At 46.9% G+C, this 67,998-nt stretch overlaps 1 protein-coding gene and 1 long non-coding RNA gene across 2 annotated transcripts; one reads left to right on the top strand and one right to left on the bottom strand.

Moving 5' to 3' along the window:
• Positions 1 to 7,500: 7,500 nt before the first annotated feature.
• TH (tyrosine hydroxylase) lies at positions 7,501 to 23,541 on the bottom strand. Its single transcript, XM_053980565.1, has 13 exons — positions 23,452 to 23,541; positions 18,866 to 19,069; positions 15,795 to 15,969; positions 14,893 to 14,981; positions 14,610 to 14,677; positions 12,865 to 12,915; positions 11,931 to 12,076; positions 11,434 to 11,569; positions 11,231 to 11,300; positions 10,885 to 10,941; positions 10,206 to 10,301; positions 9,909 to 10,042; positions 7,501 to 7,660 (listed from the first exon to the last, which is right to left on the bottom strand). Exons 1-13 carry the CDS (start codon positions 23,539 to 23,541, stop codon positions 7,501 to 7,503), a joined length of 1,476 nt encoding a protein of 491 aa, XP_053836540.1.
• A 17,584-nt stretch (positions 23,542 to 41,125) lies between these two features.
• Positions 41,126 to 47,604, top strand: LOC128808893 (uncharacterized). Its single transcript, XR_008437561.1, has 4 exons — positions 41,126 to 41,210; positions 42,016 to 42,160; positions 44,872 to 44,991; positions 45,530 to 47,604. It is a non-coding gene; the product is annotated as an uncharacterized LOC128808893 (long non-coding RNA).
• Positions 47,605 to 67,998: the final 20,394 nt, after the last annotated feature.

Here is a 67,998-nt window from a genome sequence, read left to right as displayed (position 1 = left end):
GAGGTTCAAGCCCCAGATCTGCCACTTAGACACTTCTTCCCAAAGCTGTTTAGGCACGTAATTACTTTTCCGGCTCTGTGCCTGGTCTGAGTGTCTGATTCTCTGCCTCCTTTTAACTGTTAGCTTTTTACAGGGAAAAGAGTACTCCTCTACCTCCCAAGCATGTAATGAAGATGAATTCATTACAGCTGTAACACTTTAACGAGCACTGTGAAGATACAGGGTATCCTTACAAGTCCTAAATTAGGAAACTCCCTCTCAGAGTACACTGGGGTGCCTGGATGCACATGGCCCAGATCTGTGCCGGCAATATTTTAATCCACCTCTGTGCATGATTCTGGAAGGGATTTTAATAAAAGGGTCTGGCTTTCATGTAGAAACCAAGCTTGCAGTGGTGACTGGAATTAGTTTCCTTTAGCATGAAGATAACTCCAGAGTAGGAAACACTTACGTGATTGGGCATACCTTCCGGTCTCTGGACTTGCATCCCAATTCCTGGGCATCCTGCACCCCATCCACTTGGATGCAGCAGACACAGAAATGGTGAGAAATGCTGGGACAAAATGTATTTGGTGAAGGCAAGTCCTCTGATGTTTTACTGTTTAAAAGAAACCTCCCAACTACTGTTTCATGCACAATTGTGCAATTGGTAATATCCTGCCGAAGAAAGGCATCATCTCGTCTGCAAAGCATTTTCCACCTCCAAATAAACATTTTGCATGAGCACAAGTTGCAGGTCTTCCACCATCATGTACCCCAAGCTGGATTTTGGATACTGCCCTCAGGCAAGGCAGCCGACCTGAATCTGGACAGCAGAAGGATTCAAGAGTCAAACTCAGGATGCTAGACCAGAAATATATTTTTTTATTCTTAATATCATGTAAGCAGCAGCACGATTCCAAAATGAAAAATAATCCTGTTTCATATTTCTTTACACAGAGACAGACAGACAGATCCACCCACAGCAGCAGCAGCAGCAGCGACAACAGTGAGACCGCTCAGTGAGGCACTGAGACAGGCACACACCAGAGGGGTGGTGGGGCCTGGCTCTGAGGAAGGCTTTTTCCCCTTCTTCCTCCCTTGCCAGCCCATGCTCCTTCTAGGGGAGGGTTTAACCTGGGCTGACCCATCACGTTGGTTTTCCCCAGTCACTTCTATAGAGCTTGCAGTCACATTTGGTGAAGTCTGGAGGAATGGTGTGAAGGATCCCATGACACACACAAAGGACATGAGCTTGTGTTTAGCTCTAAGCACCACATAATCCTACAAATCTGCTCCACAGTTAGGAAAGGGGAATTCATAACATCTTTTGGTGAAGGGTGTGACTGGGTAGATTCTCAAAGTCTTTTTCTCTGAGTGATCTCGAGGCCAAGCTGCGTGGAGCTCTGAGTAATATGGTCTAGTGGAAGGCTCCCTGCCCATGGCAGGGGGTTGGAACCTAAACCATTCTGTGATTCTATGACCTAGTTCAAGGCAACTCTACAAACCTAACCAGCCTTGTGCATAATACTTGAGGGATACCTTAAGACAAAATTGAAAGCATGAGAAAAATCCATGACAACTCAGGAAAAAGCCTAAAAGCAGGAATACTGAAGGGCTGCAGGAAATCCCAACAATATCAGAGATTACAGCAGGGGCTGTGGGCACCTCTCTAGCCCACAGGAAGCTGATGGGTGATGGAAACCAAATGTTTCCTGATATGAAAGAGTGGATGAAAAGAGACAAAAGAATTCACTGCTTCTATTAGCGGGACTGTTACAGAAAACAGCAATAATCTATACCAAGGCAACACCAGAACATCAGCACCTTCAATGGGAAAATTGTGTTTTGAAAGGTTCTATCCAGTGACTTGAAATAAGCTTGTCTTTAGAAAAGGAATACCATCTAGTGGCCCAAAAAGGCAATACAGATGTGCAACGGCAATTAGAGAATCGGATGAATTTAGAAAAAAAGAAGGAAAAACTACAGAAGTAAGGAGGGTGATTAACATATATAGTGCAGTGGTTCACCCTGGAGCAAGGGAGAGCTCAAAAGGGACCTGATCATAGTAAATGCAAAGCTAAAATTAGACACTTGCAAAAGCAGATTGGGATGCAAAAACTAAAAATAACTGCTGAAGTCCCAGGAAGTGGCGTAGAGAACTGAATCGGGAGCCATCACAGGAAGATTATTTCAAGGATGATATGGGCAAATGGGAAAAGAAAGAGAAGTTGAGAATAGCAGCCTATCCCACAAAGACTCCAAATGCTGTCCCGGGGTAGATGGGTATGGCAGATCAAACTGCTGTAGCTGTTAAAATGAATTAAAAAAAAACAAAATTACCCCAAGGCAGGTAGCTGCAGATATGAAGCCACTGAAAGGAAGCACAACAGTAGAGAAACTGCTTATATTTAGAATTAAATGGGGATTATGTGGTAAATTGATTAGAGTGTGTGCTCCACCAGCTTTTATCTATTGTACATCGGGCACCTCCTTGATAAACCTTTAATCTTGCCACCATGGGCATTTAATCAAATTGCCCAGCAGGATGGTAAGACAAGGATCCAATTGGCACAATCACTACCAGTCCATAAGCTCGAGGAAGATGGAGAGTCTTTAGTAAACTGATAGGGAATCTACTTGAATGTCGTGGACATGAGCAGCAGGACATGATACCATGTACCAATCAACCACTCCCAGTGGAGCACAGGCGTCTCCATGGTCCCTGGCAGCCCTGAGGCTGAGTCAGGCTCCTGGGACAGCAGATGAATTAGGAGTGGTAGTGGCACAAATGCACCCCCACGATTCACACTAAGCTTCCATATAGCAAAATGCAGGGGAAGAAGCAATTGACAGAGTTGATTTCACATTAAGAGACAAACAATATATCTTTACTTGCATCCCACAGGGCCGAGCACCTGCCCTGCAGCACATGCTCATGTGAGCAAAGGGTGTGAATGACGTTTGTGGGGGACAAAGAAAAGAGATTGCCTTATGTGATGATATTTGGGGGACTGCAGCTACAGAAGAAGAGGTACAAGAGAGATGCAGCTGAGTTTTAAAATTAATAGACCAAGCAGTATTTAATGTCAACTTGAATATAGCACAATTAAAACAACCTCAAGTTAAATGCCTGGACTCTGAAACTGGTGAAACAAGAAGATGGATAAATGCTAGAAGGGTTAAGCTTTCTGTAAAATAAATACTCCCACTAATCAATCCCAACTCTGAAGAGTGCTGGGGGAATTTAATTTCTTATGGCAGCATATCTATAGCTGTGCCAGTATCTTATGGCAGTGTATCCATCTTTGCTAATAGCAGCAGAGCGTTATGGAAATGACAGGAAAAGAATCAGGGAGGGAGCTGGAGCAAAGACCAAGACAGTGCTTTATCTGACATGAAAGAAGCTGCTTGAAAAGCTTCTGCACTCATATTCCCAGTTAAAGGAAAGTTATTCATAACAAGAATTTCAATATGAGCCGATACTGTGGGAGTAGTGCTGTTACAGAGAAAGAATGGAGGAAAATTGATACCAGTATATGAGTCCTCTCCAGTGGCTGGACCAAAATTTCCTTGGCCATGAGAAAACCTGGTTAGAGGCAGTCTGGGCTGTGATGGAGTTTAAGGCTTTTCCCCTCGACAGCGCAGTTGTACCCCAGTCTGCTCCTACTCTGCTCTTACACACAAAGGGAAGAAATGGATATTAATGTGGATATCCTTTGAATGGAAACCAGGAATGAACCAAAGGTACTGCACACTCATGGGAGTGCTACATTTGATCAAAGAGGAAAAATAACCCAAGACACTCCTATCAGTGGAATGAGGGAACAATTAGTGGGCAAATTAGAGAAAGGATCATGCCAAGGAACTTACAGGCTGTGAGTAGATGACAAACCCTTCTATCAACAGCTCTCTACAGACAGCTACTATCTGGTAGTAGAACAAAATGCTGGTTGCATAATGGGAGAAAAGCAACAGCAAGCACATGGTGGGACACCTATGAAGAAAACAGGAGTTCTATTTCTTTTAAACAGGAGCTTAGAAAAAGAGTGGGAATAAAACATATGTAAAGGATGCTAAAGTAATGTGAAGTCTACAAGAAACAGTGAGAAGTAATTTAGTGAGCAAGTAGATAAATAACTCAGACTTTGTTTACTGCAGCCCCAACCAGGTGTCAGCTAAAAAAAGACGGGTTGAATTGCATGGCCAGTTGAATAAGAGCATCCTACACTTCATTATGTATCTCATTATGACAGTCTAAGGCAATTGTCACAATGAGCTACATAAAAAAGTGTAGGGTATTCTGAAAAGAGTGCAAAGAGTTTATACTTGGCCTCAAATGAAGTAAGAAATATAGGAAATAAATAAAAATTGCATAAGGTGTCCAAAAGTGGATTAGTAAAAGAAAGCTGCCAACTCTACTGCATTGGCTAAACTAAAGACTGTGACAGATGCTGCCAAGGGATCACCCCAATAAACCGTCACAAATCAGTATCTGTTTGCCACAATAAATACCTTTCCTGGGCAGGCTGAGGTTCTTCCACCTAAAAGGAATACAACTGCTGGAACTGTAACAATGCTGTTACAGAAAATTGTTCAAAGGTGTGGAACAGCACCTGAGACAGGATAAGATGAATAAAGGGGAGGGTTGGAAAGGGGGAGGTTTTAAGTGAAGAATTTAAGTCTTAATAACTAGCCTGGGGATTAAGCAAGGACTGTATAAACCCTACCACCTGCAATCAGAATGGTAGAAAGAAATGAGTCAGACTATTAAAGACAACTGTAGGACAATATCCAAAATTATAGGTTAAAAAGTTAACCTCACTATCAGTAGCTTTAAAAGCAGTGACAGATCAGGATTGGTTTACAACTCTACTATATTTTGTTTGGATAGCCTGTCTCTTAGTGGCCCTATGTCTAAGAGTCTAAAATATTATGGCAAGATAAAGAAGAAAGCAATGCTCTGGTAGAAGAAGCAACATGAGAACATGTGTAAAATGAGAGAGCAAGGATCCAATTCCTATATGGCTTATGAAATAAGGAGCCAAGTAATGCATTTGAAAACAGATAAAAAGGAACAAGGCTTAGAAACAAAGTGAAAGGGGACCTATTAAGTTACTAATATGACAAATCCTCTAAGATATTAAATAGGTGAGGATAATAGTAAATACAAACAGGTTCATGTATTCAGATGTCTCCATAAGGGGCCAAAAAATTCTAGAGTTTGTCATGAATTTGTGAAAAATAGAGACACTGAAAATGGCCCAAAGAGGGACCTCTGGGGCCTGTGCAGCCCAAGCCCCTGCACTCAGAGCTTGCCCCAGCTCAGCCTCGTGTCCCAAAAGCAAGGGAATGCAATTCTCCTGGTGCTCACCTTCCCCTGGCTGCAGCACATCTGTTTGTGTGCTTACATACTCGTGCTGCTGGATTATGCTGCAAGTCTTGCTTATTTGCTATTTTTGCAGGACAGATTTTGCAGCAGATTTTACTACAGCTCCACAAAAAAGCAGCAGCTGACAGAGTCAGGGAGCAGCAATGCAAACTCCAAGGAAAGGCAGAGGAGTTGAGGTCTCCCACAGCTGCAAGGATTTCTAAATTGGCTTTTCACTCCATATTAATGAGTTTGGTCTTTTTACAAATTGCATGAATTTTAGATATTTAAGAAGGCAGATAATGACTGTGCTTTGGAGACTTAGAGATGATCCCCTTCAGACCTCTACGGTTCTGGAGGCCAGACCAGAGAGCAAATGCCTCTACAGAGAGATTCCCTGCCCAGTCCTGATCAGAAGCCTGGCATTGCTGCAGGGTTTGCAGCATCCTTGCTGCTTTCATGGCCAGCAAGCCAGGAGCTGGACACTACCAAGGGAGAGGAGAAATAGCAGCCTGAAGACCAGCAAAGTGGCACTGCTCTTGTTAACAAGATCATAACCCATGCATTAACTATACAGACAAAATTGTTATTGCTTGCCTGTTTATTTTCTCTTTTCTGTTGTTTTTTTGTTTGTTTGTTTGTTTTTTGTTTTTTAGTCTGTTTTACTGAAGTCACCAGTAAGATTTTCACGGCTAGATACTAAACTATGGCCTAGCCTGACTTAGTCTTGCTCCAGCTACTTAATCTAATAGTAATATCTGAAGAACCCAAATGAAAAATTCTTACAGCACTTAAGGGAGTCTTGAGAGTTAGAGCTCATGATCTGGATCCACCCAGATTGGGAAATCATAGCTGCAGCTTTGGAAAAAGGGCTCTAAAATGACAATAACTGAATTAACTCAGTAGTTTTATTGATTTAGAGGAAAATCCAAAGAAAAGGAACAGATTGAGGAAAAGCAGCTAGCCCTGGTGTCAAACTGCTGATTTCAGTAATGGCCTTTTAAGCAATTTAGAAGGAATTTAGGAGGAAGGGTCAAATAAGAAAAGAAACAGAAAGGAGAGATTGAATCAGCAGGAGACTAAGTGCCATCAGTAGCTAAGGAGTTAAAATTTGAGAGAACTGGGGTTAAAGCACATATATGTGGAGGTCTGAAATGGGATAAAGAGTAATGGCTTGTAAACTATTATGACTGAGCAACAGTAGAAGTAACACTGGAGAACAATGTTAGCCATGTTAATAGCCATAACTTCACTGCCAAGTCTTGTAGTTCTTTGAAGAGGAAATTATAAAAATCACATATCGTGGATAAGGACGGCAAAAGTTGACATAGAAATGTTATAAATGATCATGCAAACAACTCTGTCTAATTCTCCCCTTCACTGTCCCCCACAGCTGTTTAGCAGCCTCCACATATGCCAAGCCTAGCTCTGATACTGCACAGCTGCATAACCTTGGGCCAAACTTCTGAGCAAACCGCTAAGTTATGAGACAGCCTGCAAGAAGATAAGAAGGGCAAAAGCAGGGGGAGGAAAACCAAGAGCTTTGGGTCAGATCAAGCCATTAATATCTACACTGAAAACTGCATGAAACTGGGTTTGAGCATCTAAACCAGATGTTTACCTTCCTTGGAAATGGCCAGCAATAACCTTAGTCACACACCTGAGCTACATCAGGTGATACTAACATTAAGATAACTAAGAACAAGACTCATAGAGTTGCTTTGGGGATTAAAAAAAAAAAAAAGGCAGACAAAATTTTTCTCTCAAATTGCAATTTTAAAAAAATTATTGCTTCTCTTTTTTTCTTTCTAAATACAGTAGATTTTCTCCTCTTCCTTGCACTCAGGAGCCTAGCACAGAGCTCTTGACTTCAACTTTTCAGCTTGGCCATGCTTTTTTGTATCTGCTAAGCCTCTTCCAGCAGTCAATAGAAAAGCTACCCAAAAAGCTAGCAGGCCTCGGGTGCATCTCGCTGCCCTCCTCCGAGCTGGCCCTACATACAAAAGTGGAAAGCTGTTGGGGTCGCGTGGTGACAGGCAGCAGTGCCAGTGTTTGGAGAAGACAGGTAGGAATTATCAGTTGGGAACTAAGTGAGGGCAGGGCAGGCACTTTGGGGGCTGGGAGGGGACAGAAATGACTCAGTTCTTGTATTAACTGATAACATTGAGCGCATTAATCAGCGAGTGAAGCTCATCCCTTACGCTCTCCAGGGAGTGGCAGATCAGCTGGGGGCTGTCCAGGAGCTCGATGCTGTGGGTGTAGGGCTCATATTTCACCGAGAAGGGCCGCTTGATGTGCGCCGCATAGCTCCTGCAAGGGAAGGGTGCAGGAGATGGGTCCCGAGTCTCCCTCCTACTCATCACCATTTACCCAGGAAGATCACCACAGTTAATGCCTCCTTTAGGCAGAATTTCCAGCTCCACTACAACAGTAGTTGAGATCCCTTCTGTTTGTCAAGGAACACCATGAGTTTGACTGTGGCTTTCTGTGGGCTGTACCAAACAGGAGGGTACATCAAACTGGTCATCTCCATGGCCATTGCCAAGCATCCTCTGCTGCAATTCCTTTTTCAGAAAGGCAAAGGAGATTTAGAAGCTAATTGCAGGGAAAGCCCATGGTATTATTGTAGTATATTACTAAATCCTTTCTGACATGCATTTATTGACTAATCTCTGGGGAGGGGGGAACTAGCTGTGTGGCATATTAAGGATAAACTTGACGGGCAGCGGCTCAGACCTGAGCTAGAGGATGAGAATAGTGTCACCAGAGCCTTGTGCTTCAGCAAAGCTGTACTGCTGTACCCAAAGCCAAATGCAGCCTGAATCTCAGTGATGAGCTTGACTTTACCTGATATCTCTCAAGAGCAAGACCTTGTTGCTGCTTTTCTAATGGAGAAGTGAAAGTAAATCAAGGGTAGGGTTTCCCCAAAGTTGCCCACATTCACTTCCAGCACTAAGATTTGTATACTTGACAAGGTAGGCTTTTTTCATCTGTGGGTTGTGTGACTATGGAGCTGAAAATCTATAATTAGGTGCTTATGGCTGCAGTCTCATGCTGGAAAGGATTGGGAACATGAGGGGACAAACAGCACTATCAACAGGCATGCTCCTGTCCTCTGCTGAGGCTTCACCCTTTCACTCCTGGATTGCTTAGCTTAGGCTACCCTCTTGTGGCTACCGCGGGTCTGCTCTGGCGCAGGGCTCGGGGAAGCGCAGCCCTTTCCCAGATGGAGACAGATGTTCCTCCAGCTGGTACTTCATGGCTAGGCCGGAAGTGGAGGGATCTGGAGGAAAACACAGCACAGAGGGCCAAGGGGAAACACGGTCCTGCAGGCTGGCGCTGGCAGGGAGCTGCCATGCCATTGCAGGAAAACAACGGAAAAAAGCATAAACAAAGGAGGTTTCTGCATACTCACATTGTCCTTCTCCTAAACGACGTGGTTCCTCTCAGTTCTACAAGGCAAAGTCCTGCTCACCTCTCTTGTTAATGTAAGCAGCGACAGCCATGGCTCGTAGCACGGCTGCTAATGGCTAGAAACCTGCCCTCCAAAATGGGTGTGCACACTTGACACCTTGTGAAGCAGCTAGATACAGCATGGCTGCTTGGAAGGGCACTGGGGGAGTGTGTCCTTTCTGAGAAAAGAGGCTTTTCTCCAGTTGTAACACTGATAGTCAGGCCTGTGGTGGCAACTGCCAGTAATATAAAAGAGAGGATGCTTTAATGTTTTCACCTCATAGAGTAGCATCTGTGTGGTCTCTGAACTCTTTAAAGAGGATAATTTACAGTGCTTGTCACAGTCAAGACCCTCTAGCCTAATCTTGGCTGTGTATGTGGTGTATTTTCCCTTTTTAAATGCAAGGAAATGACTCATTAGGCAGCAGCTGGGTTTTTTTTTTAAAGCAGCCTAGTGTGTGTGTGTGAGCACGGGCTTCCCCCTGCTTGCTTTTGAGCAGCTAGACTCCAGGTTGTATGAACAGTGCAAGTGAGGGTAATAAAAGCAGAAGCTGAAATATAGCAGTCCTCACCACGTTATTTATATTAAATACCCCTCTTGCAGGAACTGTAAAGTCATGTACATCATGTTCGCCTCATCCTGTCTCTTTCCTAAGTGAAGATAAAAGTGTTATAGGCAAAGTTTTCCTCTGTCACTCAAAGCAGTCCAAGGACTGAGCTTTCCTCCTGTGGGCAATTCTGGGTATGACCAAGAAAATGCTCTTCTGTACAGATGTCTGTGGGTAGAGCTGACCCTTACCATCCTGTTTGCAGTCCCATGGGATGGGGAAACCCAATTACCATGGTGGGATTGTATCTGGGGTCCAGTAACACATGTTAACCAGCCTAGGAGGCAAAAGTTCATCTTTTCCCCTGGATAGATCTATTCATGTCAGCCATGTTCCCTGTAGGAACTGGAGAACTGCTTTACCTTAGAAGATCTGATCAAAGTCTTCAGAGCACTTCTGAGAACTTGGACTGAAAGCAGCCATAATGTCAAACCCTATTTCAATAGATAACATCTTAATTTCCTACCGTTCGAGTCTCTCTCATTGCCCAGTCCTACCTCAATTTATTTTTGGCATCACTGAAGCTCTCAGACACAAAATAAACAGGCTGGTAGTTCTGGTCCTGGTAGGGCTGAACAGCTGCAGCATCAGGGTCGAAGTCCCTCACCTCTGGTTCATCTGACAAGGAGTGCTGTGAACAAGGCAGAAAAAATCCAGCATAAAACTAAGGGGATGGGAGAGCACATATGGGGTATGCAAAGGTGGAGTACACACTGAGGAATGTCATTGTGCAGAAGCAGGAGGTGTTTTTCTCTACAGAGTCTAGAGCAGAGGCAAGTTATTGTGGGACTCACTATGAGCTCGCCATAGGAAGAGAGGAGCCCGGCTCCGTAGGCTTTGACTATTCCATTCTGTCTGCAGAGCCCAAACTCCACTGTAAACCAGTAAAGCTGTGAAAAGAAAAATAAAAATTCCTGAGGGACACAGCTCCTCATCCTAATTGCTCTGTCACTTCTGAGCCCTTACATCATGGCCAGGGTCTGGGGTTGTTTAAAGGAACAGGCACCTGCCTCTTTGTCCCCTCTCCACACTTTGCTTTCAGAGAAAACTGCTAAACTAAGTTGCTGCTACACCAGGACAGAGTCTGTGTCCTTGGGCTTGTTCCATCTGTTGTGAGATGCTGCTGTTTGGTGTCCTTGGAGTAGGACAGGTCATCTTGCTGAGAGAGAGCCAAAGGAAGCAGATGTCATTTAATCCCATCCCAAAGAGTCCCAGCAGTGCTGCTGTTGGAAATATGATGCTTGGTGGTACTACTGGTGCCCGAGAAAATTGGGTTAATGTGCAAGTGAGCTTGAGCTCTGCTGTTTAACTGATCTCTGCTCTGCACAGTCATCATGAAAAGAGCATGGGGCAGCTTGGGTGGGAGCTCTGAGCCTGCAAATCTTGGAATACCAGGCTGGACCGGTCCCCTTGATACCACAGAAGCACTCCTGGAAGTGTTGTGCCCCCCATCCAGCAAAGGGGAAAACTTACCGTTGCTAGTTTCTCAATTTCTTCATCACTTGCTCCCAGAGATGCCAGTCCAATGTCCTAGGAAGAGAAGGGAAGGGACAAACATCGTGACTGAGGGCCTTAGACATTGATTGCTCTGTTTTATTGGCTCAAGACCATACATATTGCTGCCCTGCAGTGCCAGGCATCTGCTGGGACTTTATCGTGATCAGACTAAAACCACTTTGTTGCAGAGACGGTATTAAGGTCTTGGTCCATCAGTAGAACTCTGGAACATCATGGTTAATAAGAGCAAGAAAGGTTTAGGTGGCAACACCAGGGTTTGGATTCCCGCCTCTCAGGGGGAGAAAGCAGATAACCACCTTACCTGAGAGAACTGGGCAAATGTCTTATCAGCCAGCATTGGGACATGCCCCAGCAGCTCGTGACAGCAATCCCTGCCAATGGGAGGGGGGAAAGGAGGAGAACACAGTCAGCAGCAGACAGAGTGCATCTGTTGGGTATAAAGGGTGATTGCTGGCCAGCTGGTTCTTTGTGGGCAGGGAGGCCATGGGGCTGGGCGATACTCACGGCTCGGGGGAGTGCATGGGTGAGGATGCGTGGCGGATGTACTGCGTGCACTGGAAGACGCGGAAGGCCAGGCTGGCCAGGAAGTCCCGTGCTGACAGCAGGCCGGCCACCGGCCGGAGCTGGAAGCCGGTCCTCTCTGAAACAGCACACACCGACTGTGCGAGGTGCATGCCCACGGGCTGTGCTGCTGCCCCCAGCACTGGAAGCTAAAGGGCTGCACCAGCCTAATCTGTCTGCTCCTCCTAGGAACAACACCCACTCTTCAGGTGCCCAGTGGGATCATTTGAACACAGGCTTGCCCTTCAGCCACAGCCTGCTGTGTATAGCTGTAGGCCCCACCACTTGGGCTCTACCTCTGTCCTCTGTCAGCAATGCCCAAGGCACCAGCTCTCCTCCTAAATCTCAGCTCACTCACTACTCCTTTGGGTTCAGGCTTCCCATCTGCAGCTGCCCCCACTGGCAGACCCTGAACCTGGGTCCCCTGGGCTCGTACTCACCTTTCAGGAAGCGGGAAACCTCCTCCAGCTGAGGAATGTTGTTCTCATTGTAGCCACAGAATTTCTCCAGTAGACTGAAAGCCTCAAGGTACTCCTTGCAGGCATGGGTGGGGTACAAGCTCTTCAGGGTGCTGTACACCTCCTTCCTTCAAGAAGAGAGGCGGCAGACATTCAGTGGTTAATGCGTCCAGTCCTTCCCTGCGCTCTGGCTATGCACTATCAGGGACTCATGTCTTTAGGCTCCATGTCCTTTTGCCTTTCTCCACCTAAGTCTATGTCTCTGCACATTGATAGAGGTATGTAAACATACAGACACACATTCAAATGAACCTGCAAAGGTGGCAGCTGTGTCTGCACAGACCTATTTCTGACCTGGAGGTCAGAAGACTGTATAAAAGGTATCAGCTGGAATTAAAATATTCCCAGTAGGTTAACTCCTGAAGTTGCACTGTGAAGACAGTCAATAGAACCAGGGGATGACCTTGTTGAGAAGCCTGTGTACTCAGCTCATATGAGCTGGCCTTGTTTTCAGAAACACTCCTGCAGCAACACTCCTGGAAAAAAATCACATTCAAAGGGAGTGCTTTCCTAAGTGAGGCCTGTGAGGTACCACACAGATATTCACCATGGGCCTCACACTTCTTCCTGCAGCTGTGATAACTGCTCTTTGTTTGGAGGCTGCTACTGAGTCAGGACCCTTAGAGAAGTGAGGCTCCAAATTATCTATCTTGCTCTATGGGGAGGCTCCTTTGGAGGAAACTCCTGAAGGCTGCAGCATGAAAGTGTTTTTTATAACAAGCCATTAAGTAGGATGCTTGCACTCCTGACACATTTTTCAAGAGGTCGTGCCCTAAATGTTTGGGGTTTGATTCCCAGCTTCTAGTGGTGAAGCACTAATAGTGAAATCAGCACTAATAATGAAATCAGCACTCACCAGGTAGCTGTCTCCTCCGCCGTGTACTCCACATGAGGGATTGGGTCCCCACTGCAAGGCAAAGGCAGCATTATTGAGCAGAGCCCCAGCCAGGCTCCTCTTCCCTATGAGAAGGAAGCACTTTGGAGGAGCTATGCATGAGTTAAATCTTCTTTAACAACCAAACAAAGGGGTGACAGAAAAGACAAAGCCTTAGTAGTGGGTCATTTGTACAGGTGCAACAAATACACAGTGCAAAGAAAAGCATGAGTCTAGTCAGAGATTACGAATGAACAAGGGATGACCAAAAGTTTAGCAGGTGTAATATTTACCAGGGGGAAAAGAAATGGGTTTCTCTGGAAAAGATTGAAAGACTTCATGTGTGAAAATAAAGCTGGTGGCTCCAAGAAAGAACCGGTGGCTGGGAAATAGAAGCAGCTAATAAGGAAAACTAAATGCATTTGACCTGCATAAAAATATATTGTCAATAAGGTTAAGGAGGGCAGGAAAAGAAAATTTCAACATTGATGTAAATGGGCATTGATGAAATGACAATTTTGCTTTTTCTCATCATAGTTAGCAATTGTATTTCCTAAATCTTTCTTTTCTGTGTTTGGACAAATGAGATATTCATATATTGTAAAGCACAGTTCCTGAAGGGATGCCTGAAGAGATGCTACACAGTGGCTCATAAATGTTAACCTGCTGGTGAGATGTTTGAGAAGACCTCTTAAATTGGTGCCTCATCTTAGGACAGTATTTAACCCTATGTCACTTGGGACTCTTCCTCTGGCACCATGACTTTCTATATGTTTAGTATTTGAACAGGATAAAACCATCAGTGTCCATATTCTGGGCTTCAGTTTGGCAAAGTACATGAGAACAGCAGAAACCCTTGCTGGGATCACACCAGTTGCAGGGGTAGTTCAAACAGGTGACCCATATAATTTCTGTAGTCTGCTTTCAGCACTTAAAGTCCTGCTCAGAGAGAGAATGCTACAGTGAAAGGCAGTGTCACTGAATAGGATCTAGGGAATATTTTACAAACCTAACTGAATATCAGACTCTATTTGATGTTGTAGTGAACACAGTGAGTGCTATCACTGCATGTATCAGAATAGAAGTATTAATTAAGAGTACAAGACATAGTCTTAAATCTATATAAGACAATGATAAGAACATTACTGGAATCTATTTAATTTAGCAGAGCTAGGAGGCAAATCATTTAGCCTATAAATACCCTCATAGCAAAAAAGAAAAAAATCTGATAACACTATTTTATCTAGTAGATGAATGGCATGTGTGATCCATTGGGTAAAAGCTAAAGCTATTGAAGTCCAGCTTAGAAATAAAACTCACATTTTTTCACGACCAGGATAATGAACCTTTGGAACAAATTTTTCTGTGCATGGGTATCTTTTTCAGTACTTGAAGCACCAAAATCAAAACTAGATGCCATTCTAAAGAGATGCTACATTTCCAAATGAAGTTTGAGGTCTGATGGATATATATCTGGCTTTTGTTATGCAGTAGGTTTATTCTTACTATACTCTTACCAATGTATGAATTAATGACAACAGATTTTTTTTAATTAAAGAGAGACTAGAACGCAAAGAGAGAAGAGAGACACAAAAGGAGCTGGAAAGGCTGAATGGGGAGAAAAAACATAAAGGAAGAGAAGTGTCATACAGGTGACATACAATGACTTCCCAATAGGATCGCTGACATGTCATTATCCCCACATGAATGTTAGGAAGGAGACTTACTGCTTATAGTGAAAAGCAATCTCTGCTATTGATTTCCTTCTCTGGCGATATACTTGGTCAGAGTAGCCCTGTGGTGACAAACAGGAACAGAGACAGGACTTTTAATCAGTTGCTAAAGTTTCTCACCCAGGAAAATTCATCTCTGGCTGGAGAGACATCTCTCAAGGTGGCAGTCGCACGCCGGTCCCCTGATCAGCTGCACTAATGGGTGTTCTCAGCTCCCTGCTTCTGTGGGACAGCTGGGGAGCTCAGCGTGACGGGGTGCGCACACAGGCTGACTCACCGGGTGATCCAGATCCAAGTCAGGGTCAAATTTGGTGACCAAATGGTGGCACTTGTCCAATTCACAGATTTTTCTGGGAAACCAGTGAACTATGGGGAGAGAGAAAGTGACAGTCTGTCTGTGGAAGTGAAGATCCCTTAAAGAGAAGGGGCTCTGAGGCTGAATAAGATATGCCTCATCTGCTGTACCAAATGCACACATACAACATGGCACAGCTACTTCCAGGCAGTAGTTTCACAATCTCAGCACTCTTTTCCTAGAGTCATGTCTAATGCCATGATCTGCATTTCATTACTTCCTTGCCCATCTCTCAGCAGAGTATTTTGTGGCAAAATTAAAGAAGATGATGAAAATTAGATTTTACTGAATGATTCACGTTAAAAAACACCCAGAGATCCTGCTGGTCATAGATCTCTAGGGATATTCTCCTACAATATTATTCTACATTAATCATCCTATCTTCAGAACAGGATGGCACAGGAAGTGTCTTGTAGATTAGTGCTGGTACCTGTACAGAGGACCTAACACGTAAGTAGGAAACTACTTTAGTATTTATAATACAAAATGCAACACTACTGTATTTATAATACAAAATGCGGGAGTAGGGATGGAGAACTCATGAGGAGAGGTGTGAGCAAAGCATGAAATTCAACCTCCTATTTCTATTTTTTTCAATCTTTTACCAGAAGAATGAGCTATGAATAATGGAGTCTGTTGAGAAAAGGACAAGGAGGGAAATTACTTTCAGGATTCACGTATACCAGAGGCAGTCCCTTCTGGTTTGCTCAAATTCAGCACACAGCAGCCCTTTCCCTTTACTGGGAATAACAAAGCCTCCACCCTGTTTCTACAGGGAGAGCTTAGCCTCTCCACACAAGTGAAAATGTTTGTAAGTTCCTTACATTTGTCTTCCTTAGTGGTCCTCACATCTTCTGCTACCCTCTTGATGGAGCTAATGAAAGTATTGAGGTCAGAGCTGTGGACTTCACAGCGCACAAAGTATTCCAGCTCAGCGATCCCTTCACGGGGCTTTCGGCTAAGCCTGGTCTCCAGGTGGTGAATTTTAGCTTCAAATGTCTTTTGAGACATGGAAAGGAAGAAAAAAAAAAACAAAACATTAAGCAACATTTGAAATACCTTCTGCTACTACCCAAAGCTGCCCATGTGGACACAGAATTATAGAATGGTTGGGGTTGGAAGGGACCTTAAACATCGTCTTGTTCCAGCCTCCCTGCTATGCACAGGAACAACTTTCACAGACCAGGTTGCTCAGAGCTCCATCCAACCAGTCTTTTAACACTCCCAGGCATCCACAAATCTGGGCAACCTATTTCAGTGCCTCATCACCCTCACAATAAACATTTTTTTCCTACTATCCGACCTAAACCTACTCTCTTTCAATTTGAATCCATCCCCCCATCCTGACACTACGTGCTCTTGTAACAAGTCCCTCTCCATCTTTCCCTTAGACCTCCCTTCAGTTATTAGAAGGCCACAATTAGGTCACCCAGAAGCCTTCTCTTTTCCAGGATGGACAATCCCAGTCTGGGATGCATTTCTTCTTGTCGTTTTCTTCATGCCCCCACCTCCCTCCCGTATAAACACACTTACCCATTAATTCCACATTTTCTCCTTCTGCACAAACACCGAGGCCGTTCAAAAACTACCAACAGAAGACTTCCACCACGGCAAAGAAGACCAAGAGAAGCAGTTGATGTGGCAGAGCGCCACGTTACATTTTCCCACCCCAGGCACTCCCGAGGCGTGTGTTAGCGGGGGCCCGTGGCGGGTGGGGTGCGGGTCCGGCGGGGTCCCGCGGGGCGGGCGCTGCCCGGGCCTGCCGGCGGCTTGGCGCTGGCCGTGGTGCTGAACGCCAGGGCTGCCGCGGCTCGCCCTCACCAGCGCTGGTCTGGGTTCACTACCGGCACTGATGTCATTTGGACTTGCTGTAGGAACTGACCTCCCGCATGGAATAAGGGGACAAAATTATGTCTGTAGTCTCGCAAGGGGCCCTGGTAGATTTGTGGGTATTTTCTTTAGCTCAGTGAAAACTGGCAGTACAAGCCCAAGGCCCTAGGCAATGACCCAACCTTCCCAAAGCTCCTGTAGGACCTTTGCTAGAGGAAGGGACATGGTTTCTTTTGTTAATCAGAGGCAAAAAGATGAGAAGGAACAGGTAAATTAAATTTTAAATGGTGTTTTTTAATGTACCTACCAAGTTCACTATTACATTTTTCTGTCAACAATCGATACCTTTGCATTAATCTGACAGCCGTGATTGCATTACCTATGCTTCAGCTGCATGTAACACATACAGAAGAGTGAAGCCAGCTTCCCTGCAGCCTGGTTCATGATGAGGTAAATGTCATTATGCCCGTCTGCTTTCATATCTTGTACCTGCATTGCCAGAGGGATGTGGGAAATGAATCTTCCTCTGTTGGGACTTGACATGCTTGTCTTTTTGTTATATTTAAAGCTTTCTCTGTGACAAGCTCAAAGAGCTTTTTTGCTCCAGGAAGAAACAAACAATATTTGAACATAAGCTGCTACAGATTCTCACTTGATGTTTTAAAAATTGTTTAAATTACAGAATTTAAATGCAGTATAACATAAAATCTACCAAGTACAAAAGCTTATACATCTGTTTCATACCCACTGAGCAGCCTGTTGAATGCTACACTGATGGATTTGTCATGCTATATCTGGCATCTGTGTGTTCTGGGAAGCAGACTCCAGTCATTGCAACACATGGATTTTGTCTGAAAAGTTTGTCATGAAAGTTCTTTCAGTCTTGAGACAAGGACCAGTCAGTCTTGAGACAATTGCCCAGAAAACAGCTTTTCTTTCAACAGTCCTCGTAGAGGAATTGTAATTGCTGAAGATCTAAATGTTTTTCATAATATTATCAGAGGAAATACTAAATGGGCAATGAATAACTAGAATGCCCTATAATTTCAGGGAAATACTTATCCCCCAAAAACACTTTTTGTGTGTTTCCAGTTTTTAAGTAGCAGGCTTACTGTATAGTGTACATGACCCCAAATAAACTGCTGTGACTGGACATGCTCTGAATAGGAGGTTGGACCAGAGACCTCCAGGGGCCCCTTACAAGCCGCATGACTGATTAATAGGAACAAATTGTCCTCTCCTCTCACTGCTAAAGTCAATGAAATTAAACTACCATAGATAAAACGCATCTCACAACCTCAGTTTGCAAAACACTTTTGAATCATTCTGGATGAAAACACACTACATGAATGCAAGCTGTCGTGCTTGGATTTTTGTTTAAATAGGCAGTACTTATCTCAGCCTTTCCATTCATGCCACTGATATCCTATATAATGCAACATTACATTGCTGGCTAGGGGGAAAAAGCTCAGTTACCAGTTTTCCTTGGTATTAAAGGTATAGAGAGGATGCATCTCCTGAGGGAAACCAACAGAACCTTTAACATGTGAATCAGAATAGAGAAGATAATTTTGAAATCAATATGCCAGTTTTACACCCAGGGCAAAGTTGTTTCTGTAACTATTTGACTGAGGACCAGTATGGTAATGACCCACAAGAGGGATGAGTTTGGTCTGTAGATAGGCAGGGCACACAGCTTACTTTGAATGTGGGATCAGAGCCCTGTGCCTGAACTTGAAGTGCTGAGCAGCGGGAAGGGTTGTCAGAGTACAGTACAAACCATAAGGCTGTGGACTGGAGTGTGAAAATGAAAATAAGCAAAATTAAGGCCAGAGCTTAACAGCAGTGCAAGATAGAGGCACGCCTCCTTCTTAGTGATGGCGTGAGGACACACTGGGCCATGAGCAAAGCATGACTTCAGAGATATCAGACAACTAACTCATAATTTGAAGTAGGCAGACCTAGTCTGAGGCTTCTTTATTACACTCAAGTGACGCTTGTCACAGCCCAGTCATGAAACCTGAAGTGTGTTCCTTGAGTACCACACAACAGGTTAGGTACTCACCTCAAATACCTTAAGGACACGGGACAGTGGAGAAGTCTTGGCTCCCTTGAGCATGAAGAAGAGGTTCAGCATGGCTCTCCCATCCTTCTCCTCGAATACAATGGTCTCTGTGGACTCTGTGGCATCAGTGGCTGCAGCCGCAGCCTCTCTTTCCTTCCTGGCATCTTCAATGAGGCTCTGACGTCTCCCAATGAACCGTGGAGACTGAAGGCAGAACAGAAATAAATAACACTGCTCAAAGAGGTGTAGGAGATCAGAGGCATTCCCACTAGCTGATGTGACTGGATGAGATGTGACTGGTATGTGTCAGCAGAGGAAGCAGGGAAAGCGTGGACTGACTTGCCTGGCTTTGTAGAGAAAGATCTGCTCATAAGGACGGAGGTTTTAGAATTGAACTTTCAGAAATGTGAAGCTTTGGGGGAAAAAAACTGTGTAAAATATCTTTTTAACATAACTGGAGAGTGGGCTTCTCCACTCACCCCCTCTAGAAACAGTTTTCAGTATCCTCTGAAAAAAAAACAAAACCCAGAAACAATCTTAAGTGGTTTTCAGTTGTCTGATGAACTCAAGTGGAGAGACATCAGATAAACCTGAGGTCATCTGAGAAAAGATACTTTGTGAGGGACAGGTGAAGTCCACAGCTGTGGCCTGGCCAGGAAATAGGAACTGTTTGCAGGTGTATTAGCAGGGCAGCTTAGCAAAACTGTTCCCAGGATCCAATATGACATTTACTTTTAACATTAAGTGGATGCTTATCTATTGAAGTGTAATTGAAACCACAACCATATACCCCAGAAAATAAATTTCTCCCACTTATCTGTAGATTTGTTTTGTCTCAACAAACTCCTGCAGATTTCTGTTACTTGGAATTGAACCTAAAATGCAACTCTGTGCCTAAGGTCATGTCAGGACACCTGTTTATACTTATAGTGAACTACAAAGTATTTCAATCGCTGCTGTTTCTTTTGTTATACAAATAGCTCATATACCAACTTATTTGTTCTTTGTCTTTTTACATCCAGTTTCCTATTTAGAGGCAATGCATCTGGTTCCAGTTTTCTGTGTTCAAGACCCAAACCAGATGACAAACCTCCAGAGCTTGCTAAAAGAAACCTGGTGCAGCACTGAAGAAGGACACAGAGTGGGACTGGCTGCAGTTTTCCCTGTGATTACATTGAAAATATTTAGAACATGCTAACCAAGCCATGCTTTCCCTACTTTGTGAAAATTAAGAGTGTTTTCCTTTTAACAGGACAGCCTGATTGACTACTAAGTTTATTTTCTCTCTGATTTTCAAAGCCCACTATCAGTAACTCATGTTTCCTGCGAGAATCCTCTTGGATGCTTTAAATGCACTTTAAATGCAGCCGTAAAAACTCAGCACATCGAGGCACCAGCCCACACACCTCTATCTGGTCCTTTTCCAGTAAAGATACACCTCCAAAATTATATTTCAAGATCCACCCTTTATTCATCAGGGCACAGAAAAACACCTTCTAACAAATACGTGCATGCTGCTACTTGTCTGAATTGGTGGTATTTGTGCCCAAAGAGAGCAGACATCTAACAGGTGACCTCAGTTGTAACTTTAAAAATCTGGTGAGTATGTGCTTGGCTTTAAATGTGTGTTTTCCATCACTGCAGTGTTTTAAGCTAAGCTGGTGTTTACTTTAAAGTGTCTGCAATAAGCAGGGCAAACTATGCCCTGTGCCAGCTACAGAAAATGAGCTCCACAGCCATCCCAAGCCAGACAGTGCTTTACCCAAGAGTGCTTTGTCACACTGTGCCCCGAGGTGCAGCAGGATTTTACTTCTGGGCTGGGGAAGGGGAGAGGAGGGTAATTAGACCCTCATATTTAGGATGTAAACCAGGTTAAAATCCAGCTGAGTGGGGTTTAAAATGCCAGGGTTGGGTGACTGGAAAGCTGCACCAGGAGAAGCAGACTCAACCAGACCTACACATGTGCTGGGGCTGGGTGGCCCCTGGCAGACAGGAGTGGGGGCTTTGGTCCCTTCAAGGAGTCCTGGAAGTTTCGTAGCTGCATGATGACATAGTTTAAGTGGGTAAATTGGGAAAAAAAATCAAAACAAAGCAAAAAAAGGCTGAATTTTGCTTGGGAGAAGAGGGCTGGGAGGAATCTGCCTGCCTGCTGTCTCCTCTGCCAGCTGGAGGCTGCCTGGCTGCATGTTCCCCACCTCACTGTCCTCAATTCTGCTCCTCACATTTATGCTCATTGGGCTATATTCTCCTTTTGCTGGAAATTAGGAATGTGGCATATATAATAATCAAACTGATCTCATGATAAATGCCTTCCTTTCTTCCAGAGGCACCATTACATGATATTTCTGAATTGCCTTGCAGACTCTCTCCCTGAGTGCATACCTGGCTACAGTGAGAACTGTAATTTGATTTTGCAAAGCATTTATTTGCCTAACCAGGGCCTGACTCATTCACCTCTTCTGAAGGTTAGTTTGCACCTCTTATGAAGGGTATGTTCATTTTTCCTTCCTTGAATTTGCTGCAAGTCAGAGTGCCCAGCCTACATATTGTCATTAAAAATACTGTGTTCTGAGGTATTTTGTTGGTTTTTTTCCTCTGGCTCATTATTTGCAGCAATCAGGAAGGACTGTAAAGACTGGGGACATTAATGTCCCACCTCTGCTTTCCTGGGTGCTTTTCCCTGCTTTTTTGGCTCCAGTGGCTGTCTCCTCCCTGGCTCTGTAACCAAACTCTGCCCCAGCTACAGTCACAGGGTCTCTTGCAACATACTATTAGCAGCAGAAAACCTTAATACATAACCAAAGATTTTTCCATGGAGTTTGATGTTTGGCTGGCCCAGCTGACATGTAAAATACCTGCTGGTGTAGAGGAGTTCTGGGATTGCAAAGATCTGAATTTTCCCCCCAGTTTGCAGTTCTCCTGGCAAGGGAACCCCTCAGAGCTGCTGGAGGTGATGTGATGGTGGGTGATGGCTGTGGGGCAGATCACCCACGGCACAGTGACAACACAAGGGCCAGGGACATGCCATGGCACATGCAAATGCAGAATCATGCCTCTTGCCTGGTAGAAGGCAGGATTGTGGAGATCTCCAGTGCTAGGCGAGAGCAAAGGGAAAAGCTTTTCATGCATCCAACTCTCAGAGCGATCCTCACGGGGCAAAGTTTTAATTTCATTTGTTTTCCCTTTTCTGAAAATTTTCATTCAAAAACAATCACAGGCTAAGGTTTTATGTATCCTACAGGCTGGAGGAGCCACTCACCCCAAGCAGCTTGCCTCACTCTTGTCAGCCCACTTGTTGAATGTGACCTCCCCTGGCCCCTATGTTCAGTGGCCCATTTTTTCATAAAACACAGAGTAGCACCCCAGAGGGTGTAATAACTAAACACTCTTCACTCCTCCAGACACTGAGCATCTCAAATACTGATTTTACAAGTTGCCTGGAAAATATCAGGTTTTCAAGGGCCACTCAAGTGTTCATTATTTTGCGGAATGAAAAGGACTGCGTGAGAGGGAAGCCTTCCCTGATTTCCACTTATTAGAGAAAGCAAGCTTACCTCCTTGTTTCCTAAATGTTTCCCTTCTTTTCCAGCAAACTCCACTATTCAAAACACCTTTCTGCCAATGTAGTGGTTGATTTTAGTGAGGCAGAGCATTGCACAGGGTTAAGAGGAGAGTGGGTGAAAAAGGCAACAGGTATAAGGGAGAGAAATGGGGAGCTCTAAAAGTGACCTGCTGGAGTCACACTGCAGACATCTGCCAAACATATCTGCTACCTCACCCATCTCTATTCCTAAGGTCCCCTCCTGGTGCACCCATTGCCACTGCTCTGGCTCCTGCATTGTCACCTGCTGCCTATCCACATCTTTGCCCCACAGGAATGTCCAATACTGGGAGTCTTCAAGCTCATCCTGCCTGGCAAGGCTTCAAAGTTAAGCGCGGAAATGTCCCTGTCCCTACAGCAAGTCTGATGGGTTGACCAGGCTTGGCTTTCTAAAGACACTTGACACTCCTCTCCCTTCCCTCACACATTTGGTGTGTGCAGGAGCTTTCCCTGGGGTAAACACAGGGCTGAGGACACATCAAGGAGGACTGGGAACAGAAATGGGGGAAGGATGTTCTGGGAGATAAACTGGAACAGCAGTCATGAACAAACAAGTTAAACTGCCTGTGCCTTGTATGCTGTCTGAAATGGCAGCCCCACTTTTTTTTATTATGCTAGAACAGGTGAAATCTCTGCAGTTTAATGCCCTAAAACCTGGAAATCGTTAAGATTTTCAAATTGCCTTTCACAGGGGGACTCCTTGCTATTCTTGCCGTAGGTCTGTGGGTTATTCACCTTACTTTTGGTTGAAGTGTTATCATTATTTCAAGTTTTCACCCCCTTATATGTTTTCATTTCACATGTATCAGTATGTAGCAAGAACTGTTGGAGTAATTTTCCTTTGCCAGCCCGGAGGTGCCCATGTTGGGGAAGCCCCACAAAAAAAGTGTTGGTCCATCTATCCTTGCCTTCCTCTGCCTATAGCTATGGAAGAGGCTGTGGTTTTTGGAGGGGGAGGAAAAGAAGTGGGGTAGGGTTGTCTTACCATGATGGCCTCAGCTTGCTTGGAGTCCAGCTCCGACACCGCCCTGCGGAAGCCTTTGGCTGCAGAGGTGGAGATGTTCGGGGTTGGCATCTTTGCTCTTCCACGAGCTCTGCTGTCTGCTTTCCAGCTCCTTGCCAGCTTTTTATAGGGCAGGGCTGACGTCAAAGACTCTTTCAAATCTTCTCTTTCCCTGCCACCTCCCCATCACCACCTCCCTCCTTTCTCCCCCTCGGGCTGAGAGGAGGAGGGGATGTGAAGGAGAGAAACATGTCTGTCCCATTAAATCTAATTGCTACAAAGATTGCAGACACCCTGCCTTCACAGACCAGACAATCCCCCACCTGTTTGCCTGGATCCAAAAGATTTCTTCTCTAATTTACCCCTTCTCTCCTTTCCCCCTTCCCCCCACTTCTTGATGGAGTTCATTCTCATTACATGTTTCAGTCCGGCACATTTGCTTCCCCAGCTTGGGAGTTGCATCAAAGGATTTTGATCTGTGAAAGGACAAAATAAAAGGAAGGGAGAGATTTAGCCCTCTCCAGCATTTCCCCCCCCCCCCCCCCACCCCCTTGTTTGCCTTGTCATGGAGGCAGTAAAGTAATAGGAAAATAACACTGATTCCCACAAGGCAGCTGCAGGACTGGATGCCGTTTTAATGTGTGCACCTTCCAGCACTTGGCTACTGACAACACTGTGCCTTCCAGGGCTCCCCCACCACCTCAGAGCTTGATTTGGCCATGTCACTCTGACAGCAGGAGGGCAGAATCTGACTCCTCAGAAATGAAAAAAAGCTTTAGAGGAAATAACCTGAAAAACCCTTGCAGTCCTGACTTCCTGAGTGCTTTGCTCCTTTTGCAGAAATTCCTAAGGGACCAAATGCTTGAGAACAGCTGGGGCTGACAGTGTGTGACAGATCAGACCCATGCCAGGGTCTCTGCTTTGTTGTGAGTAAAACTGGTATTTTTCTCTGCTTAGATTTGCAGCAGCTGTCCCACCCAAACAAGTGCTGCAGGAATGCATAGCTGTGCTTTGTGTGAGCCACCTCCATCCTGGTGACAGGCCACTGACTGGCACAAATCCCTGTGGGAGGGAAGCTGGTGGCCTTTCACCAGCTGACTGCCCAAGAGCTCACCTGCAACCTTGCTGACCACAGCACTGACATCTGGTAGGGTTGGTGGCTCATCCTGCACTCAGCAGGACAGCTGAGTTCGTCCCAGCCTGCTGATGACTTCTGCAGTGCCAAAAGCTCTGGAAGACCAACAGTCCATTGACATCCTTGAGGATGCAAAGCTGTTGATGTTTACCAAACACCAGGGAGCAGGCAGCATGACCAACACTCCCTGCCCCACAAAGGCAGCTTGGGAAGCTCATTGGTGGGAGTTGAAGCTGGAGTAAGCAGTTGGCAGCAGCTAAAGATTGGTGCAATAGTGAGAAAAAATTGAATTTAAGTCATGTGGAGTATCTTCTCTTATTGCAGGTGCTGAGGGCACTTGGCTGTTCAGTACAGTAAAAACCAGAGGAAGGAGTTAAGCAGCCATCATGGCTCATCTATCCCCAGCCTCTGTGTCCTCACATGTGGTATCACCTCACACACTGAGAACAGCCCTTGCTTTTGCTTTAATTTCATCCCTAATCCCCTCTGAGTCTCCTAAACTGTCTATTTACTCTCTGCTAAACCCTGGATGCTCAAAACACAAGTTAAAACACCACCAAAGCAACGAAGGGTAATGCTGCCTGGTGTTGCAAGGTTTTCTCAGAAAATATTTTGGGAGCAGGTTCCAAGGCAATCCACTGCCCAGAAGGCAGTCAAGGAGCAGCATTGCAGGCTCAGTCACCTCCTGTCTGCTGGGGTGGCTTTGAGGACCCTCTTACTGGGAGATACAAATTAGCAGAATGCTATGGTTGACTTATTTTTTTGTCCCTGGCTGAGGTGAACCATGGTTGCTGGAAGGCTGAGATGCCAGGAACAGGGCATTGAAGACCGTAAGGAAGAAAAGAACCCACTCTAAAAGAGGCCACAGAAATAACGCTCATGTATCTTTCATGGGAGGCACCAGTGAAGAGACCTCAGTGGGGATTCTGTAACATCATTAATGCCAGTAAAGTTGACATAGAAAGAGGGCAAAGGGCACAAACTAGGATGAAGCTACAAAGGTATTAAGGATGAAAAGCCACAGTTATGCCAGGTACTCCAGAAATATTTTGTTAAATTTGTTCAGAGACTTTGCTAGTGCAATACCTGTTAAAAAGAAGCATTGTCAATGAAGGGTCAAGACTGGGCCAGCTTCAGTGGAATTTCATTTGGAAAGGAAATAGGGACTTGGGTAGGAGGAGAGTTACAAGAATTGCATTTGAATGTATTTACCAAATCAAGTTTTAACTGTGGACGAATTATTCTGGCTTGCACTACCTTTAAAACGGCATGTAGAATGTGGAATTACAACATTTTTCATTTGAGGTTTTCAGTTCAATTTAAGAACAAAGACAAAATTGAAATTAATTTATTAATTTAATCCCTTTTCCTTCATGCTGTTTCTTACCTTAAAGTCAGAAGGAGAAATCATTTTGCTAGACCTATTATTTTTGGAAACTGATTTAGTTTAAAGGTCTCTTTAGAGAAGTATTTGCCAGTGATGATAAACCTAAAATCAGCCATCACAGCAAGTTCCAGTTATCCAAATCTGTAATAAATTTGCTAAGAGAATAGCCTTAAAATGTCAGCTCATGTAAAGAATTAAGAAAATTGGCAAAATAATAAATACGGGAATAGAACAAGCCACTCAGCCTTCCTGCAAGCTGTAACCTATTCAGTGATCACATATGAAAGCTCTTCTGACAAGCAGAGGCTTTAAAATGTGCTGATAACATCAGACAAGTTCTCAAGATTATTGTATGACTAGACGGAATTTCTCTGAATATATTTTCTGTTTTCTTTTTGTCTCGTTTCATGTTGTTACTTCCCTTGTGAAATTCAGTCCTGTATTCAAGATCATCAGTCCTTCTACTTAGTTATCTCATCCCAAAGCCCTTGATTTTTAGTCCCTTGTCTTCCTACTGTTGGCAAATTAGGCATACAACTCTCTTCTTCTTTAAGCCCTGCTAACCTGCCCACCCCATCCCTGTTTGGTGATGAGACTCCTGCATTATATGGAATGCTGTCCAGCATGGAGCCAAAGTTCTGCTTTCCACGCAACCAAGGGCAAAACGTCCAGATTGCCGTGAGGGGGTTGCCATGGTAAGAATTTCACTCTCTACTAAGAATGGAAAATCAGGTTGGTTATCCTGTCCTGGAGGAGCTGACAGAGGAGGGAAGCTGAGAGAAACCATGTGGCATCAGGTCCTCCTTTTGGGCAGCAAGGTGGGTGGATGTCCTTCAGAGCAATTATCAGCACAGCTGCAAAAGGACAGGCATTACTTTTTCCCAGACAATCCAGTGCAAAACTGTTCAACACATTTCCTACCTGTGTCCTTCGCAGGCAAATTCCCATCTTTTTGGAAACCAGACACATCTTAGAATTTTTCATCTCTTCATGTGTCTACATCTCTCTAAACCACATGCCTGGGTCTATGTTTAAGTTCTGCTGATATCAGACATGACTTTTAGGGGGGTGTAATCCTATTTGGTTAAACCAAGACAGGTTTGTCTCAGCTTTTGTCATGTTTGACTAATTACCAGATTTGCTAGCAGGGAAGAAGAGCCTTTAGGAAGCTTTACAAAGGAAATATAACAGATGGATGGTTCTCCATAACTGCTTTGTTTCTCATACTCCAACGACATGACTATCCTTGAATGTGTGTGGGTGCCATGTGTATCCAGCTGTGTGTTTTAAGGGATTAATCTGACATAAAGCAGCCATGGCAAATACGGCTGGCCACTGTTTCTCTGCACTAGTCCCTAGAGAGAGAAGTCCATAAACTGGGATGCTTTGACTGTGCTTCCCTCAAGGGTGAAGCAGACACAAAAACAATCCAGGAAAGGCATTAAGGTGCAAAGTACTGCTGGTCCTGTGGAGGCTCGTTTCACCTGCCACTGGATGTGAGATTGGTGGTGCAGAGATAGAAACAAGATATTAATATCTGTGGCTGGATTGGAGCAGGCAAGGCACCGCTATAAGCATAACTATGATGACAATCAACATATTGTTCACAAGCCTATCTTTAAAATCTCTTTCCACCACGGTACAAGGCTCAATTTATCGAGTAGATCATCCAACCATGTCCCATCATCAAGCATTGTTTACAATAATCACCATTTCTGGGCACGTTGGGTATGGGGACCAAGGGGAAACCCCACCTGCCAAACATCCACCCCTAATTGTGGGGAGCTGCAGTGATCTCCATGAACCTACCTGTCATCTTGAAGCAAGCCCCAGGCTGAACCAGTGGCAAAAGCACTGGGCAAGAGTGGGGGGTCTCTCTGGTGGGCCAGGGAGCTGCAGGGACTGGGTTTGTGCAGTGACAGTCCCCCAGCAAGGCCCAAAGAAAGGGACAGTGTACTCTGATGTGAGGGCGAGCTGCCATCTCCCATCACAACCAAGGCAGCCCTGTTAGCCATGAGGGGTGCCCAGGCGCCCTCGCTGCTCTTTCTTCCACCCACCCGCTCTCTCCCCCTCTTCCCCTCCACAGCATGAATAATTACAGTCTGCCATAATTTTGAAGCAATTAGAGGGGGGTGAGCCAGCTCCATCAAGAGATGTTTTTTCCTCCTCTCCCTTCACAGCTCCATTCAACATCCCCAGGTGCCACAAAGGAGTTTAATAACCCATAATGACACCTCAGGCCTTCACATCATTGCAGCCTCCCTAAGACTGGGCCAGCATCAGGAGGAAAAAAAAATAAAAGAGATAATTAAAATGCTCACCTCCCTCTTATCTTCGCAGCCTCCTATTATCTAGAAAACGTGGACTTTTGTGCTCAGGCTGCCTCACAACAGATGAGCCCTGGGGAAGGGGGGTTGCAAGCAGCAGAGATGTGCTAACTCTTCAGTCAGGGCAGCGAGATGTTTTGTGCCACCCTGGGAGAAGAGCTCTGCCATCCCCTCCACTGCAGAGGCAACCTCTGGGACATGATGGGTCTCTGTGCAGGGGTTGCTCTTCCAAGGTAAAATCAAAACAGCCAATTATGTTAAAAAAAAATTAAAAAAAAAAAAAAAAAAAAAAAAAAAAAAAAAAAAAAAAAAAAAAGCAAACCATGCACTTTTCTAGAGGTGATGGAGTAGGGCTGTGCAACCTCCTCCAATGACATTTTGCCTCAGTGTGTGCCAGTGCATTTTTGCAGTGTAGTGTACAGGAGAGATCTGCTCCACAGATGCCAACCAATGGCTTAAGGACCAAGGCTAATACCCTCAGCAGCTGAATGCAAACATCCATGTCAGAGATTTCACATTTCAGAAGGCCGGATTAGCCTTTATCTAAACCTGAGAATATTCCTGTAACCCACAAAAAATGTCCTTCTGCCCCCTATTTTGAAGCATGGGGATGGTCACATAAGTTTGTTTTCATCTTCATATTCAGACACAAAATTCTGTACCCACATTGCTCGAATCTTGCCTCAAAACCCATTGAATCTCCACTCATTGGAAAACAGTGAAAATAGAATTCTGGGTAGTTTTTGCAGCAATCAACTTTTCAGAGGAAAATAACCTGATTTCCAGGAAAACAGTGAATTGTTTGGGGAAAGGGTTTTCAAAGGGACTGGGGGCTACCTGGATGGGTGGGGAAAACAGCTTCTTCTCAGGAACTGAGAATTTAGCCCTGAATTTTCAGAAGCAAACCCAGCTCTCTACTTCAGCAAATGGACCTGGAACAGGCAGGTGAAAATTCAGAAATATTGTGTTGATGATTCACCTGCCACTGCAGAATCCAAAACAACCATCTTGTCTCAGATCAATGGGGAAGCACTTAGAAGCAATTTTCTCTTTGGAAATGTGGCCAGCAAGCAGAGAGTCAGGAGCAGGTGGCAGAATATAATGCACACCTCTTGGAACCTGACATTTAGTGGTGTTGTGAAATTAATTGATGACACCTCTGGCCCACTGTATTTCAACTTGTGGACAATTTCTTTAACAAGATCATCAGAGAATGTAATTTTTGTGCAGAAAGGTAATTTATGTGTATTGCAACAGACTTTCTACACCACCAGTACTCCTGATTTTATTTTAGTCTGTGACACCAAATATTTTACTCCCAGTTCCTGAAGTTTACTTTCTTAAAAAAAAAAAAAAAAAAAAAAAAAAAAAAAAAAAAAAAAGCAATCATTTTGAGAAGTGAAGAAAGACTGAAGAGGATTCTATAAGCTCCCAAAGAAGTGGAAAAACCTTCTAGAAACAATAATTATCATATGGAGGTCTGGCACAGGATTTTTGAACACTGAGTTTGACAGTGAGTTTGCTTTTTTTGGGAAAAAAAAAAGATTGTGCAGCTAAAGAGCAGCCAGAAAACATCCAAAACATTATGACAAGAGGAATCAAATGTCCACAGCTAATTCTATTGCCAACCATGAACAAAGAAAACAGGGATTGCCTTTCTGACAGCTCAGCTCATGGCCCTGGGCAAGTTATTTGATTCACTGCTTCATTTCCTGCCTTCTGCCACCAGGCTGGTAATTCCTGTGACCTTCAGCTATGAAGAACCAATTAATGGTGGGCAAGAGATGCAGAAATCAATAGAAATATTTGGTTCTCACCTCCTTTCATTCCTCTCACCTGATGCCTGGTAGTCCTGGTCTTTGCATTGCTGAATACATGTGGAAAAGGGACTCCTGCTATTGCTAATTTTTCTCCAGACTCTTGCAAGTCCCAGCACTAAGAGATTTGCAGTGGCCTTAATTTTTCAACTCTTCCTGAAGATGAAAAAAGAAAGTTAAGGACATGTCCCTATTTTATTGCCAAGTTCATTAAGTCCCAGTCCTGCTATATTCATCCCTGAAAGCTGCTTTTGGGGAATTTAGTCTCTTCATCGCTGGTGACCATGGTGTCTGGCATGGTTAACCTTCTTGCTCATTCACCCATGCCATGAAGTAAGACAGAATTTATGTAACTCAAAGCAGCATCAGAAAGGATAAAGACAAGCCTTGGTGAGGGACCAAAGCAAGTTCCCACTGCCCTTCCAGAAGGAAACCTTCACTGTGTGTAGGACTGGTCTGAGCATGGCCAAAGCTGATGGCATGCAACCTGAAGAACTTCAGCCCATAGTCCCCTGTGACTTAGGACCTGGCTGCAAGGCTGCACAGTGTGGCTGGGATGGGTCTTGGCCCCTTAGCAGCTCTTGGTCCCTTCCTGAGTGTTGTTTTCCCCTCAGTTTCCTGTCCACCCATCCCTGCTCTTCCAGCTGTGGAAGCAAATGATGCTAGAAGAGGACAAGGGTTTTCCATCAGCACTTTTGTCAGTGTTTGCCCAACACACTCCATTTTCATGAACATGTAACTTCTCTGACATAGATACATCTTCCTCCCCCTCCTCTTACCCCTTTTCTCATCTTCTGTAACAACAGATCAGGTCACCAAGGTGGACCAGCAAAATTAAGCTCAGTGCTACTTCCATGTGAACAGCAAATCGTCCACTTCTTACTTCAGTCAGTTCCCTCTCTCCTCAGGCACTGGAAGATAAAAACATTCCACCTGTCAAACAAAAGGTCTGATGTGATTTTAGCATTACATGTCACACAAAGGGTCTCAGACCTATGAAAATGTCACCATATTGACTTCATACAAACGTTTATTCATCATTCTGTTTATACACAGAAAGATGTTTTGCATTCAGCATAGAACAGTGAGATTTATTACAAAGACACAACCATCATTTCACAGTGAAGTCTGTGCTTTCCTACTGATTCACATCTGCTTGGGATCTCATCTGTTATTCCTAACAGGTAGTCATCAAGTAAATAAATACATGAAAAAGTGCATGAGAAAATATTTTCCTCTCCTTTTCAGAGGATGAATGTAAATGCATCATCCACGACAAGGTTCATTCCACCCAGCAGGCTTAAGGGGATGACTCATCAAAACCTTGTGCTTCTCTTCTGGATCTTCAAGGTGTATCAACAATGTTTTATTGATTCACAGTCATGGAAAGTAAAGAAAGAAAAGAGTCTGGGATTTCTACTGGAACAATATGCTTGACTTCAGTACTTCTGCCATTAAGCTGCTGGGATGATGTCATGGAAAAGCATTTATGAGATTATTTTTCCTATCCTCCCAAATGCTGGGACTGTTGGTTACACATATGGATCCCTACGGCTCTTTAGATTTGTACAGGTCTTAGTGGAGAAGAGAACAAAAAGATCAATAGCTGAAAGTTAGGCAAAGAAGAAAAGTCCAAGTCAGCAGCAGGACATATGTTTTTAATAGTGATGGCAAGCAAGCCAAATGGGCACTGGGAATGCTGTGTTCCCCTTTGCCTTAGCTGTCCTAACCAGAGCAGGTACCTCACTGGAAGGTTTTGTCTGAGACAGGACAGGACAGGACTAATGGGGACGGACAGCCTGCGTGCTGTGCAGGAGGAGATCTGGCTGTGGTTACCACAAGGCACAAAGCTGGGACAGGATACCTACTGCCCCCAGCCAGGAAGCCTCAGGAAGGTAAGGCAGACCCCTCCCAAGACACTGGCACTGCATGGCTGAGGTCCTTCCACCTTGCACCTGGCCAAGATTGGTTTCAGAAACCTCTAGTTTTTCCTGAGAAAAGACAGGTAAGAATATATGACCCCTGCAGAGGAAGTCTTTGGCCTTTCTCTGTGTACCAGCTAGGAAAATTCATCTCTCTGCATCACTTAATGTGGTAGAAATTACGTGGTTTGAGTGCTCATCCTTTTCCCTTTCCCTTCAGTGCTGCCAGTGCCTGCATCAGGAGGTTTAATAGTACTTTCCCTTATTTAATTTACATCAGGGACGTGCTGGATAGCAATGAGGTGGGATGGTCCAGAGGAAAAGCACTACAAAGAGGCTAAAAACTCCCCAGATCTTCACTGTTCTGTCTCCCTTCTCGTTCCTACTTCCAAAACATCACCAAAAGCAAATAAATGCCTTTATAGGAAGAGGCAGGATGTGATTTTCTCCTCTTTCTCATATATATTGCTTCCCTGACTCTCCTGTGGGTTTGCCTTCCCCCACCTCCCCATTCCCTTCCTCCCTACCTACATTTGACCTGAACAGCAGCAGAAGCCTGACCATAGCCTGAAGGGATTTGCCTTGTGCCTTTAGTGGGATGGAGTTTGGATTTCCTTATCTGTCCCCAGTAGGGCCATGTGTTTTTTCTCTGCTGCCCCTCCCTGCAGATGTGTGTTGAGGGCAACAAAAGACAAGGGGTCCTTGTAAGTGCCTTATGATAATTGCAGAGCAGCGACTGCTCAGAAAATCTAAATTCCTCCCTGACATTTCCAGTCTAAAGCTCCCACTGACTCAACTGCTGCTTGTGATATTTAAACAAGGATTATCTCCTTTTTTATTCTTTTCTTTTTTTGATAATGGGGTGGCAGAAGGTTAGTTTAACACTTTCCTATGGTTGGTTTGGCTGTTACAGATCCCATACTCTTCAGGACTGTAACCAAACCTCTGCTTCCCAAGTCACTCATGTGGCATAACTAGGAGGATCAAAGGCTCCTGTCATAAAAAACACAAGGATCTTTCCCCAGATTGTCATCTTTTCCAAATTTTTATCCAGAGTGAGCTTTAGCATACCTGAAAATGTACAGCTTTGGGTGTAAAAGGACTCATCCCATTGGCTTCGGCACAACTGCACCTAACATCTCTCCAGGTCCCCAAACAATCCATTTTACAGCAGTTTTCTCTCCACTAGAATAAATTTCATTTCATAGGGATACTGAGAAGCATGTCCATGAAAGAACCTGGAAGAAAGTGCAGGGCACTTTTTGACCCCCAAGAGACACAAGCGCAGCATCACTAGGAGAGAACATGCACTAATACACATGCTCTCCATCAGTTCAGGAAGTACCTGACAGGAAGGGACAGTACAGCAAGTAAGTAATACCCCATCCATCCCCTCATTTCCATGCTTAAAAATGGTGTCCAAGATGCAGAAATTTGGTCCCCTTCATGACAGCACAAAAGAGACACCCAGCCCCAGTTCTTCCAAGAGTCCCCATCATCCCAAGAAAGCTCTCCATGTCCTAAAGGATGCTCTGGGATACACAGGTTCCAGAAGGCTGTCATGGGGATCATTCTCTTGGAGCTGCAGGAGAACTGCAGCCTCCTCTCCAGCACTCAGAAATGGGAGCAGGATCAATATGGCTGATAACCTGTAATTAAGGCATGCACTGAGTCAGAGTCCCCTGCCATTAGCCAGAGGTTTATTTCTGAAATTGGCTGAGAAACTGGTGAGGATGAGGTGAGGAGGAGCCAAGGGGAGCTCAGAGTGGGTCTAGACCAGGGTTCAATCCCAGCACCACATGCAGGATCAACTTCCTTCCCTTGTACTGGGGCTTGCAAAAAACTGACCAAAAGACGAATGGTCCTTTCTGCTTTTCAAAGAGATTAAGGGGTTAGGGGGTGGGGAGGGGGCTTTCTGAAACCCCATTGTGGAGGCTAGGGTGGAGCACACTGGAGAAATTTAAGCAGAGCAGATGTGCTTGAAAGCATGGAAGCATGGAAGAGGTGGGCACATGGCCATGGGCTGGACCCAGTGAGGCTGAGGATGGGAGCAAGGGTGTGCCTTTGCACACACTGTCCATAGCACTGACAGTGGCTGTGGGGAGTGACAGGGGCCCTGATGTCTCACCACGTTCCCTATCGCACCGCTGCAGTCAGGCAGAGCAAACATCCCTAAATGGAGCTGTTCCCACTGAGCTGCCGATAAGCAGCACGGACCAGGAGCAGGGACAACGGCCTGTTTTTCCCCATGTTTAATGACATAGGGCTGCTTTTCAGCCCTGGCAGCTCCTGGAGAAGGCCTCTGTTAAGCCCCTGTTTGATCTGGATCAGCACTGTTTGGAATGCCTCCCTGCTGGGGGAGGATGACAGCTTGGGGCATCTTAAATGAGCAAATGGTGCAGAGCTGGTGTGGCTCCACTCTCTGTTTTGGGTCACCATCCCACCCTTGTTACCCCCTCCCAAGTGCCAGACCTTTCTCACATGGACGCAGGGACATCATCCAGGGCAGGAGCAGTATAGGCCATGCCACCTCGGATGGGCAGAACACCTGGTCTCCTTCTCGTGGTGTCCCCCAGCTTAAGCACCTGTTTCCACTCACGGGGTGTCTTCATGGTAAATTGCAGCTGGCAGGCAGTGGAGATCATGGCTGAAATAAAATGCTGCTCCCTCAAGGTTTACTCCTTGAGGACAAAATTCCAGAGAAGGAGTGGTCTTCTCTTCTAGCACAGCTTGGGGACGCAGCAGTGGGATATAGCTGTGCACTGGCTGTGCACAAGACCTCCTCTCTTGACACTGCTCTCCCACCTAGAGAGCAGCAGGCAGCCACCAAACCACAGTCAAAGAAGTGAAGCTTAGGCACAGAGAGGTAATGAGGGCCTGAGTGCAAGGGTGAGACCAGTCATCCTCAGATTATCCTTCCTAGCTTCTTGTTTTCACAAATTAACCTCTCGATCTGGTCCAGATCTATTTGAAAGGCCTTCTGTGCAAGCAGCTCATAGAGCATGTTTGGGGCTGGTCAGGTGACAAGGTGTTTAGAACTTCTCTGTCAGAGAAATCCATGCTCCAAGACGGAAAACACGTTGTGGGTAGCTCCCACTGGTCTCTTTTTGAGACAGAGACCAGTGGTAACCTCTGCAGACCCAAAAAATACTTGGAGGGCTCCTCATTCCCGGGAAGGGCTTAAAAACTAGAATTGAAATGAGGTTATCCTCCGTTCTCCAGGTGACGTGACACACTGGATGACCAGATGGCTATGGTGCCCTTCCAAAGGACCTTTGCAGGCTGAAGAAGTGGTCAGCCCCAGGAAGTGAGAGTGCAAAGTCCTGCCCCTGCAGGGGAACAATCCCATGCACCAGCACATACTGGGAGCCAACTGGCTGGAAAGCAGCTTTGCACAAAAGGCCCTAGGGGTACTGGTGGGCCCAGCTGAACCCAGTCCCATTCAGCTGCTCTGCCTAAGCAGGGAACGGAACAGGGCAGTCTTGAAATCCCTTCCAACTTCAACCACTCTGCCATTCTGGGATCATCAATGCAGAGAATACAAAAGAAAAGGAATATAGCAGCACTTGAAAAAAATCCTCTTCAAAAGCCCACCTGAAACAATCCCTCCCACAAAAATTTAAAAAACCCAAAAGAAAGAAAAATAAAAGAACAAAAAAAGAAATTCTCCTTCCCTCCAGCTGGTCAACACACTTTTCAGTTTGCTGGGAAAATTTTTATGTAAGGACCACTTAGTGCCTTTGTTAATAATATGACACCTCATTACCTTCTTCTGATTGCCATGAGACATTGCAGCTGCTTCCAGACCAACCACGGGGCTCTGTACTCAGTCCCATTGGGTCCCTGATGCCCGTGGGGCAGTCGTGAGCTGTGGAGATGGACTCTTGGCAGGGCCAAGCAAGCATGGGAACAGGTGACTGGCTGCTGCTGGTGACATGCCTGCTGGCCTGTTCCCTCCACTGGCAGAGTGACTCAGTGCTCCAGGCTGGCCCAACGCTGAGTCATAGCCAGGGAACTTTCCCCCACATACTCCAGCCGTTCTTAGCGCAGGTGGGCCGGGACAAATGGTGGCTCACGTGATTCTTCAGAAGGTGGCTGTTATTTGTCCATCACTGGCTTTGGATTTCCTAGAACAGGAAGGCGCTGCATTTTTGTTCAATAGTAGCATGAAAAATCATATTCACATCCTTTCTAAGGCTCTTCTGTAATCATGACACCACACACTGCTACCTTCCCTGTCTCCTATAAATGGTTGTTCTGTCAGGCCTCCAACACAGGGCAAGAAAAACAGGCTGAGTTTCCCAGTGGTGCCCCACCAGCTCTCATGATCCCTCTGTTATTCTCCTGTCTCACTGTAGGTGGTAGGATTGACCATGGGTAGGTCAGTCCCTGGGCTTCTACTCTTGCTAGCAAGGCCTGAAAAGCAGACCAGCTTCTCCCAGAGTCTGCAGCTGTGCAGGACATAAATTTCTGCTCACATCCCAACATGCACGGCTGAAAGGAATTACATTATTGTGTTTCTTGAGAACTGGTGGCCTGGAGAAGTCTGCAAGATGGTCCTGAACCTGGAATATCCTTCTGAGAGCCAACTTGCCTTAAAATAGGAGGTAAAGCTAATGTAGAAACCTTCTGTGTTTACTTTTTATGCAAATCAGATATAAAGTCCCATGGCCAACTCCACCCTGCCTTTTGCTCAGTGCTATCAAAACTCTGTTAGGTCTCAAGGAGATGTAATCAGAGATGCATCTGGGAGGAAGTGAAATCCAAACCATCCTCTCAGCTCCCCTGACTCACCATCCACAAAAGGAATTGGTCAAAAGTGTTCCTGATGTTGTAAGTTTCTCCTCACCCTTTCTCTGAAGCCCCGCTTCTGCCCCAGGTTGCTGGTGTTCAGCCAGGGGTTGAACTGGGAGGCAGAAGGCTGAAGCTGCTCCTGCCCTCATGCCAGGCAAGGCAGGCAAGCTCTGCCTTGATGGGGGGACACATCAAAGGAGGATTGCAAAACTTTGGCAGCACTCAGGCATGCTCCTGTCCTCCTTTGCACTGACAAATGCTTCTTACAACTCAGGAGATGTCCATAAAGAAGTGGTTTCCTGAAACAAGAGGGACTTGGAATAGCTTTCTGCCTTTCAGTAAACATTAATTTGTTTAATGGGTAGAGATGGGCATGAGGGAGCCTGAAATCCCATTCCCCTGTTGAATTTCCAGGAAGCCAAGCATACTGAATCCAGCTGGACGCACAGCCCAAGCCCACAGAAAACTCCTGTCCCTCGTTTTCTCATGACAGCATGTTCGCTCATCCTCTTAGACCCTTGTTTTCACACTTCCAGTGGGATCCTGCTTCACTTCAGGCTGACTGACAATAATCTCTGGGAATGTGAATCTGCTTCTCCATCCCCACCTGCAGCCTGGGGATGTATCCTGACAGCAGACAGGGAACAGCTCCAAAGATAAGCATATCCCATGGCAGAGCAGGGCAGGGTTTTGCCACTTCCCCTCTCCCTTTCTCCACACTCAAAATCCATGCCACCCAAAAAGGTTTTGGTTCAGACCCCTGTAATGAAGTGACTGTTCTGGGCCAAATTTTTGGAAAAGCTGGACACTTAGGTAACCTTTGAAAAATTAGATATCTGTCTGCTGTGAAAAATAGTGCCACAGGCTTCATCTAAAACTGTTTCTAAAAGGTCTTAAACCCCCTGTTCCTTTTAATGTATTTTTTTTAAACCTGCTTTTTCCTTCTTTTCTCTGTTGTTACTGCTTTCCTTATAAGTGGAGGCATGGGTCAGTTTTGCTTCACTGTATTTCTTTTCAGCATTAAATAGTGACCTGCTGAAGTGGCACAGGGATGTGCTGGCATTTTGCAGCCTTTTATTAGGCAGCAGTCCACTTGCGAGTGATGAAGAGGGCTTAACCACCATGGTTAGGAGGCAGGGAGAGGCGAAGGAAGGGTAATTGAGGGTTTGGACAGCATTTGGCTCCCTGAGACACCTACCCTCAAACCCAGGCAGGGCTATTGATCAGCTTCTCAAGTGGTCTGCCTCTCCTATTAGCACTGTCCTCAGCAAGGCACAAGGTATTGAAGAAGTATAGATTTTTGGTTGTGCTTTGTAGTGACACCAGAGGCAGGTGGAATTGGGAGGCACAATAAAATAGTAGGATGTGATCTCTTTATGGGGAAAAAGACAGGGTTGTTGCCCTAGTGCAAAGACAGGTCTTGGTGGTATCATCACCTTGGGAGTAGCAGTGCTTCTGAGCTGGTCTGGGACAGATCCATGGTAAATCCTTCTCAAATAAGGTAGTCTTAATTGAAAGTACCCCAAATTACAGACTGAAAGCTTTTCTGTTTAGGGACATGAGTAGTTAAAATGCAAAGAGGAGTTAGTTGTGCAGTTAAAAACAATGGAAAATTAGCTATAAAGAAAGCATCCTTGGTAAAAGAGAGGACGGCATCCTCTCTGGCCAAGGCAGTTTGATATCTTAATCATGGGTCTGAAAGAAAATGGTGGTAAACTTTACAGATAGGAATGTAATACAGATAGGTGGTACAGTGAATGCAGAGAAATCTGTAGTTTTCTGTGCAGTGTTTTAAGGTGGAAAACAGATGAAATAGATAACCTGTGCAAGACAGGGGTGATCAGTGCATGCCTGAGGCTATCAGGATAGTGTGGGCTGTGATGAACAAGTGACTTCCTCACAGCGTGCACCATGAGGGAGGAGAAGCCGGGGTTGGTAGGTGCCATCCCAGCAGTGAGGAGACCCTCACTAAAACAGTCTTGCTTCTGTGAACTGCTTCCCGGGGCAGGTATCCCCAGCCTGCTGTGTGGACAAGAAGGCTGTGTGAGCAGTCCGTGATCTGCTTTGGGGCTCCACCTGGACCTCACACGTTTTGCCCAGGTGATGCTGGACAAAATCAGGGGCACAGACACTCACACTGGGCACGGTGGGAGCTGTGCCTCAATGGCAAGAAGGGCCCTGCTGCTCTGCGGCTGTTTCACCCCGGGGAAGGCGAAGGAGGGGCCGTAATTTTGGGAGATGCAGTCCCGGAAGGTCTCGGTGCTCGGCGCGGCCGGGGCGTTCCGTGAGGGGCGGGAGCAGCAGCGCAGTGCGGCGGCAGCGCAGCGGGTGGCGCTGCGGATCCGCCGGCAGTCCGAGCATCCTGCCCCCGCAGCCCTCCCTGCTCCCCGGCTTTGGGGCTGCAGACAGACCCGCTGCTGCCCCCCAAATCGGTCACCAGCAAACGCGAGACCCTCTGCCAAAAGAGCGGCACAGCTTAAGAGTCCGTGCCAGCCTGAGCGAGGTCGGGCTCTCCCTGTCTCGGGGCTGCGGCTGTTCTTGTGTCAGTGACGCCGTTGAGCACGACGGGAACAGAGAACTCCAGATCAGAAGGCTAAGAAAATGAACTCTCCTTTATTTCAAATGTACCACTCTATATATAGAGAACATCGAGAAGACTAATTTCATTGGTCTTAGAGTAAAAACATGTCACACCATTGGTGTGTAGTGAATGACGCACAGTAGCAGAACATATCTATAAACAAGGTGAATAACAAGACAGATTACAGAATTATTTACATTCTTTCCCAACTGTTTCCCAGGCTGTCGCCTGGTTAGAAAACCTTTCTCTTTCTCTCTGACTGAGCTGAGAATATCCACATGTCAGTGGGAGGGTACAGCTGCAAAGCCTCTCTCCAGGCCCACAGCAGCCCACACCTGAAGCTTTTCATGGTTTACTGCAAGATACAAGACCTGGCTTTTTTCCTTTGAATGTACATGCTGCAAACTGGCCTTGAAGATGATTAGGGGGCTGGAGTGCCTCTCCAGTGGAGACAGGCTGAGAGTTGGGGTTGTTCAGCCTGGAGAAGAAGAAGCTCCAGGGAGACCCTAGAGCAACCCCCCAGTCCCCAAAGCAGCCTACAAAAAGGCTGGAGAAGGACTTTTTACAAGGGCATGTAGTGAGAGGACAAGGAGGGAAATGGCTTTAGACTGAAAGAGATGTTTAGATTAGTTATTAGGAAAAAAATCTTTACTGTGAGGATGGTGAGGCACTGGAACAGGTTTCCCAGAGAAGTTGTAGACTCCCCATTCCTGGAAGTGTTCAAGGCCAAATTGGATGGGGCTTTAAGCAACCTCATCTAGTGGGAGGTGTCCTTGATCATGGCAGAGGGGTTGGAACTAGCTGATCTTTAAAACCCCTTCCAACCCAAACTATTCTATGATTCTATGAAATGTCCTAGGACATGGTTTGCATTTGCAGTAATATTTTTGCAGGGGAAATAACCCAAGGAATGAGCTTCTTACTTTAGGAGTGACAGGCTTCTAAAATACAATGCAAAGCTTTGGTAATCCTATGGCAGACTCCTGAGGTTGAAGTGATCTTCATTTTGTGACATTCTGCCTTAAAATCTTGAGGAATTTTAATCCAAATTAATTTTAACCAAAATTTCCACAAAATTTGGTTCTTTTCTTTCTGCTCCCCATCCAGCCTGCCCAGGCGCCCCCATGCCATTGCTGGGCTGTGTTGGTTTCTGATCAGAGGAGACCAGCAGAGATGTGGCAGCACACAGATGACAAGATGCTCAAGAAGGCATTTGGGCAACAATTTGCAGCAGTCCTTTCCGTGGATGCTCCATGACCCCTCCATTAGCCTTGAAATGGAAGATGGGATTTTTTGCAGTGAACAGATCTCATTAGCTCCCTCCTCTCTCTTGGGGCAGGTGGCTTTGAGAGATTGAGCCCCGACAGTCAGTAGTTGAGGCTTTTAGGAGGTGGGCACCCACGGCCACGCCTCAGACATCCCTCACCCCTGAGTAAAGTTGCTGTTGATGCCGTTTTGACACTGGTTGAGCACTGCCCTGAAGAGAACTTTATCCTTGACTGGCCACAGGAGAGCATCTACCTCTCTCCTCTCTTGATGCTTCCAGCCCTTTGCAACCCACTCTTCCACCCTCTGAATCCCAAGAAAAAGAAGCCTTTGCCTGGGACATGGATATTCAGGGTTGCTACTCTCTTTGTGACTTCATGGCTGCAGGAACTCCGTCTGCCAGCACAGAGGAACTGTGTGCTGCTTTCTAAACATGCTGAGCAGATGCACCTGCCCAAGAGGGCACCTTTACTGCCATGATGCTGGCTTCAAAAATATTGGGGTTTTTAAAGGTATTTAAAAGTTTTCAAGGCTGTCTTAAGAGTTTGGACTTCAACTCCAGCAGTCAGATCTAGCCATGTACCCAGTCTGTCCCATTCTTACCACTGCAGGATTAGAACCTTTCTCACCTGCTGATGGATTTCTCAGCCCTTGTTACTGTGCCATGCACTCCTGTTTCTTGCTGGTTGCACTGTTTTCCAGTTTCAGTCTAAGTGCTTGAAGGACTGTAGGAATCTCACCAGGCTGTGGCAGGCACAGGCTGCTTCTCAGTCTCTCTGCATTTCTGCTGCTGAGCTATGGGAGGAATGCAGCCCCTCTCCTGAGAAGTGACTTGCATCTAGGTGAGGTGGGTAGGTGAGGGAAGGAGGGGAATCGAGAAAGGAAAACTACATCAAGTTTGCTGCAAATGAGAAGGTGTCACAGTATTTTTTTTGCCTGTGGGTCCTTTGTCACGCATCTGGGAGAGGGGACAAATGTTTCCCCCTTGCCATCAGCTCCAGCTGATGAATGTGCATCTCCTTGGGGAGGAGTGGCTGAGGGTCTCCACCACACCATCACCCCTCACTCCTGCCCCTGCACCCACTCCTTTCTTTCATCTTTTCTGTGAGGAGCAAAGAGCTCCAGCACTGAAAAAGAGGAGGCTGAGGTCTAAAGACAGTCATTGCCCTTGCTCTGCTCATGTTGCATGGGTTTGCACATAGAGTATCTCCATTCCAGCAGCGCTTTCCTGGGATGACCAGGAAGAGATCAGAGTAAACAGGTTTGGAAACTGTCAGACAAGCATTGACAAGGTCATCTTATCTGTGACTTATTCAGGGAAGTGGGAATCAGAATCTGAAAGGAGGAACATGCTGTCTTCGGCAACTGTGTTACCAAACTGGCACCTGTAATCAATCAGAACTGCAACTGGCACATCTCCACGTCAGGGAAGATGCACACCACTGGCTATCAATCCTGTAGGGTAGGGCCTGTCCAATCCCACATATTTAGCCATCATCTCCTTTAATGCATCCTGCAAAGGCAGACTCTTGGTAGCCCTTAATAATAGGAATAGCATTAATTATGAAAATGAAGAATATACTGTTCACTTCACAATTGGAGGGGCAGGCAAGGTTTTCAGGTTCACAGAGAAGATGTGGGGTATAACTAAGAGAAGTGGGAAGGCAGCAGAGGCTGCAGTGATGCTCCATGGCAGGGGACTGTGTGGCAGTCAGGGGGTCCAGGCATTTGCCCCAGCCCTGCTGCTGACCCGAGCATGGCTGAGATCCAGCTACATTTCACACAGCCAGATGCATGTGCATCTTGCAGAGCTGGAGGCTGAGATCTGCCATGGGGCAAATTCCTGTCCCCTGAGGGAGAACATTATTAATCTAACTATCAACCTTGCAAACTCATCCTGGATCTCACTGGAGGTTTTACAGGCAATTGTTTGTAGCAGGTCTCCCTCAGCAACAGCACACAACCTTTCTTATCACCTCTTGTTGCTGTTTGTACCTGATCAACATGCTCTCCCCACCATCTGTCCATGCTTATGGCAGTGTAAGCCCACTGCTCATTCCATGTGGTGGACTGAATCCCAAAGGTGTTGTCTTTGCAAGGCTGGAGAGCATTAAATGTCACTGCTGCCACAGCCAGTGAAGGGGACTTGGACAGCCAGGTGCAGCAGACCTCTCGTTTCAGAGGTGACCCTTGGCAGAGACCTCTCTGCAGAGGAGACCCACAGCTGAAAGAAGGGCAGGGTGAGAGCAGGGGAAGATTGTGTAGATTTGGTACAAATCCCACCAAACCCCTCCCAGGCACTCCCTTAAAGTCCCTGAGAGCTCTCTTTCTGCAGCATATAAATGGTGACAGTGGGCATCACTGATGTGGGAAGCTCTGCTTCCCAACAGCTCCAGATGAGCTTCTCCTGTTTCCATTTAGTCAGAAGGGTCCCTGTGGATATCCAAAGCAGTGAGTTCAGAGGTTCTCTGATGCACACCAGCCACTTACTTGCACAAAAGATGAGGGCAGCAGGGCCACCTCCTTACCTGCTATCCATCTGTAAGGAGGCAATTCTTCCACTATTTAAAAATATCTCTAGTGAATTTTCCCTGGCCTTGCAAAGTTGCCAGAGAAGCTGAGTGCCACTTCTGTAGATTGCTCAAGCAGATGCTCTGTGTAAAAGTGTCTCCTACATTAGAATAGCATCCTGCTTCCTTGCCTCCAGGCTCATTGGGAAGGGCTCAGGCTTCCAGCTGATCTGGCAGATATTTGGGCTTCAAGAATTTCTGCTGATAATGTACAGCTTGCACCAGAGCAAACCCAGCCAGAGGAGCACAATGATACCAGGGGCTGGGTACCTCTTCTCAGTGCTCCTGGTAAGTGCTGCCCACCAAACAGAAAATTGCACTACTGAACCCATTGTAGCTTTGTCTTCCACACCATCTTTTCAGCCCTACAGAGAGTTGCTGAGAATAACAAAAAATTAAGAATATTTAGTTTTTACTTCCCTTGGACCTAGATCTGAGCTGAACTAGGAGTCACAAAGGAGTTTCCTTGAGGACTGCCATCCTTTTCTTCTCCAAGTGCTCTCCCTTCTTCTTTGCGGGGATCTTTCTGTAAATAAACTGCAACTGTAGCAGCAGCTCCAGCAGCTGCTGCTCTTTTCCAGAAAAGAGAAAAACATCTCTGGATGTCTTTCAGGCTGTAAATGGTTAAGTGTTGGGAGAGATAGGAAGCAGCTCAGAGACTTGCCTAGAGAGCAGCACAGGCACAAAATACAATTAAAAGAGCAAAATGACAGCTTGTCACTGGAGGGCTTCAGAAGCTAGAATAAATGATTTAAAAAAATAGTATGTGGATCCATGAGGAAGTTCCCACAATGGCTGTGAGTGAAACCTTGACTCTCTGGCAGATGGAGGGGTTCCCAACTGTTTTCATCTGCATTCCACTGCTCCCCTACCCCCCTTTTCCTCCCTCCTGCTGGATGCAGTGACTGCAGTGGGTGCCCTCCAAAGCACCACTGGGGACAGAGAGCTTGGCTATGCTGAGAAATGACACTCAGAGACAGAGGGAGAAGGGGAATGTCAGGGTGTCACTCTGCCAGGGTCTGGGGACCCGTCAGCCATGTGGGAGCACGTGCAGTGGGGGCAGCTCTAGCAACGTGGAGCCTTCTCTCCACATGCCCTGTCCACTGCAGTGGTGGAAGAGCAGCTGGGATGCTCAGCCACTGCATCCCTCACACGAGGATGGCTGAGCTCAGCCAAGGGACACCCACATACAGCACCTCCCTTTCTGCCACACCATCTCTTAGTTAGGAAAGAGCATAGAATGGAACTTCATCAAGTTCTGCTGGAACTGGGAGGGAGCCCAGGTCAATGGTCAGCCTCTGGAGCTCCTGTTACAAGTCCCTGGCGGGTTTCCCGCTCAGGTCCCCATGCCCTGAGCACCAAACAGCCCTGGGACCAGGCACACCAGTTACTTTCCCGATGCCACTCACCTTTGTACTGTAAATGGGTGGACACATCTTGTTCTCTTGTAAAATGGTATATTAAATCCCATGGGAGGGCCCCTAGCAGTTTTAAGGAAATGAAGGACAGCATGGATGCTGCTGGAGTATAACAAACATTTCTTGACTATACTTAGTGGTTACTCCAATCCCAAAAAGCTGCTTTTTCTCCTTCTCCCTTGCAGGCAGCACAGACAGTTCCTGAGCCCCAGAACCTGTGCTAATAGCAGGAGACTGCTTGGACACCACTATTTCTGGCGTGACCCTTTGAGAGTGTTTTGGGTTCCTACTACAGGAACTTTAAGGTATGTTGCCCAAACTGTGGTTCAGTTAAGAGCTCACAAACAAATTTTCTAAGTCCTCCAAATCTTTTCTCACTTTTTCCCAAGTGCTTGCTTCTTTTGCAGCTTGCTCTGGGGTTCTGGGGCAGGCATAGTAATTGACCCTGCACAGAGGTGCCTTGACTCCTGCTTGCTGACCCCGCCAGGGTAGCTCTGTACTGTGATGGTGGGTGATGGAGCCTAATTTTAGGGCTTCAGCACCCACAGTGAGGAGACAAAGCCACAACACCAGGGCTCCCCAGGCCATGGGCAGCCAAAATGGAGTTTTTCTTCATTTCACCCTCCATAAAGTGCTGGTTGTGCAAGAAACTCAGGGCACAGGGAAGAGATCGTATGCCCAGGGACAAGAGCATTCCTCTTCTTTCATCACAGGGCAAGTTCTCCCCTTAATCCTGTTAAAATCCCACATCTCACAGTCCTATGGGTTGCCCACAGCATTTCCATGCCAACATACCAGTTAGAGTAATAAACTCAAGACCCACTTGTGTCTTTTTTCTTCCAGCCTCACTTCCAGCATGGTGATGACAATGGGACAGAGACCTCACCAGTAGCACCTCCACAGGCTCTGGTTTCAGACTATTCATCTTTGGCTATGGCTGGGCTGTTTCACACTCGTGTTTAGGCAGGGGTGTGCAGTTTTCCCCCTCAGCTGGTTGGCAACTGGATGCTCAGAAGTTCTACAGCCAGTGCAGGGATCCTGGCCCTGGGCTGCTCTGATCAGGGTGAGATACAGCCTTGCCTGAGGCAATGTGTTTTTGAGCACCTTCCTGCCAAGGTACAGGCTTCACAGAGCTGCCAGAGGAGAGACGTGGGAGGGGAGAGTGAGTTTGATTTTCTTCTGAGACAACTCCAACTTTGGAAAAGTTGTGTCTACATTTCAGGCCTGAAAGCATCCCCTCCCCTTCTCCAGGGGCCTAGAGTGCCCCTGCATTAACTTCTCCCATGTGAGGTACCTCCCCTTAGGTTTTGAAACTTTAATGTCATAACCTGTTTGTCCTGTTTAAAGCACAGGGTAGGGCTGGGGAGCTGACAGACCCTGAGCAAGCTGCGCCTCCAGCTACTCTGCATCCTTATGGCTCAGCAGGGAAGAAAGAGGGGGAAAATAACTCTTAGAACCTCTACATTTTGCTGTCTCAGGGTGGGATTTTCCCCCTCAAAAACAGCATCAAAAATAGCACAATGACATTTGGATGTAGGTCTTGGCTCTGAGAGGGCTCAGTGGAGTGTTTAGCAGTGTGTTCACCTGAGGGCTTTGTCCCCAGACCTCAGCCCATATGTGAAGGCCGCTCACAGTGATCCCTGAGATGAAAAGGCTCCTTCCCTATCTCCAGAATAAGTCTGGCATCTCTCATCCTGACCCATGTCAGCAACTTGTGCACACAAAGCTGTGGGGCTACAGCTGTGACGTAGCTGCAGCACAGCTGCTCAGCACCGGCACACCTGACTGGGCACAGGCACAGGCCAGCAGCCAGGGCTGTACACAGAAAATGCCCTTACTGCTTCATCATCTGTCTTTGCATGCCCCTGCCACTGCTGACCCCCAGACAGACCCCAAGGAAGACCTTACAGCAGACAGCCATCGATGGCAACACAGCAGGTGCACACACATTGTTGGTGAGCATTGCTGCTCATCCAAACACACCCTGGAAACACTCACTGTTTCCATAAAGCCCTGTATTGACACCTTGATGCAGTTGTGGCATGGCTAATGAAGGAAGTGGGCTATGATGTTCTTGGCATCCATAAGGTAAACAGTCAAAAAAGAGATAAAATGCATTTTTAATGCCAGCAGTGCTGTGTCCAGCACATGGCTTTTCTGGGATTTGTGTTTCCCGGGATCTCTGAGATTTTTGATGCAACTTGTCACTTGAAGAAAGGATGAGGCTTCAAAACTTTTTTAATAGAACAGAATTTTCATCTTAACATAGTCAAGACTATTTTCAAATACATGAGGTCCTATATATAGGAATATATTTGTAGAAATAGGAGATTTTTGTTTTGTTCTGTTCTTTAATGATGAAGAGAGTAGCTGTGCCGAATGTTTGGTGCCGAATGTGATAACGCCTGTGCCAGGCTCCAAGATTAATACAGTCGGGAGTGGGCCAGCACTCAACCCCTGGACAGTGTCTGGGCACCCAGGCTGCAGGATTTGGCAAGGTCACAGGTGAGGTCAGGTGTAATTCTCTGCCTGCTTGCTAGTCAAGACCCAACCCGAACCTGGTATGAGTAAGATGTCTGAGCAGTTGGCCAGAAAATACTTCAAAACCCACTTGAAGTGGCAGTGGGCAGCTACCTGTTACCACACCTTGTTTTCTTCAGTGAGTCCCTATGACTCCTTTTGGAATTGTGTTTTCAGCCCAAGAACAGATATCAAAGTCCTTTGACACAGGTGCAGGCATGTAGAGACATGAAGCCCTCGGACCTGGCACCTCCTGGGGAGGCAGCTTGTATGGCTTGGTGGCTCAACATGTGCTCCAAATGGTGCCAAGCACCTTCGCCTTTTGGAAGTGACAAACAGAAAGCCAAGCACCGCTGCCACCTGACAGGAAACATCTGCAATCAGTGAATCATAAAGCAAGCCCGTCATGTTTTATCCTTTTTTTTTTTTCTTAATGACAAAAATAAAGTGATAAGTTCACTTTGAAACTCCTTTAGTGCCTAGGAACTTAAAACAAGCTGATTTATGCCCCCCCCCTCCCCTCACTCTGATATCTCTACTTGCAGGTGGCAGAGGCAGGCTCAGCCTGATAAGATTACTGATAGGGGGGCAATGCGGCACAGAGCAAATGTGCTCATTAAGCAGGAATCTTAAGAAGCCGGGGATATTTGCCTAATGCCCTCCTCCTCCTCCCCATTCTCTCCGGGGCCAGGCAATAGCTGGTCGAACCAGGAGGGGGAGCAGAGGGGCTGGAGGCAGAGCCAGGCTGCCCAGGCACGGCCAAAACTCAAGCAAGGACAAAGGGTAGCAGGACTCAACTGATCCCTTGCCATCGGGATTGCAGCCCAGGCTGGACATGGGTCCCTAAAGGTACTCAGGGCTGTCTGGTGAGCCTAAGCTGAGCAGCTGCACCAGACTGGCTTTGGCATAGCACCTCTGAAGACACCACTGCAGAGTGCCTCCAGATTTGGTGTCATCGTTGCTTATGCAGTGCAATAACTTGCCCTAGCTTAGCATGTGATAAATGTCTTAGTCATGGGACCAAAGACAGTGAACAGGCCTGCAACAAGCACAGCTCTGTTCCACCTTTATTTGAAGACCAATTGTTAAGCAACCCATTTTTGTTGGCCTTTTTAGTGGTTTAGCGGTTACACCAGACATGTTTCGCTCTTGCCTTTTTTCTTTTCAGGAGGGGAGAAAACTGTCACAGTGAAAGGAAATAAGTTCCTCAAACTGATTTCTCTGTTTTCTGCTTTTTGGCCAAGCACTTCCATATGCCTGAATTCAGAACTTCCTTCTTCCTTATTTATTGTTAATTAAAATAAAAGCAACAGCTGTTTGCCATGATGGAAATAAGAGGGGGAGGCACAAAATTATGCCCATCATGTATGGGGTGTCCTCTCCCTCCTTGCTCTGCTCCTTCCCTCCCCTGATGGAGCAGGTGAGACAGCCAGGGACACCAGGGTTCAGGGGCTACTCCACCTTGTTCAGTCTGAAGTTTTACATGTCATTGGAGAGATATAGCCCTAAAGAGTATAAATCTAGAGTGTTTCAGCCAAGATAAAACAATTACAGGGAGAACAGCACCATGTTAGAAAGGGCACAGATTTGGGAAACTCAGAGTCCTTAATGAAAGAGGATTTCTCACATTTCCAGGAGTTTATTTGCTACCCAGCAGCAGTAACAACACCAAGAAAGAAATGCCTGGAAACTCAAAGTGGACTGCTACGGTTGAGTATATTTATAACTTGGTTTGATTACATTTCTCAGCTTGACTCTAAACTTCCTTTGGGAACTTACCAAAAAGTAAGGATAGGTCCCAGTCTCCACGGCCTCACACCCCTCCATGCAGTGTGTCCTCTCTCTGGCACAGCCTTCTCTCACCACATCTCATCTGTCAGCTCTATGGCAATTACTTAGGGCAAAAGATAACATGCAAACACCTAATTAGTATTCAAAGTTCCCTGCAATATCAGCTCATGTAACCACTATATAACAAAGCACAGAGACCGCAGATCACAGCCCGTTGCCCAGCCCTGTGACTTGCCCAGGGAAGCAATATCAGATGTAAACACAAAAGCTGCAGGATCTCTTTTGCATATTATCGGAGCAGGCTGGGCAATCATGGACACAAGAAGACTACCCTGGTTTCACTGAGCCTCCTGATTTGCTCCTGTGGCCCATACTTGGAGATGTTTCACCTCTGTCTCCTCCAGGCATATCCTTACAGTGGTTCAGGTACTTCTCCTTCATCCACACAATCAAAACTACCAAGGTTTTCCCCATGACTGATCCCTCACTGAATGCACTGCCTGGTGCTTTGCAAAACCCACCTCCAGCAGCGAGATGTGGCCTGAGTGGACAGGAGGAAGATTTCACAGACCTCTTACCAAAAAAAGAGTGGCACCTCTTTATGTGCCATGCTGAGGACTGCACAGCTGAGTTGCAAGGTGAAAAGGGAAGGTGCCATCTAACACGACAAAGCACAACCCTGAAAAGATATTAAGTGAACAGGGAGGGATGTATGGAAACAGAGAGTGCAGGTGAAGGATGGAAAAGGGCTTGGTGAGGCCTGGAGAGATGAAGGATAGGACTGAGGCAGGGAAGCACAGACGATAGGGAGTTCAGGGAGGGATGAATGGCACAGACCAACTCCTTCCCTTGCACACCCCGGCTGGTGAGGGAAGTGGTGTATCTCCTGCAGCAGCACAGATGTGGCAAAGAGCCCTGCAGAGGCAGACCCTTTTTGCTTAAAAGAGCACAGTGTGCTGTCCATAAACAGGGTATCACTCTGGCCCTTCTAGAAAAAAAAACCAAAACCACCCCAAGTGAAACTCACTGACATTCCAGAAATAACAAATCTGCATCCCTTAGTGTCTAAATCACACAGGCGGCAGCTCAAGCTGGAACACGCTGGCTGCTTTCTGCCCCGTGCCGCGTTTTAGCCAACTCTCCGAAGCAAACTGAAAGCCTGGGCTCCTCCTCCCGGGGAGCTGAACAGCCAGCAATAAAGAAAGACACCCTAAATTACTGCAAGCAGAAGAAGTCTTGCTCAAGGCTGTGCGGTGCCTCAGTGGGGATCCATATAAAGCAGCCGGTGTGAGAGGACGTGACACGACCTGCCGCAGGAATTGTACTGAAACTCGGAGCATGTCAGAGCAGGAGAGCATCAGGGCAATGACTGATGAAGATTAGCCTAGATATCGAGGAGGAATGGTATGTCAAAGAAGGAGGGGGGAGACGATATGGCTAGAGGGAAGGGAAGACAGGGTGGAGCCAGCAATTCAGGCTGGTGCCCTGCCAAGGTACATATATGTTAATTGAGCAATCCTGTTCCTCCACTTCCCTGGCAGGCGACAAAAGGCATGCACACCTCTGTGGAAAAGGTGCATGGGGAATGCTCCACCGGCAGCACGGAGCTGGTCCCCAGCAAAGCCCTCACCAGACAGGTGCCCCCTGCCCTGGGATGGGCCAGGGTTTACAGCAAGTACTGCCAAACCATAGGGGAGCTAGCTGGAATAAAAAATAAATAAAATAAAATAAAATAAAATAAAATAAAATAAAATAAAATAAAATAAAATAAAATAAAATAAAATAAAATAAAATAAAATAAAATAAAATAAAATAAAATAAAATAAAATATACCAAAAGCCAATGGCAGATGTGTAGGAGAAGTATTATCAGCCACTTGTGGCAGGACAGAGGTGAAAGGGGTTTCAAGGTTGCTGCAGATAAGGAAGCTGGCCAAAACCTCCTGCTGCAGCAAGGAGAAGCTGGCTGCTGCCTCAGCAAGGGCCACTGCTTCACCCAGACACCTTTACAGCCACTAAGGCAGAGCTGTGTGGCCACTGTCCCCATCACAATTGTGCAGTAGAACCCTGCCATCCTCTTCTCTGGTGGCCTTTAGCCCTGGGGCTGCTGCCTCTGCTTATGAGTTTTGGCTCTCCAGTCTGATGTCTGCACCAAGCAATGGGAATAACTGTGATTTCTTGGCACAGAAGAACTTGGGAACCTGCCCTCTCTGAAGAGCTGCGCTCTGCTGCACCAGCAGGCATAAGGAATATTGCCACTCCATTGCAGCTTAACTCAGCAGGCTGCAGTGCTCATCTTGTGAACCCTTCTCTGACGAAAGGAAAAGGAAAGGGAAAGGGAAAGGGAAAGGGAAAGGGAAAGGGAAAGGGAAAGGGAAAGGGAAAGGGAAAGGGAAAGGGAAAGGGAAAGGGAAGATGTGAGGAAGGATTTTACTGTGCAGGTGACTGCACAGTGGAACAGAATTACCCAGAGAATTTGTGGAGTCTCCTTCACTGGAGATTCAAGAATCATCTGGACCCAGCCTGTGCCATGAGCTCTGGTACGGCCCTGCTTGAACAGGGAGGTTGGACCTGATGACCCACTGTGGTCCCTTCCAACCTGACCCATTCTGGGATTCTGTGAAAGCCTAGGCAAGGACAGAAACTCATGGTGTAAAGTTGGGTTTTTATGAAGCCCAGCAGCAGCCATTGCAGTCATTGATGCTCCCCCACTACAAATCATCTCGACAGCCACACAGACTCATAAGTCAGCACATAACAGATAGTGAACGAAGCCTTCATAACTTTGGTGTCCTTCCACATACTCAAGCCTTTCTTTGAAGGTATTTTTTTCCTAATTGTCATGGCTTGAGCAGGTCTTTCCATGGCCACTAAGGGTGCTGAGTGCATGGGAGGAAGGTTTCAGAGCAACACAGCACCTCTCTGTCACAAAGCTGCAGTGCTGGTGCCCTTTGGTACCCAGGCTGTTCTCCCAGAAGTAGGAACATGAATGTCCCCAGAGATAGTTGAGGTCTAGGGCTGTCCTTGAGAGCTGTCATAATGCATGAGCCTTGTTGTCGAGTCTCCTTTACATATGCACTGGCTTTTGTTGCTGTTGGTATTCTTAGTTTTGTTTTCTTATAGCAAATCCTGATGGCACAATTTGGATGGCAGGAAACTCTCCCTCCTCTGAGCCAGTGAAGAAAAGGGTATTAATTTTCTGTGTTGCCTGCCTGCAGCCCACACATCACAGATGATCCTTTCTGCTGGAAACCCAGGACTGCAGGCCATGGAGCAACCCGGGGCAAGACCTCCTGTTGAGAAGCAGTGCTGCCTACAGGAGGAGTAGGGCTGGGGCCAGCCAGTGGGTTGGTTAGCACAGGAATAATCCCTGGGGCCACTGCTGCTCCATCAGGGACAAATGCTGTGAAGCATGAATTAATCCCAAGTAGAAAGGATTCCGGTGGCAGCTCCCTTTCCATCCTCCCAGGGATTTCTGCTGGTGTCTGCAAGCTGTAAACAGCTCTTAAGAGCACTTACCAAATAGGAAGCACTTGTACCTCTCCACACAAGTATATATTCCAGACAAGAGGTGTGCAGGGTTCTGGGAGTCTTGCTGCATTTCCGTGCTGCTGGGAAGCACTGGGACAGGTTTCAAGGAGAGAGGCTGTATAAGGCTTGTTTCCAGCTCTGTTGTTTGCCCTTGCCTAAGGAGGGCTAAAATACAAATAGGGCACCCGGAAATAAGGCATCTGTAGGTTTACACTCCTCCATTCCTAAAAACAGTGCCAATCTTCACTGGTGCCTGGCACTGGGAGGGTGAAATGCACAACACATGGCAGCAGAACTATCTGAGACAAAGGGTGTCCTGAGCTGGAAGCCCTCTGACTGCAGTGAGAGTGATGGGTCTTTAGCCCTGTCTCTCTTGCTGGACAATATGTGACCAACCAGTTTGTGACATTGCTGGCTATCAGGCACAGGCTGCACAGGGCCACTGGCACCTTCTCAGCTAGCCCAGGTCCACCCAGAGCAATGTCAGTCGTGACTCACATGCAGGACTTCCACTGTCCTTTCATCAAAGCACTGAGATCTGTGACATCCAGGCTATCCACAAGACACCTTTTGTATGTGCATTGCAATTTCTGGGGCTGTCAGCAGGTCATCTGTTGGTCACAACATACAGGTGCTAGTATGGTGTTCACAAGGTTACACCACCATCTCGTCCTTCTCTTAAACAGCCACCATTAGACATTGCTGACACCCAGCATTTGCATAGATTTGATTATGTGGCAAAGTAAACTGGAGCCTTTCTGTTAAGAAGCCAGGGGCAGAACATTTCATTTGCCTCTCCTCTCATTCACTTCCTGCCTATGTGCAAACTAAATTTGAGTGATGGTGCTGCAAAAGGCACCCTTGGCAAAGCAGAGCCCAGGAGGAGCACAAAGCAGGGGAAATTACAGGTTTGCTATTTCTTCACCACAGTGTGCTGTGATCAGGCTCCTTGGGGTGTGCAAGGCAGCAGGCAGGCCAGATTCACAGGATATCTGCCCAGCCACCAGCATTTACACCCTCCTGACCCAAAAGCAAAATGGAAGTGATGACTTGCCAAGAAATAATTGCATGAATTTTCATGAGCCCAGTTTTCTTTCCACTCTCGCCTATGTCCACTGTTTGACCCTTGGGGAAAAGGCATAAATGAAGATCCCTCAGACAGTTCTGTCACACTGATGGATGTATTTTGCCATTTGAATGCACAAGGGAATTGATGCTTCCACATTAATGGGGTGAAATATGCTCTGTTCCTTGAAGTCTGAGGCAAGAGCAGAGCCTCTGAGCTTTCTCTTTTCAATAGCTACAAAATGCCAAGAGAAAGTGGAACTGACCCTCAATGCAAATTATGTGATACTGGTGAAACAGGAACACTTCAACCAGAAAGGTTGTAGCTCTAAGCAGCACAGGGGTTTGTTTGCTGTGAGGAAAGCATGTATATGAGAAATCAGGTGTAGTGCTTAGGGCTCTAGTTAGGTCTTACACCAGCTCTGCTCTCACTGAACCTCTGATTTCACACACACATGTCTTTTCTTGCTCTTTTGTTTTCAGCTGAGATGAACAACAACAAATGGTCATAAACCAGCATGACAGCAAGGGAGAAGGAGAGAAGACATGCCACCACACTCCTGGTGGTCAAAGCGTGTTAACAGAAAAGGAACCTCTGCAAACTTGGTAAGAGGGAACTCACATGCTGGGACCTGTTCAGGCTTAGAGAGTTGTTTGTAGCATCTGTGTCATTATTAGCCCCACATGTCCCATAAAGAGAGAAACAGCATGGAGCAGAATGCTAGCAGGTCACAATTGCAGGGTAGGAGGGAACACAGCAGGACAAATGACAATCATCCTCACCCAGGGACCGAACACACAAGTCATCTACACAGCAAGTGCAGCAGAGACACAGATGCAGTGAGTGAGCCATTAGATTTCTCAGTAAAGTAAAATCATCAAAACTATACAAAGCTGGACTTCAAAGGATAACTTTAAGTGGCACCAGACTTTGGGCAGCTGAAACATGTACTGTTCAAGGAACACGGGTAGTGTGTGCACAGGGCCCAGTGCTCGCTGCACAGCTTTCCTTAAGGATGTGCATGTTTTGGGCCCACATTTGAGACACCTGTTTCTGAAGACATAGCCTCAGGGCTTAATTTTATAGCTACATTCAGTGATAACCAGTACATCCAAGCAGGCAAAGAATGCAGTTACACATGTGGCCAGCTGCAAGCAGAGCAATAGCTCATTAAATCTTTCATACTTTGCAAACAGACACCAAGCTTATCATCTCTGTTGGTATATAAAAACCAGCCAAGGCAGGGCAAGGTGGACTGAAGTTCCATAGGCCGTGCAGAAATCAGTGCTGTGCAGTGGCACCTTGGCTGCAGCCTTTGGGTACACCAGTGACCTGTGCACAAAAGAGGTCTCAGGAGCCACACAGAGGACTGGATTTTTCCCTGGGCACCTGTTGTAGTTTAACCTCAGCTGGGATATGAGCACTACAGAGCTGCTCACGTACTCCCCCAACCAGTGGGATGGGAGGAAGAGAACTGGAAGGGTAAAGTGAGAAAACTAATGGGTTAGAATAAGAGCAGCTTAATAACAGAACCAAAATATAACAATAGTAATACTAAATTGTAGTAAAATGAAAATAATAATAATAGAAATAAGTCAAGAATTGCTGGTTACCTAAAGATACAAACAAGCCAGTATCAATTTCAGACTATAATTTAGACTGCTTCTAAAAAGCTCAGTAGGTGCTTAGGTGCCTCATGGGCCTGAATCATCTACAAACCCCAGCCTTCAGCCAGCATTGCTAATACATTCTTGGTCAATATGACGTCTGAAGAAACAGTTTAATGCATGTTATATTCAGTAAAATGTCACAGCATCAGTATAGCTCCTTTGAAGAGATCATTTAAGGACACAGGTAGCAAGGGAAGCAGAAAACATATCTACTATTGCAGGAAGGGTTATTGCAGAAGAAAAAAATGACAGATTATTGTTACCAATCCTCTGCTGTGACAATGAACTGCAGCTGGGGGTGAAAAATCTCTCTTTTCCTGGGTCACATTTGACAAGATCTCTAATCAGAGAAACTAAACCACAGGCAATGGTGAGCTTCCTCCCATTTCCTTGATTTGCTTCACTCACATGACCTTTCATAATCAAAACTTCAACTTCTGCTCAGAAATACTCCAAAGAGGTGGGCTGGGGGTCTGCTCTGCTTTCAAGTGTTTCTTGTGACAAAGCTTTAACACTCTGGGGTGTTAACACAGTGGGGTGAAAATTATGCTTATTCTGGTCTTAGTGTAGTTTAAACTGAATAATAATTTCACAAACCATCTATTAGGATAAATTTGTAAATGCAAATTTACAAATTTGCAGTGAACAGAGGTGTTTTGAATTAATATTATGGTATGTGTGCTGTCAATAGGGTTTTCCTCTTCCATTTCCAAAGAAAGCTATCAAAATAGGTAAAGGTCTGGGCATTTTGGGATTCAGCCTTTGTCTCTACTTGCAGAGGCTGGCACCAGGCTTGCACCAAGCCACATTTGTCAGCAAATGACAAACACCTTTCCCAACAATTGGTGGGACCACAGTGGCCCAGCATCATTCCAGCAGGACAAGGCTGAAGGAAGGAAGACCACTGGGATGGCAGGACGGGGTTTAGCCTTCCCACTGTGAATTGGAGTCCATTATATGGCTCAGAGGTGACAAGTGGCACATCCCCAAGGGACAGCTTCCACTACCATGTGCCAACATTGCAAACCATCCACAGGAGGAGATTCAGGGGAGCAGTGAGAGACATGGGCACACCAAAGGCCACATCCCCCTTGCCTGGGGCAGAGAGGATGAATGGTTGGGAGGGTTGGTGGTTGGGAGGGCCAGTCAAATAGACTGAAACCACACATGCTCTCTCCAGTCTGACTCTTGTTTCCTGGAAGAAGTTTTATTGCCACTGAAATGCTTCATGCTCTGTGAAGCCCTTGCCAGCTGGAATCGTCTCTTTGCACCTGTCTTTTTGTTTACACACGTCCCTTCTCTAATAGAGCTAATCACTCCGCTTTGATAAATCTGCCAGGCCCCTGATATGAGCTCCCCCCATGCTAAACAAACAGACCATTGTCTTGGCGGGGCCAGCCAGCCTGTTAATGGTTAAACTGGGAGAGGGCAGGATGGGGGAAAAGAGGCATTGGCCATGGGCAGCCTCTTTCTTTTTCCTCCCCCTAAACCTGCAGGTTTCCCCATCCATTGTGGGGGCTTGAAACTCTGCCTGGGTCCCTGATGTCAGCTGGGGACACCAAGCATGGTCTGACTGCTTGGGGATATGCAATTCACTGTGAAGCATCCAGGGCCAGGACCTAGTAGGATGGCCATTCCCAAAAAACAAGTGATGGGGCAGAGAGAGGTACTTTTAGGATGTACTGAGGAGGACATTAGGCAGGGCAGAAAAAAGCTAAGTCAGTCTGAAGCCTGACTGACTTAACAGTGAGGTTTAAGAGTGTCCCAAGAGTGTCCCAAGGAATATTGACTATCAAGAGAAGAAAGCTGAGACAGAAAAATGAAAGCTTGGGCATCAAATAACAAAACCTAGGTAAAAGCAAGGAACAGGAGATACTTGACTTCACTGGTGCTTTCCTCCAGCTTTGGAGACCTGGTCAATGCCAAAACCTTGGAGTAATGCAGAACCAACAGAACACCACATTGTTCCCAGTGCTCTGCTGCACCCACATAACCCTCATTTAAAGTGGGTGATGCTGCGACAAACAAAAGTTTGCTGCAGATTTCTCTCCCTTGAGGAAACACTATATGAACTGCTTCCCATCACAGAGCCTTGGCTGGTCATTTTCCAGCTTGTGTTGCCGAACTGAAGAGTCACATCTGGTGACACTTCGATCCAGACTCTTCTGCATGCACAAGGTGAGCAAATGCAGAAGTTTTGACATGCTGTTTCATGGTAATTGAGCAATGCCTGCAAAATTTGGTCATGCCATCTAGCTCCAAGGCAGACCAGCAAACAAACATTAGCCTTCAGCCCTTGGCTGATATTAGCTGCATCTGCAGGAAGATCTTTGAATGCAACAGCCAGGAGAGTTCTTTAGCAAGTTGTAATCAGCCTTGTGGTGTTCAGATGAAATCAGTATACCCTTTACACCAGCTAACCAAATCCATCAGCACCATCGGGATTGCCTTGCTTGGGCCTGCTGTGTGCTTCAGGCAAGCATTATTTGTTTAAGCAGGGAGACAGGAGGTGCCCCCGAGGCAGCTCTGGCAGCCTCAGTTACACTCCAAGCACCAAACAAGGATTCAGCCTTGTGTCCCATCTGCGTTTGCAGATCGTGTCCAGCCCACCCACATCCCCACCACCATGGAATAACCCCGTGTGCCTTGATGTCCTTCATGGCCCTAAGGGAAGAAGCAGCTCCCAGGTTATTGCTGTTTGGAGATGCCATGCATAATGGGTACCCTTAGGATCTCAACCTAAAATGTGTGCACTCGTGTCAATGCTTTAGATCCTTGACTAATGAGAGGTAGAGAGCTCTTCAGCCGAGGCTGGCACAGGTTGCAGGCTGGAAAGGGGTAGAGGGAAATGGCACCAGAGCTGCCACAGCACCATCCTCCCCTGAGTCCCTGCAAACACTGATGCTGCTTTGCGGGGAGCTGCCACACACCTGAGACCGGAGATTAACTCCCTGCTGGGAGGGGTGAGGTGGCTTACCGTGAGATTGCCAAACTGTATTATTAGGGACTTGTTCGTGCACAGTCTAATCCTTCTCCACTGCTTGTGTGGGTGCAGGAGCCTTCCAGATCCTTTATACCCACCCCCAGAACAGGACAAAACTTGTGCCTGAGGATCTCAGGATGCAGGGGAGCTGCAAGGTCAGGAGCCTGGCAGCACGCAGCAAGGGATTACACACGGTACAGGGAGAGAAAACAATAGCAGGAACCAAGGGCGATATAAGACACTAAGAGGTTTAAACCATCAATACCTTTAGCAAGCATTCGGATCCTGAGGCATCATTCAGAAATGAAACGGTAGAGGAAGGCAGAGCAGATGCGGGGTTTGGGTGCAAGAGCTGGCTTTACTGCAGCACCCACCGCTGCCAGGCACCACCCAGCACCAGACAGCCCCCACAGCCTCCCCAGCCACTCGGGCACGGGCACACAACCAGCACCGCGCGGCGAGAGGAGGGGATTTTTTCCCTTCTTCCCCAAACAATTAATGTCAATGGGGAGAGGCAGGTGCTCCTGGCGCCCTGCCCTCCGTTCTGTTTACAGAACACTCCCTGAAGATTATTTGTATTGAAATCTTTCAGCTTTTCTCTCTCTCCGTCTTTTTTTTTTTTTTCCCCTTCCCCACCTTGTTAGCATTCTTCCATCCAGTTTTCGTGACGCCAGGGCCCTGGGCGAGCAGCCCGGCTGCGCCCGTGCAGCGGCGGAAGCTCAGGCCGGGCCGCCCCTTGCACTGCCCCGGGCCGGGGGGAGCGGAGCGGGGCTCCCGCCTTTTTGTGCCCGCGGGGAGCGGAGCGAAGGGGGCCATTGTCCAGGGGCGGCTGCTGACCCTCCATTTCCATCTGAAAAGCCGCTTTCAAGGGAAAGGGGCAGCTCCCGTCCCCTCGCCTCGCCGCGAACCCCCCTCCTTCCACCTTTCTCTTCTCCCTCGCGGTGCGCTCGGGCTTCCTGTCCCTCCTCGCCCCTCCTGTCCTTCCTCCTGTCCTTTTCTTCCTGCTCCCCCTCGTTCTGTGCCCAGCATCCTCATCGTCTCCCCCTTCTCCTCCAGCTCGGGGAGAACCCGTGGAGATTGTCCTGGGTGAATGAGAGGTAGGAACAATTGCGGCAGCTATAGCCAAAATCCTCGATGTGATGCAAGATGCTCGTCTCTCCTTGGAGCATGAAAAAATCCTAGCTGTGGCTCTGCAGAGCCTTTTGTTACACATCTCAGCCATAGAAATCCTTCAGCCAAGTTTATAAAGAGATATTATGGGGTCAATTGAATAAGCACAGCTTCTTTTCTTCCAGCCCTCTTGAAAGCATGCCCTTTTAATGGCAAAATGCATGAAAAATTAGATAGCTGGCTGTATCACCTTCCTGAGGGATAGGTACAGCAAACCCAGGAATTTACAAACGAAGAATTACACAAGTTCCTGCATTAAATGTCTTTATTGTCTTTCAAATCCACTCACTTGGCTGCACATTTGTACTCATCATCCCCACAAGGTTCCAGGCAGATGGAGGTGAGGCTTCAGGGGCACCCCACACTCTCATTCACCCCTGGCTGGTCCTCACTCTAAATCCCACTAAATCCCACTCAGGGACCCACTCAGGGAGCACAGAGCCACCGTCATGGACCTGTAGCATTTTGTAGTGAGTCACCCTGGTGAGACAGACAGTCTATAGGGAGCTTTGAGTCTTCTCACCATTTCAAAACAGAAAGTGGCTGAAACAAGTTTGAGGCAGTGTTTAAATGTTGCAAAAGATTGAGACAAAAGACAACAGTGCACTCATTTTTTAATTTTTTTTTTAATGAAAACTGACCCTGAAATCTCTCATAAAAATTCCCATTGATTTCATCTCCACCAAAATTTTGCTTCATGTGCTAAGGATGGCTCTGCTCAGCAGCAGCCTGTGATCCTCCCTGCAGGGCTGAGGAGGGCTTCCAGCAGCTCCCCAGCAGAAGGAGTCCATCACTAAATGCTGAGTGAGCACCCTGAACTTTCACTCAGAGGAAGGTGGTGACCTTGAATGGCATCTGCATCCACTCAGCACCTCTTCTGGGCTCCCAAGCAGCAGTGGTCAGGCTGAACTCTTGTTCTCCCCAGTCACTGAGTTTTGGCAAACAATGATGAATGCTCTGGTTAAACTGTTCCAGCAGTATAGCTCAGCCAAATATTTCTCTGCCTGTAAAATTAGCAAACAGCCAACAGTTTAAGTTGATTGGTGACAGGAAAAAAAGGCATATTACAGAGTAAACTCCCGAGGCATTAAGAAACCACGAGGAGAAACTGTCCAGCAAAAATTGAGACATGCAGGCTTTTATGCTTTTATGCTTTGCAGTGTACAGCCAACACGTGAGTGGGACAGCTGAGTGTAGTGGCAGCAGAGAAGAGATTTAACACAGACTGGTGTAATATTTCCAGCCGGTTCTTTAGTAAGAGAGATGTTTAAATCTTCATCTTGAAATGACAGGCCAAATGACTTTCTGTCACTTTGTTATCATCATGTTGTTTTCTCTGCTGCTGCTGCTGGTCCTCACACAGCAGTCAGCATTTCTGCTGACAAAAATAGGTTTAACTGTGTTGATTTTTATAGTTTTTTGTCCCATTCATCCTACTGAACTGGGATCAACATCTCTGGCAGATTTGTCATGGCGGAGACATTCCAAGCAGCCAGGCAGTGAGGGCAAATGCCCCAAGGGCCCCTGGGCAACTGCCCAGCAGCTAATGCAGCCAGTAAAGAAAGAGCTGCCCAGGAAACTGCAAAGGGCTCCTCTGCTTGGGTGAGGCTCTCAGCTGGGCTGCAGGCAGTAAGGGAGCTCCAAAGCCACCATCAGGTTCCTGGAGCTGCAGTTCTTCCCTGCCAACACCAACAGCACCTGAATGCACAATTTCACAGATCAGATTATTTTCTTAATTTTTAGCTTTAAGTTTCATTTCCTACCCACCCTGGAGCACTGCAGGCTGTGCCTTTGTGGGGGATTGCTGCACAGCTCAGATACTCCAAGTCACTCCCTCTGGAGAGCCCAGTGTCCCCGAAGGTCACTGTGGCAGGGCCAAGTCCCCAGCAGCAGTGTGCTGCTTGTCAGGTCGTGTTGCTCACACAAAGCATGCAGAGCTTGTCCCCACTGCCACCACATTTCCCCTGGCAGGAAGAGCATCGCTCCAGCACACTGTGCACAGGCACAGCATCCATCCCTGTGCCACAGCCAGTGATGTCCACACACACACACAGAGGAAAATGAGACCTGGCCTCCTCCATTTCCTATGTGACACTGCAACAGTGGTAGGGACCCTGCCCACAACATGGGATCTGCCATCCTGCATCTTCTTCAGGCATCCCCATGCCAGTGTCAGGATGTGGCAAGAGAGGTGCCCATTACAGTGCTCTCCACGATGAGGCAAGCAACTGAAATGTTCCAAAAGCGGCTTCCTTTTGAAACCAGAATAAAAGCCAGCGAGCAGTTTCAGCTAATCCTTTCCTCCTTGTGGTATGTTGCTTGTGTACACGGCTGGTTGGCTCTCCAAGTGTGCACAGGGCAATGTTAAACCCAACAAAAAAAAGAAGAAAGCAGCTCAGAAAACCAATCCCCCAAGGACCACTGGAAATCAGTGAATGGGTTTAGCTGTGCATTTTGTTACCCAAGAAAGGCGGCGTTGCAAAAGGACTTTCTAACTCATCATCTGGGCCGAAGACTTCCTTGTAAAAAGCTGTTGGGCTTGTTGCAACATATTCCAGGTGTGTAAGTGATGCCCTGCCTTGTGCCTTTCACAGTGCAGAGCCTGGGGCCTTGAAGTGAGCAGGGAGGAGAAGGGAGGGAGAGGGGTGTGAGTTCAAATTAAATGAAGCAGAAAGAGAAAGCTGGAACCCACAGTGCCTGGGGCACCACTAATTGAACAGGTTGAACCTGATAGAAGTGCAAAGGAGGCAGCAGGAGGGATCCTCGGGATCCTCAGGATCCTTGGGATCGTCAAGCTCCTGGCTGGTGATATAGAGCCAGAGCCAGCCATGGTTCATGAAGCCATGCTTGAAAAGCTAAGGTAGTGGGAGAGGGGGGACAAAGTGATGAGGCAGCTTATTTGGGGCTGGAGAAGGGAGACTTCAAAAGAAAAAACTAATTCTTCATAAGCATGACAAAGGGAGGCAAATGAAAGCAAGGACAGGCATACTCTTACTCTGCTTGTTCCTGGGGTCCCCAGCTGCAGATCTCAGTGAGTGCCCCACTCTGGGATCAGCTCTGTCTCACAGGGGCACATGGAGATGCAGAGATGTGCAGTGAATGAGCATAGAGCTGCTCAGCAGCCCTGTGCCCAGGGAACCTGGGGGCTCCTGGGGGCTCCTGCCTGGCCTCCTCCTCGAGAGATCCCAGATAACATTACATGCAGTATCCATTCCATCCTCAGCAGTGCCCCAGTTGCAGGGATGTTGTCCAAAAGCCAGGGCACAGGCACAGCTATATTCTCCTTCTTTCTTTTTTCCTTTCTTTTTTTACCTTCCTCTTCCTGTCTGTGGCCTCTGCATCACAGAACAATGAAAAACAGTTTGAAGGGAGAAAACATTGCACTGTGGAGACCTTTGTTACTGACTGCAACAAAAACAGGTAATGTGGTAACCCAGTGTCCTTTCTGGACTTGGTTCCCAGCTGCTCTGTGAGCTCTGCAGGTCTCCCCCCACCCTGAGTCCCCAGTGGTGGCCACATTGCAGAAGTGGTCCAACGTGGTCCTGAGGACACACCTCTGATCCCTGCTGCTTAAAACAGAGCAGGTCAGCCGCAACTCAAGGAGAAAAGGACAGTTTTGTTGGGATGAAAAGCTAACTTGAGGTCCTGCTGTTTTTATGGGTAAGCTTTCAGAGCCTGGCCTCTGCCCACCTGGATGCTTGCCCTCTGGACAGTAGTGACTCCAGGCTGCTAATTCAGACCTGTAGGCATTACTGCAATATAAACTGCAAATAGTCATAATAATAATTAATAAGCATGCCGAAACAAAAACATTCTCTGTTTAATTAACACCAGTCTTCAGCAGCTTTATCTTGGGGTGAGTGGCTACTTTGTTGGCACTCTGCCTTCACACTGTGCCTTACCCTCTGTGGCTGGGGCAGGCAAGTCTTCACTGTGGAAAGAGGAAAGTTTCTTTTTTGCTTAAGCTCTTACCAAATTACTCTGAACCAGCATCTTCCAGACTGCCTCTCACCTGAAAGTAAGGCTACAGCCAAAAAAATAGCAGCTAGAGAAGCCCAGTAGCTATTTTTACCTTGCTGTGGATAGTCTTAGTACATCCAGGGACAAACATTACAGCCAAAGGAAAACAAGAAGTGGAAAGGCTCAGAAAATAATTAATGGCTTGAAGTAAGGAGCTGGTAGCACCCTGGGACAAGGGACAATGCAGCCTGAAGGAGCACAGCACTATAGCTTCAGGAGCAGGGGGTTACCTGCAGGCTGCAGACCCTCCTCAGCATAAACCAGCCATTGGCTGCCAACAACCAAAAAACCGCAGGTACAGCTGGAGAGCCCCAAGCAATAGGTGCTAAGTGCCCACCTGTATCCCCTGGGTGACAGCCAGGTTTCAGATGGGTGCTGAGCAGCGCTTGGGTCAAGTCTCTGGAGCAGGAGCTCTGTGACTTGGCCACCTCATGCACGTGGATCCCCAGCCAGGGACATGGCACTGGCCACACCAAAAGCCAAACTGAGGCAGCTGGAAGCCAGCAGTGAGCTTCAGCCTTGCTCATGGCTCCCTCCCACCCGCCTTATCGTGGGGGCTGAAGGCTCAGCCCTTGACCCTTCCCAGGCAGATGGGAAGGAAAGGCATCCACACGGGCTCCCATGGCCCTGGTGGGAGCAGGGTGGGCATTTGCCTGTCCTATGCTCCATTCTCTGTTGCTTTGAAGAAGCACATCTATAATCTTTATGAGGTCTTGAAGATAGGAGCATTCCATGTACATGTTAAATCACACTGGCCATCTGCTGCCCTCTTTCTCTGCTTTACCCCAGAGGATTTTGGGGAAATGTGGATGGGAGAGGCCATCAGAGCTGGTGCCAGGATCCAGGCAGATCCAGAGTGTGTAACGTCAGGGCCCTTGTTGCTGCTGGTTCTGAAATGTGTGTTAAGCACACAGAGCACACATCACGGAGGGCAAAACAGAGAGTGAAAGGGGAAACTGAGGGCTCTTGACATCTGAGATGCCTGGCCTAACTGGGCTCTTGGTGTGAGCTGGACACTGGTGGCTGCAGAGCCATGTTCCAGCAGAACTCATCCTGGGCAGTGCAAACAGTTTGGGCTTGCCAAAACGGGGCCAGGACAGGGGTGCTCTGGCAGCCTGGTGTGGGCAGGCTCCACTGTGGGCCAGCCATGCCCTCTCCCTCTGTTGAGATGCAGGAGATAGGGCTGCTGCTGCCTATGCACACCAGGGATAAAGAACTACATGCAGGCTCCTGCAGGATCAAGCTTCCTGATGGGGATCTGGTGTCCTCCTGGCTTTTTAATGAGCACTCCTTGTAATCAGCCCTGTAAAACTCAGGGTGGGGAGCTGTTACTGATTAACGTCTGTTGTCTCCAGGGAAAGTGGAGCAGGGGATCTGCTGGCAAAATCCACGTCAAAGGAGCTGCAGCACAGCAAAGTATGGCAGAGGTACACACCCCTGCACGTGTGTGTACCCACACATGTCCTCTGGCTGTCTGGTGTCATCACCAACCCGCCCCTGCCACCACATCCTTTGGTCTCTGTGGGTTCTCAAAGTTCTTTGCAGCTGCTTGCAAAGTGAGAATGATAGCAGAGGTGCAAAAGTCCTTTCTGGTGATTAATACATCATGTGTATCAAGAAGGTCTGTGGTAAACGGAGGCTGGAGCCAGGATTAATTGCATACCTTGAAGTGGAGAGATTTATGTAAGGAAACAGACTTGGCAGGCTGCCCTGCTCTGGGCTGGGTTTACCTGCCTGTGCCTCCCCACACCTGTTGTGCTGCAGCAGCAAAACATTATTTAATAACATTTGAAGGGAGATCTTAATAATCATGTGCCCTCCTTGCCTTACCCCACCTCCCTGAGTGCTGTGGCGAGGCTCGGCCTTGCTTTGCCAGGCTCCTGGGCAGCCAGTCTGTCCACTCCACACCAGAGCGTTCCTGCAAGGGGCAGCCCAGTGGCACCCTTCAAGCACCCATAGTCTGGGATGAGGACAGATGGGATGGCTGCAGAAGAAGATGAAACAGGCTAATGCTGGAGGCCAGCCCCTGAACTGATGGCAACTCCAGTAGCTCCCTGCCAAATCCATGAGCAAACCAAGGTTTCCTCCTCCTCAGCTTGCAAATGCTGGCTGGACACACAAACATTTGCATGCATGCAAGACTGCATGTATATGTGTGGGTATATAAATGTAGGAACAACAGAGTTCAAAATGTTCATACTGATCATTCAAATGAGAGACAAATAATGGGTAAAACCCTGTTCAGAAATGCTTGAGTATGAAGCTTTTTCTTTAAAGGGATTTGGCTATTAATTGAAGTTTGTTTGTTAATTTGCATCCTTATCTGCAAAAGGACAAGACTAAAAAGGGCCTCTGGGCCTCTAAATGGGAGCATGTGAAGCTTTATTTCTTACCAGCAAAGCCTCTTGGTGATTATAAGCAAATGAGGGGGCACTAAGGACTTTTGGATGAGTGAAAGCAGAAAGGTATCCCACCCGCTGGAGAATGACCTCACTCACCAGAGCTTTCCTCCAGGAATTACAAGCCCTAAATTGATCTCTAGTTGTCTCTACTTAAGGTGCTGGCTATTTCACCTCCTCCCCTGCTGTCACAACAGGTGTGTGACCCATGGGGTGATCACACCGAGCTGACAGCATTGCCTGCCTGAGAAATGCCAATCCCAGCAATGAGCCACCACCATGAGCAAACCCTCTCACCCAGAGGCCTAAATTTGGTCCTTGAATGCCTCCAAATCAAAACCACCCAGCGTCAACTCACACCGTGGCAGTGTGTTAAGTGCAGGTGTAGTTCAGATGGTGTCATTGGCTTTTCCTCCTCAGCCTGCTGTAATGTGCCAAACCACAGCACAAGGTGTACCCTGCTGCTTTGGGGAGAGCCACACTGGCGTTTGCAAGGATGTCAGTCTGCTCCAGCCAAGGAATCCCAAATATAAGCACTTGGCACAAGCAGAAATGGGAACACCTTCCCTTTCCACTCTCCTCCAGTGGCAGGGATGAATAATCCAAATCCCAGTTGAAGCCATGAAAAGGCATTTTAAGAAACGAAGAAATCATTGCCATCACTTCTTGAAAGCAAGGACTCTATTCTGTCCTGTGTCGGTACAGCACTAGCAAAGCCAGGGTTAGCTACACAGACAGGAGACAAAACAGGGAGGTCAAGTGAAACTCTATCCCCTGTGAGCAGCTACCCCATGGTTTTACACTTTCTCTTCTCCCACAAGGCAGGTGAAACAACTCTTTTTGGCACCACTGTTGTCACTAATGCTGACTATCCCAATCCTGACTCCCCTCTGCATTACTGAAGGAAAGCACTGGGGTTTGGGTTTCTTTTTACAAAGTTCAAAGGAGCGATTAAGAACTCTCTATTTCAATACGAAAAGAGCACGGGACCTGTTTTCCAGGGCCCACCCCCCCCCGGTACAAACTCATCCCGCCTCATTTCACCCGATAATCTCAGTGTGGGGCTCTGGAGGGGGATGGCCGGGGACAGGGGGACAAGGTTCTCCAAGGTTAATCGCAAACTGCTGCTGTATTCATTGCAGCCGTGCCTGATTGATGGGCACCATTAATCACTGCCCAGAGAGGCTGGAGGTAAGGCAGAAGCGGGGGGGGGAGGAGAGAGGGGGGTGGCGGAGATGTGGGGACAGGGAAACGGTGCCAGGACAGGAGCAGTGACACCAGATCAACACGGGCTGGGAGACACAGAATGGCTACATCTGTTCACCTACAGAAAATACACATGGTGGGGCTTCTTTCAAGGAACAGAAGTGTACCTGCCCCCTCACTTGCCGTGTCATATATACATGTCCTCCTGCAAAGCAAAGGACAGGAGCGGAGGCAGAGAGGAGAAGATCTCTCCAGCCTTTTAAAAGTGCCCCTGGCTTTCAGTGGGGAATAGGGACTGGGGATTCTGGCAAAGAGGAGGGCTCAGGGCAAGGTAGGGGTGGGCTTGTCTTGCAGCCATAAGGGAATTAATAGATTTTCCATCTTCTTTATGGACTGAAATGCCTCTGAGGTTTTTACAGAAACAATGAAGGCAGTAAAAGTCACCCAAGTGAGGTCAGATGAGGAGCTTGTTGTGGGCGAGTGATTCCATTTAGAGACAAGATACTGGCATATGCATTTTCTGTCATTCCTGACAATTTAATATACTCTTTCTTTCATACTGACCCAAGCTGTTGCTCACATTTCTAAGCAGGCCGAGGGTCTGCCTGTAGTAATGAAATGTGCAGCAGTGTTACCTACCTGGCTGCAAATGACAGCTGCGAATGGCAGCAGGACTTGACACACTGCAATTGGACCTGTTGCATTACGGAAGCTTCTTGTGCTTTGCACTGCAGACATATGAGCCTGGCTGGAGCAGCTGTGCCAGGAGGCTTGGGATGATTTCTTTGTCACACTGCAATTGCTTCTGACATGGAACAACTATGGAACAACTCATATTACTAATTAATGTGACATTTCTCTCTTGTCTTCTTCATCCCAGCTTCTGCTGCCTCTTGCTTTGGACACAGAAGTCAGTGCCTTGAGAACATGTACACACAACAGTCCTTCTCCTAAACC

Source organism: Vidua macroura, chromosome 6 (genome assembly GCF_024509145.1).
Source record: "Vidua macroura isolate BioBank_ID:100142 chromosome 6, ASM2450914v1, whole genome shotgun sequence".
Classification (NCBI taxonomy): domain Eukaryota; kingdom Metazoa; phylum Chordata; class Aves; order Passeriformes; family Viduidae; genus Vidua; species Vidua macroura.
This window is presented reverse-complemented; position numbering and strand designations above follow the sequence as displayed.

Excerpts from the sequence above, each read along its gene's own strand:
- TH (XM_053980565.1), bottom strand. The coding sequence starts at position 23,541 with ATGCCAACCCCGAACATCTCCACCTCTGCAGCCAAAGGCTTCCGCAGG. Across the intron at positions 15,970-18,865 it reads GTGTCCTTAAGGTATTTGAG|ACATTTGAAGCTAAAATTCA; the intron begins GTGAGTACCTAA and ends ATGTCTCAAAAG. Across the intron at positions 11,301-11,433 it reads CCCATGCACTCCCCCGAGCC|GGATTGCTGTCACGAGCTGC; the intron begins GTGAGTATCGCC and ends TCCCATTGGCAG.